Below are 71,505 nucleotides of genomic sequence, written 5' to 3' on the forward strand. Positions count from 1 at the left end.
CGATGAGGAAAAACACCTTAAACGTAAATATTAATCGACTTTGATGCTTCGAATTGCATTGATCTTCATCGATCGCATCATGTCTAAGTGAGGGAGCTAAACCAAAAAACAACGCAAAATTTAATCATAGAAAAGTTTACCTATCACGTTGAAGCTTGCTCCAAGTGCCATGAACAATCCAGCGGACAGAGATTTAACTAGTAAACGTTTAGATTCTGCAGGTGGACTTTTATTCGGTTTTCAGGCGAGGGTGGAATCATGGGTAGCTAATTAAGGTCTTGCGAAAACGGCCACAGGACAACCAGCAGCTTAACTGCTCTGAATAACATTATTTGATAACTTTAAATTACCAGAAACGACACCGACAAAAAAATAAAACTTTTACTTACGTTGAAAGAAATGGCGAAGACAACAGGAAGTTCTCGTGTGTAAAGATATTCTGAATTAGGCCTAAGGCGCTGCAGTGAATGGTGGGACAACTTATTTACTGGAATTTAAAAAAAATTCTGATATTAATTCCGCGTGAATCTACTTGTTTTATACTTATTTTAAAGCTAACATCAGATTTTTTATCCTTTTATTTCATTTCCCTAATTCACACAATTTCCAACTCTTCCTGTTAGAAATTTGTCGGGAAATGGTGGTCGCCAACAAAGGAAACTCTCACGTCTGTAGATTTTCACCAGATTTAATATTTTTTCACTTTGTCGGTACACGTCCTGGTATTCTCTCCTAAATCGATCTTCTCTGTCTGTAATTCTATCTTTTTTCAATATCATATCATATAACAATCACGCGTTTCGCAATCAGTTCATGCACGTAACATAAAAGGTAACACAACTCGCTTCCGGTCACGACACTCTCGCTTCCGGTCACGACACTCTCCCCCTATTTGATACCGGAGGTAACAAATACACACAAAAAGAAAATCATTTGTTCAACTTAATTGTTCGTCTTGTCTGGCAATGTCTTTGATACGCTCCGCTGCGGCAACAGCTGCTCTCCTGGGTGTGAATGCCCTGGCTCTGGGGTTGAGGACATTTGACTCTGGGTCTTGAGGCTCCTGATATCGGTCGCATGACAACTCCATGGGGTACAACTGTTGGAGTGCGCGCTCCAGGAACGATTTTCCTGCCCTCAGTCTGGCTGCCCTGACAACACCGTCTCTCCCCTTGATGAGCTTTGCTACAATTCCGAGGTTCCACTTCCCTCTGTTTCTTTCGTCACTTTGGATTAGAACGACGTCTCCGGGTTTAATCTGTGGTTCTTCTTTCTTGTGGTTGAGGTTATGTCTTTCTCTCAAACTCTTGATGTACTCCCCGGTCCATCGGGCCCACAACACATCCTTACAGCGTCGAAGATACTTGGCTCGCTTCCTTAAATCTTTACTCTCGATCGAAACTGGATCATCTTCTGGTAACAGATTGGGCTGGCCAAACATCATGGCATTTGGTGTCAGCGTGGGTAGCTGGACATCGTCTTCCAGATAAGTTAGGGGGCGGTTGTTAAGTGCAACTTCCACATCTAGGAGCACCTCCTCAAACTCGCTCCACGTGAGCCTCGCTCCCCCAACAGACTTGTACAGGGCCCGCTTTACAAGCCCCACCAACCTCTCGTACTGACCGCCCCACCACGGTGCCCTACTCAGGTTGAATTGCCACGTGATCTGCTGGTGTGCCAGGTAATCCTGCATCTTCTCGTCGTTCATGATGCTTCTCAACCATTTCGCCGCCGCAATGAAACTTTTTCCGTTATCGGAGTACACCTTTTGTGGTCTTCCCCTTCTGGCTATGAACCGTTTCAAGCTTTTAATGAACTCTTCTGTACTCTGATCGCTTAACAGCTCCAGGTGGATGGCTCTGGTCAGACTACAGGCAAACAACAGGATATAGGCTTTACCTTCCTTCTTCTTACTGATTTTGTATGGTATTGGGCCGGCATAGTCCACGCCCAGTACCTGGAAAGGAACTGAGCCCATGGTGCGGTCAACTGGCAAGTTTCCAGGAGGTGGACTTTGGAATGCCACAGCACGGAACTTTTTACATCCAAAACAACCCCTGATCACTTTCTTGGTTAGCTGCCTCAATCGAGGTATCCAATAGTCGCGTCTGATGAAGGCCATCGTGAGTCCAACTCCTCCATGTAAGGTCAGGATATGTGCATCTAGAACCAACTTCTCTGTCAACACTGCACTTGATGGTAGATAGATTGGATAGCTTCCTTGAATTCTACCACGGCACTCGTACAACTCTTCGTTGTTCTTCTGTAGGTTGAGGGTCAACTTGTCCTCGTTGAACTTTTCCGTCATTTCATAGCTTGCTTGGGCCCTCTTTATCCACCATTGCACCTGCTTGTCCGTCTCAGCTGTTGTTAGAGGACCACTGAGTCGTACCGCTTTCTTCAACTTGCAGTTGTTCAGGAATCTCCTTATCCATGCTGTCACCCGTACCGTTTTCCAGAAACTGTTTTTCTCTAAAACTTCATCGAAGTCATCCTTGGTCTCTGTAGCAGTTGCGAAGATTTCTTTTGCGAGTTTAGCTTCCGCTTCGGTTTCTTTGCTCGGTTCTGTGAATACTTCAGCTGGCCAACGATCAGGCTCTGTCAACCATTTTGGGCCCATTAACCACAGCTCTCTCAGCTTGTCCGCTTGGCAACCTCTACTGCCAATATCAGCGGGATTCTGGTCGGTACCAACATGCCTCCAGTGAATGTACTCTTTCTCTCGTATCTTGTTCACTCGGTTGGCCACAAATTGCTTGTAGGCACTCCCTTCTCCTCTGATCCAGTGAAGGGCCACAGTACTATCCAACCATCCATGGACTGATCTAACTGGCTGGCCTTCTAGGGCGTTCTTCACATTCTCGGCGAGGTTTGCCGCCATGTGCGCAGATACTAATTCCAGTCTAGGAATAATGAGGCCCTTTTTTGCCAAGCGCGATTTCGCTGCCAGCAATCCTCTGCTCACGCCTGAAGCTTGATGAACCACTGCATATACCACAGCTGCTGATCCTGCCCCACTTGTGTCTCCAAACGCGTGTAAATCGATTGCTTCAATGGTTTCTTGCAAGCCTGCTAAACTGCGCGGGAATTGAAGGTGGTCTGGGAGGTTTTTCTGGAATTTTTGCCATTGCCTTCTGATGTTTTCGGGTACGCTTTGGTCCCATGGAAGGTGTTGGTCACAAACTTCTCGATACAAGAACTTCCCCACGAGGGATACTGGTGACGCTAGGCCAAGAGGGTCGTAAATTGAAGCGAGGAACCGCAACATTTCCCTCTTAGTCACTTCTGGGGGTGCTTCTGGAAACTTCACAGCAATGGTGTCCTCCGTCTTGTCCCATGGTAGCCCCAACATCTTGGTTTCTCCGGTTTTAACTCCAAGTTGTTCCTTGGCATAACTTTGTCTCTCGTCTTCCGACTTCGGTTCTTCGTTCGTTTCCAGATCTGGCTCGTTGGAATGCCACTTGTGTAGTTCGAACTGCGCCTCCCCAAAAACTGCAACAGCTGTTTCTTTTAGTTTGCGCACCTTGTCTTTGGTTTCTCCACCGGTAATGACATCGTCCACGTACAGGCTCTTTTTGATCTCTTCCACTTCTTTTGGGTATCTTTCTTTTAGGCTTTCCAGGTGTTGCTGCAGTGTTCCCCCTAACAAGAACGGTGACTGCACCAGGCCAAACAATGCACGGGTAAATCTCAACACTTCCACATTTGATACATCTCTGTTCTTTATCCAGTGGAATCTTAAGGCATCTCGATCTTCTAGTCGAATACGTACTTGCAGGAAGGCCTGCTTAAGGTCACCAGCCAACGCCACTGGCTTCAGACGGTTTCTTATTAGCACATCCCACAGCAGGTTCTGAAGGGGTGGCCCCGTCTCCAAACAATCGTTAAGGGAGGGACTCTTCTCATTTGATCTCGCTGACGCATCGAACACGATTCTCAGCTTGGTGGATTCTGCTGACTCTCTGATGACAGGCTTGTGTGGGATGTAGAACTCTCTTCCCACTGGGTCTGAAGACACCTTCTCTACGATCCCTTTCGCCAACTGATCTTGAATGACTTCGTCATACTGGGCCAGAAGGTTGGGCTCTTTCTGTAATTTCTTTATCAGGCTTTCGAGTCTTCGTAGACTTCCACACTCGTTGTTTGGGAGGAGATCATGACCATGTTTCCATAGTAGCCCCGTCTCATACCATCCTTCATCGCTTCGTCTGAGTTGCTCTTTAAAATCGTCGTACACTGTTTGCTGATCACCATTTGGCCTGTCCTCAAGGCCCAACACGTCAAGACTACACAGCTGGTCGTAATCAGTGGACGACGTTCTGGTGAGATAAACACTGCTCAGGTGTGCTTCCTTTCCGGCCGACATCATTGTCCAGCCTAAAGTGGTTAGCTTAGCTATGGGTTCTCCGGCCTTTCCAATTCTTGGTTTTGTGTCGGTCTTTATCCGCGAGTATTCACTAGCCCCCAGTATCAGATGGATGGGTAGTTCCGATTTCGTGTCTCCATCATCCATGACTACTCCTTCGAGGTGGGTGAACTGGTTGATCTTTTCCGAATATCTTGGGTTGGGCACCGACAGTAGGACTCTTTTATCGACTTTGCTCACTGTGGTTGCCATCTCGAAACTCCCATGGGTGTTTGCAATCTTAACGTTGTATTGTTGAATCTTCTGGTTTGTCGAACACATCATCATGTCAATTCTCTTGTGCTCTATTCTTGACGGTTGCTTTCCAAGTCGTTTGACAAGTGCTGCTGAGGCATACGAGCTTCCCGCCCCAGTGTCCAGTAACGCGCGGCATGTTACGCCGTCCACATTGACAACCACGATTGGGTAAATGACTGCTCCTTCACTGGTGGCTAGCAACATCTGCTGGGAATCTCTGTCACATATTGAAGTATGATGTCTGCCGTTGCACTTCTGACAACTTCTCACAATACGACACTCAGCAGCTCGGTGTTTGGTACCAGTGCAGTTGAAACATAAACCTTTCTCACTGAGGTGCTTTCTTCTCTGTGCCACACCCACTATCTTGTCACAGTCGAGGGACTTGTGTCCGCTAGATTTGCAATAAACGCATGGTCTCGGTTTCCACTCGTCTTGCCTCGAGTTAAACAATTTGTCTCGGGATTTAGGCGGCAGGGTTCCGCCACTGCTTGGTTCTTCGGATGAAGGCAACGGATTTCTTTCGCACCACTTTCGAAGTGACTCTAACATCTGAGGAAATCCCCACTCTTGCCAGTTGTCGTCCAAACGGACAAGGTCAGCCCTGATGTCAGGTAGTTTGTCCAAGGTAACTCGAACTTAGCCATTTATCTCTTGAATTTTTCCCATGGTTTCCAGTGCTTGAGCATTAGTTGACAGCTTCTCGTAGAATGGGTGTATTTTTGCTGGCTGAGATCCCTGTATGGTGGGTAAGGAAATAATACACTGCATGTGCGCGTTGGACACTTCGCTCGGTTTCCCGTACTTTGCTGTCAGAATGCTTTTAGCTCGTCCGTAGCCTTCTGTATTGTAAGGCAAGCCATCTACCGATGCACGAACTTTGGGGGTGAGAAGCTCTTTGAGGTATGAAAATTTCGCTACTTGTGTAATACTAGCCTTATCGATTTCAGTTTCGAATTGGCTCCAAAACCTCAACCAGTCGAGGTGGGTTCCTTGAAATTTAGTGATGATTAACATGGGTAACTTGGCGCCACTCTCCTTTAGAGATTTGGTTCGATCCTCTTCTAATTTCTTTTCGTGGTCGCGTTTGACCTTCAATTTTGCCTCCTCGAATTTCAACTCTTCTTCGTAACGACGATTCCTTTTCTCCTCTTCTTTCTTTTCCTCCTCGTCTCTCAATTCGCGTAAAGCCTCCTCTCGTAGATTCCTTGCCTCTACTCTCACATTATCGGCGAGTTTTTCGAATACGTCGACTTGCCCTTCGATTTCCAATGTCCATTCTCTCACGTCGTTCGGGTCGTCTCCTTGCTCTATTTTTAGCGCTTGTATTTGAACCTTCTGTTCATGAACGCCGTCTAGCTGTTTTTCCAAATCCTTTTGCAATCGCTCTAACGCTTTCAGTTCTTTCTTCTCTCGAATTCTCGGTACTTCTTCGGTCGTGAATTTCAACATTCGGAGCTTTGCGTCGATCTTTTTCACTGCTTGCTCAAGCTCAGCCATTTGTTGTTTTTGATAAAACCACGCGGTCAGTGTGATTTCTGTGATGAATTTTCTGTTTCTTTTAAGCCGTGTCCTGGCAGGGTCGCCACTTTTGTCGGGAAATGGTGGTCGCCAACAAAGGAAACTCTCACGTCTGTAGATTTTCACCAGATTTAATATTTTTTCACTTTGTCGGTACACGTCCTGGTTTTCTCTCCTAAATCGATCTTCTCTGTCTGTAATTCTATCTTTTTTCAATATCATATCATATAACAATCACGCGTTTCGCAATCAGTTCATGCACGTAACATAAAAGGTAACACAACTCGCTTCCGGTCACGACACTCTCGCTTCCGGTCACGACACATTTGTTACCTCTTTAGCCCCGAAAATATCCTCATTATTGTGAAATTTTCCATTCAACTATCCGCTTGGAGATGAAATGATGCTGTATGGAAAAATTTCTCGATGGTCACTCTTAGAAGTGAAAAGGTTTTACTCCTTCCACTACCTGGACCAATGGCGTCCTTTCTTTGCGGGAGCCTAACACAGGAGAACCACAAAAGCCGTTAGATGTGGGACAGAGAATGCGTGATCCATCCACTTGAGCGATCACATGTTCTGCCTTATGGTTTTAACTTTACTCAGTGCTTTAACCTTCCCCCAGTCCCTCGTCCTTGGTGCTCCAGGACGCGCGTTTATCGGCCTCGAGAGGATTTGAGACGGGTCAGGGAGAGGTTTGCCGGGCGGGGATCTAGTGCATTCGCGAAAATAAGAAACGGTCGTACCGAAGGGCTTGGAAAGCCAGGGACTGCCCGTAGGCTATTATTGCTTCCAAATATATGTAAACAATAACTGCAAACTATTTTCGAATGATGAGCAAACTTTCAATTAATTAAAAAAAAAAAACAATACGGAATGGTGTTCCTGTGCATTGAATTCTGAGGTTAATCAGAAACCGGGCAACATAGTGGTATGTCCCATCATAGGTATATAATTTTTTGCGTGAAAAACCTATGTTCATGATCTCTTCTCTTCAAGAAGCTTAACATCATCACATAATTATTGCTGTCAGCACTGACAGCAAAATTTAGGTGATATTTAGGTGCCCTGTGGCAGATGTCTCTCATTGAGTACGAGTTTGGTGAAACTTAAGGAAGTGTCTTAATTAAGTGTTTAAATTTCATTTTCTAAAGTATCGGACTTCTTTCAAATACGGCTTTAAAAGTCCAATTTCTTCTAATTTTGCATGCATATAATTTACAATCCATAGCTTCTGCTACTTATTCAGAGAAGTGTGTCAGCACCTTAATCCCTGCTGTGTGACCACTGGTCGCATCATTTGTAAAGTAAACAGAACTTATGGTTCCTGAGGGGGGCGTGGACCGTTTGACTTGCGCATTCTGTTGTCATGAATACGACTGTCGTAGGGGTGGATGCTATGGAACTGCTTCCTCCTCATGGTAGGGTGGTGGTGACTTCGATGGATATGGGTACCTCGGGGGTGGTGAATATGCGTTGGACGGCGCATGAGCGAAATCCACAAGAGGGGCTGGGTAAGGATTTAATACCGGCTGCGGGAGTGGATGATGTATCACACCTGGCTCTGTGATATGGGGTTGTGTGGTTTGCGTTGACATCGGAATCCTGGCAGCCGCCGATTGTCTCTGAATCCTCCGCCTGCATTTTACAGCATACACCAAATAAAGATAAGATGACGAAGACAACCACACCGACAATGAGGGGTACTGTAGCCGACGAAGACTATGAGGAAAGTAGAAAAAAAGATTAATAATCACGAGAAGCTGTGGCCGACCTGCTAATGTATATTCAAGTTCTAATGATGACATTTTTTTATTTTTTCCTCTATTCCGAATTCCCGTTTTGTTATTTTTGGGTTTCTCAACTAGTTAACGAGTCAGTTAAATAGCTAATTGATTTGTTTGTTTTATTTTTGTCTCGTTAATTTTCCCTATATAAGCAATTCAAATGCGCTGTAATCGTCATGATGACGCATACTTAGCTACCATTCTGAATATTCTTTTACCCGGGACCACTAGTTACCAGTCTGGCGCCCTAACCACTCGACCACACGGCCTTCTTGATGTTTATCCTAACACCACACCCTTAAATGAGAGTCCGTTACTTGCTTTTTCTCGCGTTAATCTACTAAATTGATAATCATTCACAACGAAGCATATGATCTGAACATGGACATGTCTCGAAGAAGTCGCGAGTTTGAATTTCGCTGTGAGGCGTAAATCTAGCGGAGGAAAGAAGGAAATAATCGCCATTTAGCGCTCTCGTAAACCAACTTTGATTTTGGACCCTGTTTGTTCCAAGCGCCTTTCGAATAGCTAATTAAAAATCCTAACTTGGCGTTCTCACAGATAGAAAGCTTTTCAATTGAGTGCGGTTAAACCAAAAAGTTTTGGAAAATCAAAAACTGATAACAAAATAAAACAACTTACATTTTACGTCCCTTACTGTAAATGTGCCCTTGAAACCGACCGCGTGAGCGAATGTCTTCAGGTATCGTTGATCCACATAAATACTCTATATTACTGCCGGTAACTTTCTTTCCTCTCTCGAACTTCTACATAATCTCCACAACATGATCCGTAGTCGTGTTCTAGTTGAAATTCATCAAAGTTGAGTCTCACAATCTTCCTTCTGGAACCGTGATCACCCAATTTCTTACCATCTCTTACCTGAAGGGTACAAGAAACCTTCCTTTGGACTTGCTTAAGTTCCTTTCGTTCTAGTCCAACTTGGTTTCTCATCGTTGAATTTCCCTAGGTAACACTTCTCTGAATAAGTTGCAGAAACTATGGATCGTAAATTATATGCATGCAAAATTAACCGAAAACACGGAGGCCCGATCCAAGTGCCATGAACAATCCGGTGAACCGGGATAAAACCAAGTATCAGCAAAGATTTTACATGTAAATACCCGCACTAAGGCGGAGGTGGAGTCATGGGAGCTTTTTAATCACTCTGTAAAAGATCACAGGTCAACCAGCAAATTAATACAGCGCTGTTTTATAACTTTACTGGGACAGCTTGAGATGAAGGTTCCATTTAAAAGGAAAAAGGGCGTTTCATGCACAATTGTAAGACGAACCGATCGTTACACACCGATTAACAATACCAATTTATTGGACACTGGTTTCGAAAGTCAGCTAGCTTCAGAAAGCCGAATCTCAAGAGTTCTGCGTGACAAACAGCCCAAAGTGTAATACGAGGGCATGAGACAAAATAAAGAATTGCCATGTTTGGGAGTTTTTTTAAGCGTGCTTTTGCCTTGTGCCTCACAGTAATGCATTGACCACATAGACAATGAACAGCTCTACATTAAACACTTAATATTCCTGGTCACAATTGTTTTTAAGATCATATACCAAATCAACCAAATATATTTTTTACATCTTAGAGTGGGCATAAAAATCGTGCATATCTTATAATCTCGTTAACTACAAATGGACTGATTTAGGGGGGCACTGAAAAAGCTATATCCAAAAAAAAAAAACCCTTGCTGTTGCCATAGAGTTTTAGGAAGCAAGGCAAGCCATTGACTAGTTTCCAAACTCTAGAAACAAAGTATCAGAGACTTACCCCTTTAACCCCCAGAGGTGATTAACATGTAACTTCTCATATAATATCCACACATTATCCTTCAAACAGGTAACGAGAATACTCAAACTGATCAGGTAGAAGTTGTCATCTTGATCTAACACCAAATTCTTGTTACTATTTGACCAGGAAATGTGTATCTGCTAGAGGGGAGAATTAACAATCAGATCTTGGGATTTAAAGAGTTAAAGACAGTTTCTAAGGTCCAGTTCAATCAATCCTGATGTAATTGATTTTCAACAAGTTTATTTTAATTAGTTTTACCCTCAAGATGATCAGACTTGACCAGAAGGATTAAAATGTCACTGCTGTTACAGCTGTTGGTCATCTTTTTTGGACAACTGTACATATCACTGGTGTTAAGTAACTACTGAGAGTTCCCTCTAAATGTAATAAATTAAAATTGTGATCAATGAAAACTTTGTTGCAAAGAGCTGATCAAAAATAGTAAATGTTAAGTAAAGTGACTAAGACTGACAAATTCTGCATTATTTTTTGAGCAATGGTTAGCTGTTTAATTAATGTATAAGATCACTGGCGTCATATGATGATGATGATGATGATAAACTTCTTTGAATGGAAAGACAACATTCTGTACACTTTAAAACATTGTTTTTACATCTGCTGCCATCAGAACTGAGGTCTAATACAAGCTTGTCTTTTTCATAATACGAAGGAATTCAGCTTCATTAATTTCCCCATCACCATCTCTGTCAGCCTCATCAATCATTTCCTGCAAAACAGAAAAAACAAATGAACCCTTTCACTGCCAAGATCTCATTAATAATTCTCTTTACAGTCTGCCAAATAATACTCAATATGTTTGTGTGGAGAATTTGATGATGAATCAACTAATAATCCCCTAATTGATATTTTTCTTTATTCCCATCCCTTATCTGCTTGATAATGTATTTGATATTGTAAGGAGAAATTCTGTCTTGGTTACTCAGGGGAGTTAAAGGGGTGTTGACTGGACCTCTTTAGAAACTGAAACCCCTTAAAAATTTTGTTTTGCTGTTCCTAACATGAAGGAAAGGGAGAGGTGGGTAAGCATAAGAAATATTTAGGTTTCTCCCAACCTTTGCCTTACCAATCGCTGACAAAGTTTGGTGAAAAGTTTTTCATTTTGCCTTCATATGTTTTAAAATTGTTTGAAAAGATCTGTTCACTGCTCCACAAAGTAAACGCCTGCATTCTCTTGCATTTATAGCTTCACAAGTGACTACCCTACCTCCCCAACACTTTTCAGAGAAGTCATGGCCCAACAGAGCTGTCCTGCTTAATACATAAGTACTAAAAAAACATATTTTTTAACCCTACAGATTTGTTTTATCCAATGGACTGCTCCTGGGAGGTGCAACAGAGCTCATAAACAATAGAATCTTACCTGTAATTCTTCATCAGTTAAATTTTCACCAAGTTCTTTCGCAACTCTTTTAAGGTTTTTAAATGAAATTTTTCCCTGTTAAAAAAAAAAAAAAAAAATGCTAAGTAAGTTCTCTTAGATTTGGTCAAATTCAGCACATGCTATACCAAATACACAACATCTAAGACCTGGATAGCTAAAAAACTTAGCCTGACAATGTACCCCTTTTTATTTTGAAGGAGACCCCAACCCTACTGGAAGTCTTTCAGACTCCTGATATCTCCAAGGATACTTTGTATCCAACATATTTATACAGTATGTAAGTGTTTTATGCTTACCGTGTTATCGTCATCAAAGAGTTTGAATGCTTTGAGAATTTCTTCTTTAGAATCTTTTTCACTCTGAAAGGAAATAACAAAAATCAGCGACAGAGAAAACAATTTACAGTATTGTAAAGGTTACAATATTGTACAGTTACAGCATTTGCATCTGGTATGAAAAAAAAATTTATGTAGTATCATTGATAATGTTGACAAAATCAGTATTCATCAATGTACAGTCTATATGAAAACACAATCTTTCTTCTTTCACAGATTATGCAGCAGCACAAAATAAAGAGAGGGAAACAAAAACATTAGCGTGAAACAAAAACTCACTGTCCATGGTTCACTCTTTTTAAATGTCGTTCAAAAAGTAATGTGTGTTAAGCTCACCATTTTTGCTGTCATCATTTGGAGAAACTCATTAAAATCAATAGTTCCTAAAGAAAGAGAATGAAAAAGATCATTTTAGTATGGCTTCAGGTAGAGCTTGTTCAGCTTAAGACTCAAGGATATAAATGGCACCAACACATGTGAAAATTGAGGAAACTCATTTTGAAACTATCACCGTATGTTAAAGCTAATATTAATTGTTAAGTCTTTAGGAACCATTACAATACACACCTGCAACATACCTGTAAGTTAAACAGTAAGTTATTATGTCAGTAATGAGAATGTTTTAAATTGTTATCATACCTGATCCATCTTTGTCAATGTCAGATATCATTTTCTTGATTTCCTCTTTTTTTGGTTCAAAACCCAGTGCTCTCATGGCAACCTACAACAACGTTACAAATCAAAAACCAAACACTTGCAGTATCTGAGTGTTTAAGAGCAATTGCTTCCTTTTAAACTAGTTTGGTTAGTTTTGTTCTGTTTTAAGCAATTTAAAGTAATATGTTAAAAAATTGGAACAAGACCCAAGAACAAACTATAGGTTCTAGCAGAACTTTTCTGTAGAAACACTAAATACCGTTTACCTTCAGCTCTTTTGCATCAATCGTCCCAGATCCATCAGTGTCAAACAAATCAAATGCTTCTCTAATCTCTTGTTTCTGCTCTTCTGTTAATTCTGGCTTTGGACCTGAATTAAACAGGCACATTTATTTAGCAATCAATCAACTGACGAAGGGCTAATGCTTGAAAAATCAGCTTTAGAAACTCTTTATGGTGGCCAATTCATGATGTCATCTCAATTAATAAAACCAGATTATCTTCAGTTGATATTGGGGAAAATAAGTATATACCAAATACTTCATGGAAAGTCTGTCCATATGGTATTTACACAGGAAAAAATTGAACAATTAAGAGCTAGGAGCAAGTGATATTTCTGATAGAAACCAACAAGCATAAAGGTGAAGGATGGTTTGGCTGGCTTTGTTTCTTATCCACAGAAATTATCGGAGGACATATATCAACAACGACAGTGGTTATCATGTGATAACTGCCCAGTAATTTTGCCCCTCGTGATGTAAAATAGCCAATAGTCATGCAAAAATCAATGGGTAAGTTATAAACATAAACACCCCTCACAATCTTTTTTTTTAAATTGGATGGCTTTGTTGTCTGTTGGCTACAGGCAAAATTCATTTAGTAATACATAAAATTTCTTACAAGGTTCAAACCAACCTGTTTTCTTCCTCTGCCCTGTCGAGAGAGCCCCTTTTCTGTATGATGCTGCCTGTAGAATGAAAAAGAAAGTTATTCAGCCTATTCATCCAGGTACATACACATACACCCTGTATATGGAAGGTTCTCATCACTGACAGAGCAATCAAATGTTCTAAGCAAGAGTGAACATAGCAATGACTACCTGGTGGTAGCATGCTTTTAGGCTGTCAGGATCAAGTTCTCTTTCACAAGTAACAAACAGCCAACCACTCAAGCCATTAGTTCACATTGTTTTAGTAAAATGTAACTTTTTTGGTTAAGCTCAAAACAGAATGGTAATCAACAGGATACCTGTACTTGAATAAGCTTTGTGTTTGGAAAGTGTTCAGTTTTCTTTATCAAGATTTCTATGAATATTTCAATCATTTTTCACATATTTCCCTAAACAGCAGTCATTTGTCATGTATTTTTTTTTAAATGTAGCGCTTGAGGTTGGCACGCAGGGAGCCAAAATTGATACCTTTGCATGTGCCTGATGTCTGACTGCTGTTTTCTCACAACTGTATACAATTTTTTATGATCCATCAAATATTTTTGCTCCTGTGGGTCTAAACACAGCACATGAACAAATATCCCCCAGCTAACACTGGGTGATATCTGAGCAAATCACCCGAGTGATATTCTCCAATTTTCAAACCTTACGTGCATGTCCACTAGGATAGCTCTTTGAGGGTTTTATGGTTGTTACAGAAGAAGGGAAATCTTTTTCTGTTTATTAAGTCATAACAGAGAACACACAAAAGAAAACATCAAATGCTGCATACAATAAGCTGTTCATAAACATTCCTTCAAAACATTTGAAGGATAATAAACACAATAGCCTCTGTTTTGCCTGAAAATATGTACAAACATTTGTCCTTGGACATTATTTGTTACTCAAAGCTCATAGCTTTCTTCAAGCTTTGCTCTTGGTAAACTGTTTATATCTTGATACAGATAATGTTCATGGACAAATAACCATACATAATTTTTGCACCAAAGAGAGGCTCTACTTATATATTATCACTGTAAACTTAAACATATCTAGGATGTATAACCCAACTCCTAACTGGAAAAAACTTAACGTAAGTGATCTGAGGATGAATGATCACGTTTTAAAACAAGATCATGAACAATGTACAATAAAGCAGCCAGCCCCTAGATGTAAGACTGCCCGTTGTGAAAAAATACTCAGATAGTGGAATTTTTAGTACTAAACGGAATAAAAATTGCAACAAAGGACTGTTGAAGGTTCTCAAGTAAACTTACACGAGGCTAAAACATGAATTGAAAATGTTCGATGCAACACGATCCAGAAATTTAACTTAATGGGGGTAAACCACTGTACATGAACACAATCTGACAAGCTTGCAACTTACGACAGGAAAATCGCCATTGATCATTCCCTTGAGAAAAAGAGTGGTAATAGCTTTCCAGTTTCATAAGACGAAAAGCATAAAAGTAAACACAAATTCAAGATAGAAGTTTAACCGTCGCGTCTTATTCTAGGCAGCAACACAAGAATTCCATTTCAAACGGAGCATTTCACGATGTGAAAGTTAAGTTATGGAGTCTCCAGACGATGTAAAACTATAACGACGCGCAAGGCTTTGCAACGGATCAGTGTCTTAACATGAAGTTTATACAAAGTCTTTTCTGGTTCAAATTTTGTAATTCCCGGTGTTTACACTCCCTAACGATCGTAAACGATCACATAAGACTCGTGCAATATCACATCAAACAAGCGTTTGTTTGCAAATTTTGTCCTCGAAAGAAAATCACAGGGGGGCGAGGGTTGATGAAGCAGAAGAATTGAAATAACCTACCATTGATCTGATATTGAACACACGGTTATGGCAAAGCTGTAATCCAAGGATTGGCGATTAGAAATCAGTTTGACAACAGAATTGTGTTTGTTTTACGCGGTGAACATGACCATGGAGAATCGTGGTGCATTGTGGACTTTCGCGCTTCCCGCTAAAATGAGAGAAGACTGGGGTTCGCTAAGCTACCTTTCTTTCCCAAACCTTAGTCATTTTTAGGGTATTCCAGCTCCAGACGGACCTTTGTTTTTTCCTTTACTTTTAAAAGAAAAAGAGTGTTTTTTAAGGTGCTTCATAGTCTTACAAGCTAAAGCTAAAGCACCTTTGTGTTCAGCTTTGACCGTTGCATGCCCAACTTTGAGCCAGAAATTACGTTAAGTGTAACGAGATCACCATCAGACTGATTCTAAAAAAGACGTGGAAGGGTTCTATGAAATTAGTTCTAATTATCTTAATTTGAAATTGTTCGTTATTCTTAATTGTATTCCCGCGAAATAATTTGTATCTTCATCAAAACAAAACAGATTAATTTAGACAGGAAGCACTCGAACACTATGACACCTTTCGCTAATCCGCCTAACGCGATGGGGTAATTCAATCAATTAGGTCCTTTACTTTAAGGGTTGAAAAAGAACATTTATTTCGAGTACCTAACCGGAGTTTGATCAATCCTGTACTAGTAGCACCGAGATCACAGTACTCACCACTCTACCAGAAGAGACCGACCCAGGAGACAAGATTGAGGCCAGGAAGCCTTATCACAAACACTGCACGGAATGCTTGCGCATTCGAGACAAAGGCGGCTGACCATGCGTCAGTAGTTCTGTGAAGAAGTTGTACCGGGGTCGATTCTCTTCAGATAACCTTGGTCGTTTGAATATTTTTTGAGTAAAAGAGGGCGTTCTTTGTGCATTTCACTTGGACAATTCCATCTTCTGATAGTGCGTTTTTATGTCCTGCCTATTGTTGCCTACAGGAAGGAAATTCTGGAGATTCATTTCTAACTAACCTCGTACTATAACAACAGAAACCATTAGAGACATAATTCTTTCTTTTCAAATAAGTATCTCTGATTCTGTTGCGGTAAATTTTCGCCAGGGTGTGTATACCTCATGTCATGATCCTTTCTGAGAGCACTAGAGCGAATTCTAGCCAGATGGTGAAAAGTGATAGGCTCTCAAACCGCGGAAATGTCTGTGAGTATTGAAGCAACCGGAATGTAATTTTAAAGAGTCTCTGTCATCATATAATGAGTCAATATTTGCTCCAAGGGCGGAAAAATTATCCGCAAATTTAGAGCCGGAATTGCATGATCTTTATCAAAAGGAAGCGTGGTGGTCTCGAGTGTTAATTGATTGAAAAACAGAGAAGAGGTTGGGAAAATTTCTAGAAGAAAAATGAAGGGATGGTTTTGTTGAGAGGTAATTAAATAAGGCTACAAATTACTGAAAAGCTGGGCCAAGTCGGTTATGTCATGTTGAAGAGCACCGGACCTCGTGTACCAATGAACCCTTCAAAAGGCATTTTGGGACGTCTAACTGTCGTCTGCCCTAGATGACTTCGTTTCCTATGGTTTGTGAATCTTGAAAACTTCACTTTATTTATTCATTGATCTATTTTCGATATTTAGATAGGTGGCCCACTCGGCCCAGTACAGCTTAAAACTGTTTCAAATGGGCGCTTATATTCACAATAACAAGGCCTGGCCGCAACTCCAGGAGCTGCGCGCCTCTCTCTCTAACAACAAGATTATAGACTCTATAACGTCCCCTGCTTGCCAGTACAGAGAAGATGCAGGAGACATGCACAGAACCTACGATTTATTATCCTTATCCGAGACTAGACGTCATAGCAAAGGCAAAACATTCTCCTCCGGTCTACGACATGAACTCTCGACGCTTCTCTTTCTTCGACCATTTACAATTTCGGCAGTGTCCTTTCTGCCCATGACCGATTCTTGATATTGCATAGCTGGGTACTTGTTTAAGGGCATATAATTTCGCTAACCACAATACTTGCTAAACAATTTGTGAAGACATTACAAGACTTGATTCCCATCATTCACCACCGAAATAAGAGGACTCTGGTGTGTCCCCTCCCAACCCCCTCGTTAAAAATCATGTTTCAGAGGGGTATGCATTCAAGCAAATCACTTGCATGAGTGCGAGAGCAAGGTCACGCGGTTCGATCCGATGCACTTATTAGATTTCCCTTTAACGAATTAAAGCTATATCATAATAAGATAAACATCAATTTTGAACTGACCACAGATAGCACTTTTTGATTTGCATAACATTGCCTCGGTTATATCAGCCTGTATACCACACTTGGTAACCAATCATAAACCATCCGCCCTTCAGACCTGGCTTATCTAGCTTCCGCCTAAGTATATTTCCGATGAAAATCAGACAAACTTTTTTGTGAGTAAAATACGCTGCCTGTATTTATTTATGGCATGCAGGCCACCGTATCCGGCGGAAAATTTACTAGCCATACGGCGAGACTGGTGGAACATAGGATATCACGGAAATCGGAAAAATAGCGCTAGCTTGCGTTCGATTCCTTCATTACGCGCCAGCTCCTCTTTTATATCATGTTTATCCTTAACTTTGACATAGTCATATGCATCTCGACTAGAATTACGCTTTCATGACGTGGCGTGCTCGTCTTCTAACTGAGATGGGCTGCACTATTAAGTTTTAACTCACCAACACTTGAATTCATCTGAGCCAACGACCACATCCGTACAAATGTAACTTATTTATGCACATCTCCTTATTTATCATGATTTCGTTCAGCTTTAATCCTCAATAAATGCGTCGGAAAATCACTTTAATCTTTTTTTACAAGAAGGTTATTTTATTTGAATGACAGAGGATCAAACAGTAAATATATATAGATGACCTCATTCGCGCCTTCTCTGCAACAGGTTTCGCGATCGATTAGGAAGTAATGAAAGCGGAAGAATCCCGTTAAACTCTGCTCTCTGACAAATGAAACTGATACAGCGAAAGATCTTACAGCTTGGTCATGGGAATTAAAGGAGCGATTTCAGCTTTTTTTATTATTTCATAATAACATAACAGTTTTTCTTCCGGTCTGTGGGAGACATGGAACAGGCAAACAAACAGAAACAAAGAAATGTAGCTACTCAGACCAAACAATTTTAGAATACAACAGTGAAAATTTGAATTTCTGTATCTAGCTAAGCTTGGCAGGAGATTTCAAGAGGATGTGCGCTTGACTTCGCTTCTTTTGTTTTTCGATCTCGTGGGAGTGAAATAAGGGGGCCGATATGATATCACATTGCAATCTGAAGAGGTGTTGTCCGGTGTCATATCTAAAATAAAATTACCATTGTGGCCGATAGACCTCGTTGTCGGATACATGCGACATCTAAAGTAACCGAGAGAAACTTAACCCTGGAAGAGGCAAGCATGATCAGAGTATGAAATTTCATTTCTTCAGTAGCACTTAGGTAGACGATCTGGTGCAAAACCGCAAATTCTGGTACTTCCGTTTGCGTGGGCACAGTTTTCCATAGAGGGACCTAGAAGAGACGAAATTGTCTGTGCTGATCGTCTGAAGTCTCAACGATTTCCTATCTTAAGGTAAGATAATGCAACAATCTTTTTTATCGTATTGGAAGGTTTTCATTTGTTATTATGTCGGTGCCGAGAATTGAAACCGTTTTTCATTTACTCCAGGCACAGTAAAAGGTAGAAATAGGATGTATGGGTATCCGTTAGGCCGCTCGGATCAATTACCGCTACAATTTAAAAGTATAAAAGTGAAAGCAACATTGTTTACTCTATATATATATATGTATATATATGTATGTACAAAAACCATTAAGTGCTTGGAAACACACCATGTGCGATTATTGAAGCGATCCGAACCAGTATTCACGAGGCTTAATCGGAGATTCGGTTGAAGCGAAAATATCGATCGATGGAAATCGAAATTATTCACGGGGTATTATTATAGATTATGGAAATTAGTCAAAGCGCATCATGAAACAAGTTAGTTGTTGACTTGTTCAAGCCTGGAGAAATATTATCTACGACTGAAACAAGATTATTAGTTGGCTGAGGTCAGACCTGGAAGTTCAAGGGTATCTTATGTTTATTCCCAGATCTGATTGCAATGTAAATTCTCTCAACATAATCAATGCGTTGTCCAGCAAACAGGTAATGAGAATTGAAAAACCTTCAATTGTCAGCTAAAAGGTGTTATTTTGATAAAATATAAAAAAACTCCCAAACGAGTGATGTGCATCGGCCAGGTTAGAGTGAGAGTTATGGATTAGAAGACATTTGGAATCCAATTCTTTTTTTTTGTTTTTTGTTTTTTTTTCCCTACCTCTTGAGCCGGTAGAGAGTCACTTGAATAGCTCTTTACCCTTAGTTTGATTACCATAGTTGTAACTTGAACAAATGCCAAAATAGCTGGAAAAACGCTTGCTTACCTGCGAGACGTGTGCTAATCAAATCTAACCCCTTTCCTTACTCCTCGACAAAAGGAAAAAAAAATAAGAATCGAGTGAACTTCCCAAGTGCTTTCAGATTCCATTAACTTTACATGATGTTTTATTTTTGTTTATTTTGTAACTTAACGTCGAACATATCTTAAAGAATTGGATTACACAAACGTTCAAATTTTCATTAAATCAGCATAACTATTTTGAGTGGGTTTTTGGACTATGACCGGAAGCGGCGGTGGTCACTGATCAACGAGCTACACGCAAATGTGCCCCGTGTGATTCAGCTGACCTACAAAGTCATGGGATATATGCATGGATATTTTAGAACTTTGGAATATTGCCTAAAGATCAATTTATTATTTTTTATGGCGTCCAACTTTTGACGTCTTATCAACTAGAGCTGTCAAGTACAGGAGGCACTTAGCGGTTTTTTTCCCCTTTTTTATCTCCAAGGTGTCAGCAAATGTGACGGAAATTTTTGTGTTTTAATCTTCAGACGCGAATCCCTGAATAAACACCTCGTCACTGAGAAAGGAAATAGAGATCGTAACTTAACACCTGCCCTCGTAAACACGCAGGAAATTATTCATTGACAGACCTGAAGTGCTTGCTTCAACAGGAAAATTAGCGAAAAACGTGGTTTTAAGCCAGTTCTTTGGAGTAATAGAACGTGTTGCATCACGAGTTTACCGGCGAGTTCGCCATATTCGATTCAGAGCCATAGAAACCCATTGACCCTACTTATAAAGGTGAGTATTGGTTAGTTATATTTGTTCTGTGAGATGAAGAGAATACTCATCAAATTGAATTACGGTAAGAGCCATTGCAGAAAAAATTGAGATGTCGGGCTTATGTAATTTGTTTCGATTTTATCTCGTTTATTATGTCTGAGCAGATTCCGGATGGTTCGTGTCGCTGGAATAGATTTGAACTCGACTAATTTAGCCCCTAATATCTTATAGTATATCGTCACTTTAGTATTGTTTATTGTGTCACTATTTTTGTATTGCCACCGTTCCATAATTGAGATTTTGTCACAAGTAACTACGTTTCTTGAGGAACTGTTTCAAAAAATTTCCCCCGATGTTTATTGTTCAACCTAATTCACAACACCCAGGAAATGCGTCAGTAGTTTGTACTTCATAACAAAAAAATTAGCGCAGACTTTATTTAATTTAAACTTGCTAATTATGTTAAATAAACAACACATTTTTGCCAAGGATACATGTACAAACAGCCATAAAATATCGAAACACTAATATACATATATCAGCTTAACTATTATATTTTCTGGGGGCCAAGGTTAGATAAAGTATACAGTCTCCATATTTTGGACGGATTGATTTTCCTAGATCATTTTCTGATGATTCAAGCTGTTGTTTTGAATGTGCTTAGGTATGTTCAATTTGCTTCGTTTGAGTTTTCCAAGCTTTGATCTCAAGAAAAACTGCGCTGCACATCGAAAGAACCTTATTAAGTCATGTGACCGTAACAGGTCGCCATTACTCTGGCGTAAAATACTCCAAAGGCCAAATATTGCCGAGTTTCATAAGGTTCATTTGGATGTGTTAGACCCCTGCGGCCTAGAACTGCCGACAAATTCTGCCAAGTAGTACGCATGTACAGTAGTAAAACTGTGCGCGAAAGTTAGCGCACGGAAACCGTCACTAACTTTTTCCTGATATTACATGAGAGGGCAAATATCTGCCCGCGGTTAACAACACCTCCGGTTCGAAATATATTCCACGCCATCTCCCGGAATGTAATTCTTTTCCTTTTTCGTGTTATCACGACTACCATCACATTCTTCGCTTCTGTGGTAAGCAACGAGATAAGTAAATTACTGGCCTGAAAACAAATCATGGAAAACCAAAACAATAAGATTTTTATTAGTTCCAGGCTTTCAAACAACGATATTCGATCTGCTCTCTTGCACCAAATGACACGTGCTAATTGAAATAATTTGCCGCAACAAAAGACAGTAGTTTTTAGGGCATCACAATAACGTCTTTGACATGAAGCGATGACAGTTCATAAGGCGACTCATTTCAACAGACATCTGTCAACAACTATATTTATGAGCACCTTTTGAGACAAAAAAATTTAAACTCCAACTAAACGTGGTGATTCCCTTGTCTGTTGCAAACTAAATCTGGTGTCAACTGAGAATAATTCCACTGCAAGAGATTCTACGGTTGTTGAAGGAACTATTTCAAGTATACCCACCATTTAAAAGAGGTGAGTCTAACGCGATGCCTTAGTGTGACACTTTGTGCTATTCAAAGTTATACGCTGGGCAGGTATCGCCATAGTTCATCGTGTACATGACTGAAAGGCGTGATTTCGAACGTATTAAACTACCAATTGATAAGTCTAGAAATTTCATTGTCCTTTTAAAAGAAAGATAAGATAAAGGAGATAAGGTTCGGAGAGAATGCTAACAAAAGGTCCCTCGTATGGAGTCTGTACGGCGTCGTATTTTACAAACCCCTCGGGCCAGTTTAAGCCTCGCGATATTGTCCTTCAGAACAATGGCTCGTGGGCCGTAAAATATTTTGTGGTTTACCAACAATACTCAGCAACTAACTATCTTCCTTACGCGTCGTTGGAGAAAAATAAACGCTATATCATTGCGCTTTTTATTAGCATCACAATGTAATATTTACGCGGTGCTGTTTACCTTGTCATATCCGGTCAAAAGAGGGGGCGAAAACGCTTCATGCAATCGTCGTTTAAAATTGCCATGATTTCGGAGAAAAACTTGACTGGAGAACACCTTTAAGGTATTTTGACCTTTAAATTTACGTTATTGCTTCCTAACTATTCCTTCAAGTGGAGTGTAAATACAGCAGTTGAGTTACTTTTCGATTAGATAACAATAACAATTTTAAGGGGTCACATGATAAAGAGATTAAGAATTGGAAAGGTTTAGCACAGACCATGAAAATCGACGAACGCGTCCTTCTAAGATAAGAATGCCAAACGCGTAAAGAGCGTTTATATTATGCCCCTAATGAGAATGTTAGCGTTAATCTTTAGCATAACGTTCATTTTAGGTGGCAAAGGGCGAAACTATCATGTTTGTCTATAAACCGGATTGTGTTAAAATATGTCACTTTATGAAACATCTCAGTGATGTCTCGCAACAAGGATTCTATGATTTAGTAAAGACTTCTTAAACAGGCAAATCTTGTTTAAAGTTGCTTCGGTTAGCAGATTCTCCACTTGAGTCTTATAATCCGGAAGACTGTAACAACTAGAACTTCATGGGGTGCGATCCTAGACTGAAAAAAACTGAGCAAAAGTACATTAGAGGGATCAGCGACGTCAATGCACACAAAACCGACAAAACTACTTGAATGTTATTCTATCGAAGAGTTTTAATGTGCGGTTGACGAATTAATTGTGCCAAGCGTTGATCGATAGAGAATGACTTCTCTGCCTTTCTATTGTTAAATTTCCTTGGCCATTCGTACGGTTAATCCAAAATCATTTTCTATTTTATGCTGGCGTCCACTGACACAATCGCAGTGTCTTTGCATAACAAATGCTTTTTACGCTGGACACACGCACGGTTGACTTCACCTGTCACGTCCGATAAATATCGAGTGTTAAATCCTTCAGTGTAAACAGGTCACGGTCGCAAGAAAAATTTTGTTTGCTGTTGAAAAAAAATTAAAAATACTAGGAACTCGGACCGGAGGAGCGTGATCTACAAAAGCTACTAAACATGTGCATCTTGGAAAGTTTAGACAAGTTCGTCGTTTGCCAATCTTCTCCATTCTTAACGAGTCTTGTTTACGTATATTGTTCCCTCTGAAAGGCTTCCTTAAGTTTAAGGAATCAAATTTTTTTTTACGGCTTCGATCCTTAATTCCAAGTTGCATGTAGTTCCGTATTGCTCGTCACAAGGTACGTCTACACGGAAAGTAAGGGAACTCACGTGCAAAAAACACCGAGTTTAATTAACTGAACGTTGGATATCATTTTTCACTATAAGCCTATTTTAGCAATTTTTAACTGAAAGGATTTAGCTTTAAAAGGTTTAAAAACTTTGGCCGGTCACTGGATGGGCGTCCGCTCTGGCACTGGAGAGAAAGCATGCACGGATTATCAAAGCGATGAAGATAAACAACATAGCCAACTAGGATCTCCAAACAAAACAAAAACTAGTAAACAACAGACAAAAGTAGACAAACAGGCTTCATTTTGTTTTCCTCCGCAAACTTCTCTTTAAGATCTTGGGAAATCGCGTGCGTTTACTAGCTTCCGATATCAACTTTTCCCGCAATATCCGATGAACTCCAAAATTAAAGCTGATATTGAACATCCAAATCTGCTCGATCGCTAATATTTGATGAGGGACCACAAAGGGTCTTTTTGAAAATGGAATTGAATTTTGCAATGAATATCACAGACAGGAATGTACGTACTCTACTTCTTGTTCCTACCTATGGTTTATCATTAAATATTTGTTCATTGTTGTTGCAAGGGGAAATTTCCTGTGCTAGGTTAATCAATGCATTGATTGCTACGTGTTTTTCTTGTTCGTGAAGAGTGATTTTTTTTCTTTACTGTTAAGAAGGTTACCAACTGCCAACTTAAGAGGCGGCCTCCTCCTCGGTCTTCAAAGCCTTATAAATCACTTTTAGTTGATACAATTTATTTTGAATAAAATTTCAAATAATGAAACGGGAATTTTCGTTGATGGACGACTTAAAACAAAATTTACTATCTCGAGTTGTCACTACAAGGGTCACTTTAACACTGCTTATACTAACAAGTGCATACAAGACATTTGTCTAAAACTTCGATTATTGTGATCCAATTTATCAAACACTAATTATATGTACTGCAATGTAGTGTCAACTGTTTGAAGAATAATTGTTTCTTTTGTCAGCCACTTATAGAGTACAACCAATAAATATAATTTGGATTTACAGAATTGCCTCGATTCAAATCCGTATACCAATAAAATGATTTCAACTCGTTATACCTGTGACGCCCTTCAACATCATTGAAATAGTCCTAATCGTTTTATATCCTTTGTTTCCGTCACGTTAGGGATCAAAAAGTGCTATCTTCTCCACACGTGCACAAAGCATGTTACCTCTGTCGAAAACACTTCCGATCCCAAACATCCTCACAACTTTTTTTCATATTACGTTGCCAGAAAGTGTCCAAATTCTAAAACAGGTCAAAAATTGAGAAAAACTGTCATTTTAACGGACAAATGTAGACATATACTAATATTGATTGTCTTATTACTTCCAATAGCCTTTGAGTTTAGTAACACTCGGTTGAAGCTGGTACGTGCCTTTGTACTTGTATGCACTTGTAGTAATATTTTTCACAAGTGCTCATCATTCTCATATATAGAGATATCGTTTCGCTCGGAAATTCGATCTTATCTCGGAACTAATAGTTACAAGGATGGCAAGAATTGTTTTCGCATTTCGAATAGAAGTATTTCTTTCCCTTTACACACAAAATAGCACTTACTAATGGCGCCATTAGTCTCTTTATTCATGAAATTTTCACGAATACTGCTTTGATTGCGTCTGGCGTGGGCCATTTCTTAGGTTCAAGGCCACATTTTTTAACGGCCGAGTGGTGATTCGACGAAACAGAACATCCCGCCTTCGCACGAAATCTCTTGCGGGCGTTTTAAAATGTGACAAAGTCCTCATCTCTCACTAACACTTTGATGATGGGTAGAATTCGAAAATTGCAAAGTAAAAACAACCAGAAATAAGCTTTTAAAGATCGAAATTTGTTTCAAAACGTTTAACATAGACAGTTGATGATTGATAGCTTGAAGTATGTGATAAATAATTGTTTTAACTGACGTATCAAGGCTTGATACATGGGAAATCATGTATTTAAATTATAACGAGTGGTTTCTGACCAAAAGGCAAAGATTCACAGAAAAATGTTAATTGCACAATTTGCTGTTGTAAGAAAGACATTTTAACCACATTGACTAAAATATTCACTAAAAAAAACCCCGAATAACAAGAGAAACGTTAGTGGATCTCTAAGGTAAATTGTCTTTTTTTTAATCACTTATAATTATTCTCTGGTGAACCTCAGTATAAAGATAATATCTTAATACTTTTTATGTGCGAAATCTAGCTTCGTTTTTACAATCAACAATTTATATTTCGTTCGGTAGCTAGCATTGCCGTTTCTTTCGGATTTTGTTGTATACTTTACAATATCGTAACGTTTCCGTGACACAAACTCTAAGAAGCGAAATCGGCTCGAGCCGGATTTTTTCCTTTTGTTCTTTCGGTTTGGTAAGCACGTCTTGAGTTTTAGTTATAGTGGCTAAAGTTTTAACACAGAAGGATTACACACAAACAAATATTCTTATATCCCTCTGAATCTCAGAATGGCATATGATAAACACGGTTAACTTTGATGTTCTTCTATTCTCAGTCGAGCTTTACCTATTTTTAGTCAGATCTTTTCTTGAGCCTCTTTGCAACATGCTTTAAGTGTAGGTAAAACGTGCTATTAAAGAGAATTTCGATAGATCCCTTTCCGTAAAGTCAGTGGTATCCCCAGATTATCGTAAGCTTTAAATTAATGCGCGTGTTTTATCAATGATGGTCCATCAAGTAGTACGGCCTGAAACAATACCTTCTCGTCTCACACAATCATTATGAACGTCAGAAACACTCGGATATCTATTTTAAGGTAAACTATGAAAAAACACAATATTGCAGTGATCAGGTTAATTTGAGTCAGCGTGCAAACGAGTTTGTCCTGCCGGTCTTTGCTTAAAAGGCTGGCATTGGGAGTCCTTGCGCATTCGGCAAGAACTATTTCGAACTAAGCATAACTGGCTGGTATGGTGTTTGTTAAGTGGTGAGACATGCTCCAATGCCCTTCTTTACATAGGTTTTTTTTTTTTCACAATCCACCGGCAATTTTGGCTATGTTAATGGCGGCAAAATCTTCCTTTATTCCGCGTTGTGGCGAACCCCACGACTTGGTGCGACAACCACGAGCTTTCTCTAAGGAGAAGGATAACTCACGTTTGATTTGCTATTGTTCAAAAAGGCCAGCGGGATTGGGTCTCCTGATTGAAAGAAGATCTTGGATTAGAAGCCAGTCATCGATCGAAATTCCCACTCGGCTCGAAATGGTTGTCTATTGACGTGAAACACTGAAAGTCATTACCTCTGACACTTGATAGCCCGGTTGTGCGGTTTCGTGGAATTAGACTACTTTACATTACAAGCCTCGACAGCTCGCGGTGATTTACATATGTAGCATAGAACAGGTTGCAAAAAAAAAAAAAATTATTTTAATCTTCTTCTTCTCTCGGCAGTCTCACAGGATGACAAGTATTTACGACAACACCGTTTGCGAAGTAAAAAGACAGATGCCTATACCTGTTCACCCATTCCCAAGAAGTTCCAGACGAGGAAATTACCGAATGAGGACCAAAGCCCATCCCTTTCGCCACACGGATTGGGAAGAGCTGCTCAAGAGAGAGTGGAATAAAAGGACACCACCCCTCTCGCCGTTGGAATGGAGGGAGAAGCACTCCAGAAACACGAACGCTGAGGATTGCTGCGAGTTTCTCATGGGAAGGAGATGTGGCAGGAGGCGAAGGCTACTTTTCCGCAGTGGCTATTATTTAACGATTCAACCGGATGGTAGTGTCAAAGGAACAAAGCAGAAAGATTGCCCTTATGGTAAGTTTACATTTTGTAGCTTTGTTTACTCCATAAAAAAAAAGTACGTGATCGATTGTTGAGGGAAGCCTTGAATTGGACTATTCTCTGTAATAAAGACTGACGTTTGGACAACCTGAGCGGATGTCAACATTAGACGGATTGCATTTGACGAAAGCTGCTTAGGTTCTGCAGCCAACAACAACACCACAAATTGGAACACTCAACAATTTTGTCATTCGAATGTAATTAAATTTGACTGACAAAAAGCGTTCTTGGTGAGGGAATTACTACTGGGGGGGGGGGGGGAGGGGTGGAGGATTTTGAGAGAGGATCACGCGGTTTTGAAGGGGAATATAGGAGGGGATCAATCGTCGCCAACTGAGCAGTGAGAGGGCTGCTATAGAAAATTGACTTCCTATAAACTGCCAATGAAGGGGGATCATGAAAATATTACAAAGCCTTAAGGGAGATCAGGTAAATGTTATCGTGACACCCCCCGTACATGCCCTTTGACGAATTGTAGCGGTTTAAGTGTATTGAACAACCCTCTGTGACAAAGCCAATATCCCCCCCCCTCCCGACCCCAGGCGATTTAAATATTGAATGGTTGCTAAGATAGTCGAAATATATGGCTATCACTGACACCGACAGTAAGCTTTCTAGGACTACCCACATTGTACACATTTTGCTGCATGATCGACTGCTGTACTCGGATGCAAACCATTTTAAAACTGTCAGTACTTTAAAATGCTCATAATGGTTTATATCAATGGATCTCTTAAGCATTGCTATCACAGCTGTTGACAAGTAACTTTTGGGACATATTAGTAAGGCTTATTTTAAGCCGGAAACGAAGTCAGACTACCGCGATGTCAAAATTCGTCTACATCAGACCAAGGTCACTTACCTAACCAGATGATTTTTCTCGACCAGGCATTATTTATCAGTTGAGGGGACAGCTAGGGAAGGAGGGATTTGGTTGTGTCTTGATGAAATTGACCTGATTCCCCATAAGCCTCTGCGATATTCTTTTGATCCTCCCGCTTTGGCAGTTAGTTGGCAGTCAGTTTCTTTAGTCTTCTCTTCAGACACTGTTGACGACGACTAATCCTCCCTCCGTTTCCCCTTTATATGATCCAATATGATCCCCCCCTATTCTCTGACCCCCTCCTCTCCCACCGACGATAAATAATGAATGGTCCCATAATTTTACAACTTTTCCCGTGCTTGTGGACCTGATTCGTTCTTAGTCGCTGTCTCGGTCTCTAGAAGAGCGAGGATCCTAAGTTACATTTAACTCGCCTGCTCATCTTTAAACTCGCGGCTCTGATGGACTTCGTTATCAAATCTAATATTTTTCATAGCATGGACAATCCAATCAGCTACAGAGGTCAATTCCATGTTATGTTACCTTTTCTCTAAGTTAATTGAGATAAATTAGATGACAGAGTTCCTAACTAGCGTGTTTACTTCCATTTGACAGCAATCGTAGAAATATGCTCAGTGGGGGCCGGCTTAGTGAAAATCGCAGGAGTAGAAACCGAGTTCTTTCTTACAATCGATGATTCTGGAACTCTTCGCGCCACGGTGAGTCTAGATATAAAACGTAGATCTCTTATGAAAATAACTTAGAACAATAGAAAACCCATACACTTTTGCAAAGAGTAAAGAACGTAGCTCCCGGTGTTGTGGTCTGGCCTCCTTGTTGTTTATCCAGGCCCCCATGTGAACCAGCTTTGAAGCTGAACTGGGCCAATCTGTTTATATATCGCTAATAAATGAATAAATAGGTGAATAAATACAATTAAACCATTTTAATTCAATCATTATCTATTTTCTAACAGGACGCAGATAGTGAGGAGTGCGTTTTTGAGGAAGTGATGGTGAAGGATTTCTATAGCGCTTACAAATCATATGCATATTCGAACGAACATTGGACAGTAGCAATCAGCGATAAGGATGGAAGAGCGTATTCTGCTCGTTGTCAAGGACTTCTTGATTCAGATCTCGAGGCGCATTCATTACCTGAGATGATGCCTGATAGCGACGCATCTTCGGACGAGGAGTCTACATCAGAAACCCGAACATCACCCGAGGTTGACTCGGATACATCAGGCTTTGTAGGACTGGATGCATCGCGCTTTCTAGAGCAGCAAACTTCGCGTCTCTTTGATCTTCTCAATTTCGATCTCGAAGCGTGTTTAATGGCTGAGATACAAGAAGACGCGGGTCATGCTGTTGTGTTTCCCGATAATAATACTGACATTGGACCATCTCTGTCCGAGATTCTACGCGAGTTAGGAACCAATTTGTAGAGCGCACAAATAGCTTGCCTTGGAGCGTGCCCATGTCAGGGGACCCTGGTCACAAACGATTTTGTCTTTTTACGAGGCCAGCTGATATTTTTGGGGGCTGGAGGGGGGGTTAGATTTTAAAGCGCGCTTCAGAGAAGAGCAATAATCTTACTGACCACTGAACTGGTGACTTTTGACTGTCATAACTCACCAGCAGATACGTAAGGATAGGAAAGCTCAAGCATCCTTTCTAATCTATATAAGGGACTGGTCATTATTCGTCGCGAGGAAAGGGGGGGGGGGGGTTGGGGGAGTTTGGTTGTGTCGCAATAAAAATTTACATGATCCTCTCCAAGGCAAGATTCCACCAGAATTCTCCGACCTTCTCTCTCCCCAGGCGATATTATGACTGGTTCCTAATGACATGCATCCGTGTTCAATTTTTATTGCTCGTGCACCTGATTTTTAAGCTACATGCAAAAATTGGTGTAATAGAGTTATTTTAGAGGTTTTTAGAACCTTTTCTCTCTTGTGATGAAACTACGCTGTAAACATGCCAAAGATTTAAATTTCGTGTTGTGCTGAAATCTGTTTTTGTGTTTAGCAAAGAAAGTTTCTTCCTTTGTTGTATAACTTTCAGCACCAATAACTGTTACAGTATCATTTAAATTTTTTTTAATCGCTCTATTACCTGTGGGTATTATTTTGAATTAAGAGGTTATTTAAGTTATAAGAATGCTTTTATTGCGAAGGATTATAATATTTGTAATTTAACTATGTAAATAAATAGGTTTATTTGTGAAATGATACAAAGTAAAATTTTACATGTTGTTATGAACATTTTATTTGGCACCAGGTCTTAACTTTCGTTCAGTTTTGACAGTTTATGATTTAAAAAGTTAAGAACTGTTAAGGATCGGTGAAAAACTGCTCAGATTTTTTTGGAAAATGAGTAAGTTTTTCTGTTATTTTGCAATCCGACTCAGCGACAGCAAATAGCGACGAGTGAGTGGAGATGAAATAGTTCACACACCTGCGCATCTGACGGGCTTAATTTTTTCGGCTTTGAGAAACTGTTCGGAAATTCGACTATCTAATTCTCCTATGTCGGTGGATTTCTCTTTGGAGAATGTAAGCTTGCGAGGTTCAGGTGTATTTGATCTTCTCACAAAGTGCCATTTCATATTTTCTCTTGTATGGATTGGACGGCAGCAAAGTGGTAACATGTAGAGAGGTTTTAAGTTATCAGTCTTAAAAAAAAAAAAAACGTGCTGAGAACTCAGTCATTTGTTCAACTATACAAAAGTTAACTTCCCGTCTTGTTGCAGCTTACGCTGTATCCTTCCTTTCTTGGATCCTAGATGACCTTCAGTATATTTTACAAATTTTTTTTGGTAGCTATCTTTTCTCCATCTACACCAGATGGAGAAAGGAACTGCGCGAGTTAAGAACCATCCAAGAAAAAATACAATCTGGGAAGGGCCTCAAATCAAGAGGCACCACTGGGGTTCAGCCCTTCCTGATACGGAAGATCTCAACGGCTATTCGTTTTACTGCTGTAGTTCCCTCTAGAAAAGTTTTTTTTTTAGTAATTCAGTCATCACTAATCTGAGGGTGTCAATGAGGTGATGGCTCTTACGGCTAACGGCAGGAGCCCACTGCTTTACTTGCTCCTGCTAACGGTTAAAATTCTGGGCATTTCATGGCTAACGGTTAATTTCTTTCCAATACCCTGAAAAATAAGTTGAATTCTTTTTCGAGCCAAGGATTAAAATTTGTCAATTTTACGCTAACGGCTGATTTAATTTTGCAGTCTTACGGCTAACGGTTAACACCATTCAGCGCCTTTGTTCTGCTCGGTGGTGCATTAATATTATAAGGAGAATTTACCCCCTGGTCACTGGAGCTAAGTATGTTCAAGGCCCCTTGACAGTGGGCCTCGAGCCCTTTAAACAGGGGTGAAACCGATTCTGAAGAGAAAGAAAAAAATGTAGAGGAAAGGGATAATTTCTGGGTCATTCTTTGCGCAGTTTGCATTTAAGGCTCAGTTACCTTCAAACTAACTGAAAAGTATTGAAAGACTGATTCCTCAAAAACGTCGACCGACCTACGCGCGAGAAGACGGTGAAGCTACATAAAGTGGTGTCATCGAAAGGAGCGGAACATTCATGTCAATTTACTGGAAAGTGGAATAATACCTAAAAAAGAGCCACACTATGTTGCGTTATCAGCTGCTGATCGAGATAAGAGCTCTGTTGCCCTTTGGAAGAGAGGATCCAGGGCTGGACTCGAGAACACGAACTTGGAGTTGTTCGTTTATTTCCGCCGTTATCTCGGATGCAGCTCTGGGAAGGGGCACTGGCTTATCTTACGAATTGCGGCTGGTAATCGAACCTTATAATTGAAACACCGTCGTCTGATCTTTCATTTGTGGACTCTGGGCAATAATTTTAATTAAATGCATTAATTAGCGTTCTTTACATATTTAGTAAATTACACCGGAACTAAGCATTTAATCAAAACCAAAACCATCTCATCCATGATCCATGCGAGTCTACCGTCTCTCTTACATCTTAGCGACCGGCCATTGTTTTTAGTCTAGGGGAGGGGGGTTGGAGGATTTTGCTGTGTCGAAATAAAATTTACCTAATTCCCCTAATTCCCCTCTCCCCCCCCCTCCCCGCTCAGGCTCTTCTGATCCCGACCCCTCACTGGTAGTTAGTTGGTAGTTGGCAATCAATTATCACCTCTATGGTCCCCCTTTATACTCTGTTGGCGACGACTAGTCTCCTTCCGCTCTCCCTGAAAACCACGTGATCCCCCCACTCCTTCCCCCCGGATAAAAGATGACTGGTTCCTTCGCAACGAGATCTTTAAATGGCGTGACCAGCCTTGTGTAGGTGTTGAGTTACACAAGTTGACTGGCACGCGAATTGATCGTGACAAGATTTTTATTCATGAATAGTTCAGACTTTCCTAAGTAAAGTGCTTAATATAAGGAATACCAGACACTTGAATCAAGTCACGTGAATCGCTGCTAATTAACGTAAGCTTCAAACGGCATTCTTAACTCCGATCGTCACTAAAGGAGCGTCAGAGTTTTTCGGGCGGTGTCAAAATGAGCAAAAAACCAGTGTTGAGGGACGAAGGAATGCTTAAAGATATCTTCCAACTGTATGACACTACAGGAGGGGACAAAATTGACGTGAATCAACTCGGTCAGGTTTTGCGAGCGACAGGGTTGAATCCCACACAGAGCGAAGTCCAGAAAGTGGAAAGAGATGTTGGCAAGTCGACGGTTTCTTTCGAAGAATTCTTGCCGATTTACAACTCCGTTGCGCAGCACATGACAAGTGTATCAAGTGTGAGTCCTGAACAAGTTGTGGATTGTTTCAAACACTTCGATCGGGAGGGAAGCGGTAGTATTTCGTCCAGTATGCTACGTCATGTTCTGACTTCGTTGGGCGAGAAACTCACAGATGAAGAATTCGATGCTTTGTCGTCAGGCCATGTCAGCTCAAAAGGAGAAATTAGCTACGAGGTCTTCATACCTGCCATCATGGCAAACGCTGAATGATAAAATGGGGAATTTGTTTTATTAAGATGATTCGACTTGCGAGCGAAATGGAGTGATTGTCAACTGAGAAACAATATCACCTAGCAATACTTGAGAGCTTTTATGTGACATGCCATGTTGACCCTTTGAAACGCGTTGAATTCTATCGCCTTTAAGTCCGCCTAATTGACCATCAAACTTGTAATCGTTAGTAATTTAGCGCCATAAATAACAAACTCCCTGGAGAGCAAGCTACCAGGCTTTCTGTTAATTCTGTTCTTTACTATCGTAACCAGAGGAAACGAAGTTAAAGTCGAAATTGAGTTGTCAACACTATGAAAATATTTAGTCTTATAGACGCCTCGATATGTAAACAAATGATGTTATATGATGGTCTGATAACACAGAGATATGGGAATTAGGAGACTTGTGAAATTCATTCACTTTTACGGTCTTTCATATGCAAAGGGTGATAACTTATTATCTTGTTTCCGAACACGATTGGACGAGTTATGTTCCGTCAGACACTTCAGAAAACGCTCTCGGTCGAATTGAATACTATGCAAATTATGTAAACACTCAATAATGAGCAATAAATCTATATGTTGACTTTGATACGGAGCCTATTGTCAATAGATCGCAGCTTGAATTCTTCACTACCCAGACTGTTTTAGTTCTAATGATATCGCACCTTTCCTTGAGATTTCGTATGATACGCAAATGGCACTCTTAGACAATCGACAAATTTTTGTTAGGTTGAACGGGTTTGACGTCAATAGCGGTGAATGCTACACCCGTCGGAAAATTACGGCTTCAGTCACTAATCTTTCAACTCCTGGAAAGGACTGGTAACTAATCAGAAAAGTCCAAGCCGATCGACATCCTCATTCTTTTGGATCATGTTAGTATCTTAGCAACTACACACCTACCCCTCCCCTAACCAACATTAACTTTAGCATTGACAACATTAATTTGTTATCCATTTTTTGGGTTAGGGGAGGGGAGGGGAGGGGACGCAGTTGCTTAGATACTGACCCATCAGTCCTTCCAAATTATCTTCATAAACAGCACTGCGCTGATAACACTTCGCACATTCTTTGATATACTTAGAGCACTTTCTTGGGCATCTTGAACCTTTTTTATTCAATTTAACTGATAACACCTGGTTTCAAACGACCTTTTATTTCCAATGCTGTCACCAATCTGTATCATTTTATAAATTGAGGCACGTCAAGAGTTTCGTGCACTTTTTCTAAAAATTTGATTTTCTGGACCTTTGTGTTGCAGTGGTCCTTGACGGCATCGCAAACGTCTAAATATGATAGAAATAAACAAAGTGGCTACAGGACGCAAGGCTTTAGCGTGCTCTATTTTGACGATGATCGAGGCGCGCGTAATAACAAAACAAAGTAAATATAACGGATGGCAGTTCATCGGTTCGTCAATTTCAATGATGTTCATTCGGCTCTGCTAGCGTGAATGCATTTCTGTTCGTAAGGTGCCAATCCTTTAGCAATAATAACCCAAAAGTCTAGCTTTTTCAGTTCAGGATTTTTTTTTCCTCATTTTTTGCGCCCAAAACCGACCTCGCTCGAAGACTTTTTTTCAGTCCTTTCAGGCTTGCATGACATCGGGACACGTGGTTGCGTCTTGAAGCTAAGACAGCCTATAAATCACGTGGCAGAATGGAACTTCAGAGTGTTAGAAAATTAAATTTCGCTTCCAAAGTTTGTATCCCACTAAGTGACACCCTTAAATTTCAACGGGAATGACTTCCCAAAGACTTCAGCTAATAACAATATCTAACCAACGGAAGGAGCGCAAATTTACGCTATCAGGAGCCCGGGTTGGTACATTCCAAAGAAATATTGTGCCTACACCCAACTTTACACCCATTGATTAAAACTGGACAACCCGAGCTCAAGTATAACAGCATTTTTCCTTTACCCTATAAATCCAGTCAGTGCCGTTGAAAATGTTTCAAAGATTGCGTGACTCTTCTAATTTGACACCTGACGTCATCTCACATGACACGCGATCTACTAGCTAATATTACAAACTTTGAAAATGAAATTTTCTTTATAAAACTTTATTCGAGGTTTCTAACATAACCAGTTTATTTTAAGATCAATTTTCTTTCCTGTCAACCCGAGGGAAATTTGTATTGTAAACTAAGCCTGTGAGCTTAAACATTATATTCCGCAAGGCAGCGATCATTACTTTCGTGTCGCAAGACAATTGCCGTCCTTGCCTCTTCCCGTGGTTTCGAAAATTATCGAATGTTTTGTGCGAATTATCGAATGTTTTGTGAGAATTATCGGCTCCAGAGGGAAAAAGGGAACACTAAAGCAGATTGTGTGACAATATTTGGTTGTTAGCAATTGTTCTTGCCAAATATATTGGCAAGTACAGTATGCAAAACACGGCTGGCCCAGCCTTCTTTGTGGGTGTAACCGAGAATATCAAGTTTCTCTTTACATTCCACGCCTCGTCAGTTTCTCCTCTTGAGAATTTACCGACCGTCTGAGTCGAAGTACTTCATTTCTTGTTAGAAAATGGCTGCGAATTGCGGATGGCTTTGGTCTTTTGTGTGGCTAATCATTCTGCTTGTCCTCGCCTGGCCTCTAGGAATTCTGGCTGCGGTATTGTATGCGATATTTTCACCGTTCGCTGCTTGTTGTGCCCCGTGTACTGACTTTACAAACTTTCTTATGGAACACGGCGTTAAGTTGCCCTATACAGCCGCTAGTAACATGGTTCATGGACGAGCTGGTTGTTAAGTGCTGTTCTAGTGCGTGAAAATCGCCAAAACCGTGATTTATCTTACCAAGACGTATCGATGTTGTGTAGTTTGTTTGAACAGAATGCGAGAAGTGATGCACGAACAGAGCTAGAAGAAACACACCACTTTTATAGATATCTACTTTCCTTTGTTTCAAGATGATTACTGTACCCGAAAATCAAAATTTCCAAGACGGACCCTGCTCAAGCTGTAAAAAGGAAGACATCTTCTGTCGCTACGACCTTCGATCTGCAACAAGAGAGCTGACGAATCGACGCTTTTCCTGATTTCTCATGTTTTCATCGTAAAATTCAGTGTGAATGGCTTCTGATGTGGTTTAGATAACAGTTGAAACGAATGAATTTCAAATTTTCATAGAGAAATGATTGCTACTCGCGTTCAGGCAGTAGGTTTAAAGAACTAAGTTATACAAATTACGAAACAGTGAAATTCTTTTGTTTATTTTTGTATTGTATTCATAATCAAAGTTCAATTATAGAAAATTGCATTTTAGTTCTTCCATCTTCTGTTTGATTCGCGACTTCCGGCTTTACAATTAGCTTACTGTAAGCGGGAAAAGGAGTCGCCTTAACTTTTAGGGCAAGTTTGCAAAACCTGTTCATTGCATAGCTTTGTTTCTACGAATTGTTCAACATCAGCTTTGATGTATATAAAAAAAATAATAATGATGCATATAAAAACCAACCTTTCATCTAAAATTAAGTTTTAATCAAGTGTGGTTAAGAGTCTTCATTTTTAAGACAATCTTATCGTGTCATGGGCTATCCACAGAAAAATTTCCCCACCAATTGTTAGCCCGCATTGATATTCCCACACAGGCATAATGGACTCTGAGAAAAAGATGAAAGTCAATTGTGTAATCGTGCATTTTGGAAATGAGGTGATTTTTACATGACCAGCACATTCCCACACACCACAGCTTTGAAACCATCAGTAACTGAGACAGAATTTCTCCTCACATTGTCAAAACAATATCAAGCAGACAAATGTGGAGAACAAAGAAAAATAAGCAATTATTGAATGGGGTCGAGCTTGATATCATATGTATGAATTATCAATTCCAAGGTCTGAGTTGTTATAAAGCTGTAGGCTGAGGCAGATAACACAAACACAAGGTTTAATAATTTATGATATCATGCAAAAACTGAATTCAACAATTGTTTTATTATACATTTTTTAAACAGTCTGCAAAAGAAGATTCTTCTGTCTGAGTTTGCACAGTTTGAGAACACTACATGATCAAGGGCCTTGGACACCAGGCAGACTTTGAACCAATATTGGGTTACCATGTTGACTTCACATGTTATTGTAGGTTGACTGTTTGGTCTCAACCAATCAGAGTTTTCATAGTAAGGCTAATGTATTATAATACCAATTATGGGATTATTTTAGTTGATCCAATAGCATATTCTCCAAACTGACCTCATAAGAATTGTAAAAGGCAACCAGAAATATTGCTTTAAGGTTCATATTGGGTTACCCCTGGCATTTTTTCACTCCCCTGATGGTGCCTATTTTCTAAATACTGCTAAGCTGAAGAGAGTTTATCATTTAATTAGCTTTCTTATATTGCAAGTTATGTATTTGTCATTATTATTTCCCTATTTCCATCACTGGCAAACCTGAATTTCATTTATTTTAGACTAAAACACAACAAGGTGATATTTGAAACAGCCTAAATTGATACAAAGGTACTCACAACAAAATCAAAATTTGTAGAGTACATGTGTAAAGTAAGATAATTCTATATTTAGAAGCCTGTAGAAGGAAGGATTACATATTACTTTCTTCTCAAATTTAAACAGTGAAGCCTCAGCAACATAGCAATAAGTTATAACAATAGTTTATTATTATTATAGATACAAGTGGACAATATATTTTCAAGTTAATCCCAAGAGTCTACTAAATCTTTCAAATGACACCTTCCTGTATGCTTGGCATACAATTAACACTGTTTGCACATCTTACACATCTAAGTGAAGTCGAGTATACTCTTGTGTACACAAAGCACCTCTTAGGAGTTAGCAAGCAGGGCAAGCATAATACTGTTAGTTACTTTTATATTAATATCTTTAAATTCCTTAAGATTTTATCCTCTTTTTTCACCAATTTCACAAGCTTGCTAGCCATATTTTCCTCCAGGAAGGGTGGGGTGGGAGGAAGGGGAGGGGTACTTGAGTCAAATTTGCTTGGTATGTGCCTCTGGCCTCTCAGAACCCCTACCCTACTATAGTCAATTCTGTGGCCCATTATAGACCTTACTGTAGTCACTTTTTGGAAATTGCAATGTCTGCAATCCCAATCTGGTCACTTCCCGTTTATGCATAAACCATTTAAAGCATTTAAATCTAATAAATCCTAAAATAAATTGATGCATATGTTAAACTGGAAATAGAACACTAATTTCTTACCCCAAAAATTCCAAAAATATGCATCCCCAAGCTAGTAACTATTGAAAATGCAACCTCATTGTAGTTAATCTAGTCATGAAAAATGCGACCCTATCCAGCGGCACATCCCCCCTGATCTATTTTGTATCACTAGGAACTACCCCCCCCCCCCCGCCGTCCCACCGCGCTTGTTAGCTTTCTTCACCCTTTATCGTTTCGGTTGGTTCACCTTAAACATTTTCCCATGGCCAGGTATAACCCAGTCCGCCATCTCTAATACTTTAGCTCTGCTTTCTTTGTGTTTCTCCGGGCATTCGCTGTATTCTTCCCACACATTCTCGTCATCTTCATGTTCAAACAGATCTCCACAGACAATAACTGTTCCATAATCAGTGCTTCTTACCACAACACTTACATCTGAGAACGTGTGTCCTGGAGTAGAAATAACCTGGACAGTTTCACCATCAATGCAATACGGTGTTCCTTTGTCGAAATTTTCGGGAAGATCGGCGTAATAATCCTGCTCTTGCAATATATCATGAGACACCATTTGGACAGCGTTCGGAAACAGGTTCAAATTTCCAACGTGATCTATATGGCCGTGAGTGCAGACCACAAAGTTTACTTCTTCTGGTGCATGACCGAGGTGTTTCAGTTTATCAAGCAGACGTTGTTTATCCCTTGGGCTTCCCGTGTCCACGATTATTCTGTTATTAGGCCCAGTGATTAAAGTGCTTGTTCCATTAGCTCTATATCTGTTTTCCTCGTCTGTGTAACCATAACCGTCGAGCAAAATAGAGACTTTATACAATGCGCCTTCTTCCGCCATTTTAGAGGAAGTGAAAGGATAACGAATGGAAACAGACTGGTGACTAATGTTTTGAAAACCGCTTGTCAGTTGAGCTATGGGCGCAGATTGTCGTTTACCGTCGAAACGACGACGGTAATCTGTTTGCTGTATAGGAATTGCTGTTTTTCAGTGTGAAAATTTCATGAATCTTCACCACCATGTCAGGTAGTGAGCAAGAAGGTAAAGGGGAGGCCAAGATGGTTTCGATTCCCTTGTCATCCGATGATGAGACATCACTCGGTTAGTATCTCTACTTGAAAGAAGTTGAGATTTTTCAAGCTTCGTGTAAAACCTTTCATCCTTCTTTTTAGGTATTTTAAAGCAAAGTTCGCTTGCTTTACAAGTAATTAAATATTCGGGATGTTTACGGGTTTATCAAGGTCCGTACGTACTGATGCAGTGATTGAAAATGATCGCAATCTCGCAAGAAGCCTAATTAACGTGAATCTGTTCCCTTCACATATTAAGTGATTTGTCGTCCTCTGAATTTTTGTATTATTGTGTCGTTGTTATTCAGGGTAAGTCATTGATCAATTGATGAAAGGCAAAAAAGGGTGGAAAAAAGCTTGAACCAATCGCGCACAATAGTCATCACCTAAAGGATATTTGGATTCATCTATACAAAAAATATTTTAGATGTGGGTGCTCTTTTGTGTATGCTGTAGCATCAAGGTTATCTTAATTACAACTTGTAGTAGATGTTTTGGAGTTTCAAGGGCAGTTGAGTATGATTTACTTCTCTGAAAACTGGGTCAAGAGGACTGATTATGAGGCCGATTAAAGAGAATCATTGGATGGACTTCTCTTTGGCAAGATCTCATCTTGATTCTTTCAGTGTTATTTTTTTCTCTCAGTGGCATATAGAGGTTTAACCCAAGATCTATTTGTATATTCTCCTATCTAGCTGCCCCTCAGTTCCTAGTAAATTAGTTATGAGAGCTGGTTGTAACATATCAAGATAACAAACTCTACTTGATACAAGTTTGAGTATTCTCGTTAACTCTTTGCTGGATAATGTATGGATATTGTAGGGAGAAGTTACTTCTTAATCACTAATAGGAGTTAAGGTGTTATCAACAAACTAGAGCAGGGAAGACAGGGGAGGTGATATCCAATCAATTACAAGTGGAGGAGGATCTCTTATCCTTTTTCAGCAAAGCATGAGTGTGTTTTTTAATTTATTTACATATAATTGTTGTTTTTTTCTTTCTGTAAAGTGCATTTTAAAATTTGCCCATACTAACTATATGAGATTGTGATCACATTTATTTTGTAAGAATGTGACATAAGTTGCAGCATGTTTTCCTTGTATTTGGTAATTTTAATCATTATTGTGGAACTGATTTTTTTTTTTTTTTGTGGTTCATCTTTGACTAGGGACAAGCAGTCATTATCCAAATCAACCAAGCTACAATTCTAAGGAAGGAAGAGAAGGTGGTGCCTTACAAGGTAAAAGTCTACCTTGCAGGTTGAACACCTTTGAAAGTTCTAGCTTTGGAAATTGTGGGACTTAATGTCCTCAAACTGATACTGGTGTTGCCTTAAAGTTCTATCAGTATTTAAGCTTCCCACTGAAATTTGTTTGTCTATTCCAATCTTCAACCCTTTTCAGTTTAACCCTAATTACACCCTAACATCAGTATTCTATATTCTCTATTGTTATCTCATGATCTTAACAAACGATTCAGCAGTATTACTCTTAGGAGAAGTTAGATACTAGCCACTCTTAACCTTTTAACTCCCATGAGTGATCAAGAATAATTTCCCCTTACTTTCCACTGTACTATCAACCAGACAAGTGATGAGAAAAAGAAAAATATCAATTTGGCGATTACTAGTTGATCCAATACCAAATTCTCCAAATTAACATCACAAGAACTATAGGCAGACAGTAAAGAGAATTACTAAATTACCAAAGGGTTAAGAATTCAATCAGTAAATGTGACTTTGACAGACTTGTGTAGACATACCAGTGTTTAGTAATTTTTTTTCCCTTTTCTAAATTGTATGTAGTCATCTAGACAGCATTATTTCAATTCTCATTCTAGATGATGTAACAGAGGATGAAGAAAATGAAGCAGATGAGAAAAAGCGCCTTATTAGTCAAGTACTTGAGCTTCAAAACACTCTTGATGGTGAGTTTGAGTGCCATGCATACACAAAAAGTTTTTGTTGAGTCTTTCAAATGAGGGACATGCAAACTTCCACGAGGAGGAAAGATCAGTTGGTCCTGTTAAGAGCCTTACTGGGGTCCTTTATATCACTGTGGAAGAGGCATGGTCCCACATAAATCAAAGGTGTTTATTCAGCATTCAATTAAACTACTCTTTAATACAGATGAAGAAGAAGTAAATTCCTAAGGAGCAAAAGAAAAGGACTTTTACAAAACTATACTAACATATAATATAGGAAAAATAAATGCAAAGATGCCATGAGATGAAAAATTACCAAATGCTGAGGGAATATATTAGACATGAACCACTTATAGGAAAAAGTTTTACAAGGACACAAATTAAAGTAAATTAGTCATTTAAAGTGTGGAAATAATTACTTGGAAATGATACATGTAAAAACCAAAAGAATTAGTGTTCAGCAATATAAGACCTAACTGCGAGAAATTTTAAAAAAATTACACATTTGCCACAAATTTTGCCCAAATGCCCCTCTTCTTCCAGGAATATATTAAATAAATTTGTACTTACATGTTTGGAAGAACAGGGAACTTCTTTTAAGGTGATGGGGAATTATATTGGAAGTGGTCTTACTAACTATAGTACTCAAGAAATCCAAGGTTCTCCTCCAAAGAGGACTTTTTGTATTGTCATGGTTTTTTAATTATTGTTACCCATGACATCCTTTTATTTTTCTAATATTTTTTTTCTTTTTGTTTCTCTGTTTCAAAATATGTGTAGGCTTTCCATTCATGACAAAATAAATAGTAAGAATTGTTTGGGTTGACCGAAATTATGTATGATTTCTTGTGAAAAATATAAAGCACAAATACCCTGAAATATTATTTTGGCAATGGAGATTGAAGTTGGGTAAGGGCAATTGTCACTGCCGCAATAATCGCAGGCTAGAGGGGAAGATTCTGTTCTGTTCAGTTTCACAAGGTAGCTTTAGATTGAAGTGACACGATGCCTCTAGTTTTGGCTCGGTCAACAAGTTTTTTAATAATAAGTGATTTGACTCAAATAAACTTTAGAAGGTCAGTTCAAGAGAGAGTTTTGTCTAATGACTTGCTAGCCAAAGGTTTTTGTTATTATTTGAAAATGATATGGAATTTTTGCATTTCTATTGGAATTTTTTTCCAGATTTATCCCAGAGAGTAGATGCTGTAAAGGATGAAAACCTGAAGCTTAAATCAGAAAACCAGGTATGAGGCAAATTGATCTGTCAAATAACTAGAAAAGTATGATTCTGAATTTGTTTTGTTTTTATTGGACTTTTTAAAATCTTTTTGTTTGCTTCTCATCTCTATTGTTGTTTTTGAATCATAAGGCATTATTCATAAACTCTTGTAACTACTTTCAGAGTGACTGCCTATGCAGGTGCCATGATGATCTATTTAACAAAAGTCCTCTTTTCACCATACAAACGTGTGTGACGTCAAGAGAACTTCTTTGATTAATATATAATATGAATTATAATCTGAAGATTTGTGTTAAATCAAATTGTCACACATCATTTTTGTTTATCAAACAATTAAATGTGTTTTGATAGAGTTCTTGCAAGGTATACCTAAAATCCTTCTCTGTTTTTTTGTATTTTCAAGGCCTTTCAATCTACTGACACATGCAAGTCTGTAAAAATTTAGTTCTGATACATGTCACATTTCAACAATATTTAATAGGTACTTGGACAGTACATTGAAAATTTAATGTCAGCCTCAAGTGTTTTTCAGCCGGCTAACCCTGACAGCAAGAAAAGGTATTTTACAAGTGCATTTTGTGTTTATTCTATCAATAGAGAAGACCAGGAATATGATTTAGCAAATGAATTGATAGAAGAGACAGTTAAAGAGATTATTTTGATTTGGCACACACTTTTCTGGTGAAAGGTATTTAAAAAAATGAACTGATAAAAGCTACAGTGTTGAAGTGAGGACAATTTTGAACAGAAATCAGTTAAAAAATTGAGATAAGGTTTAGGTCTTAAACTGCAAGACCTGTTTCATTTTAGTCATAAATATGAAATTAAATGCAGAAAGAGAAATGGAATGCTGTCAATTTGATATTAGGTTAAATAAAAAACCTACGGGATTATGTACATGGAAAACAGTGATCACTTGGTACATTTATAACATATTAATAAGTATATTTCTATACCATTGTGAAGGCAAGTGTCTGTAAAAATTTTTTGAATTTATTAGCAAGAATTAACGAAACCCTTTCTCCTTAGGCCGAACCCTTCCAAACCAGGGGTGAAGAAAGGAGACAAGACAATATATTAATGTTAACATATAAAGGAAGAATTTCTTCATGTTTATCTGATATATCATTACCTAACTGCTATTTTGTGAGCATTTTTTTCCTTGCCATGGATCCAAGACTCTATGAGACTGAAGAAATGAGACTTAAGCATTTAACAGAGATAGTATTTATATATGTTATAGTAGTATAATTTGTCAACAATAATAATTTTTTTGTTGACTTATTTCACTTTTGTTTGAGGACAGGGAGTCATGGCAACATTAAAATGCAAAATCATTCCGTGAATGAAGCTATTTGGGCTACATTTTGTGTATTTAATACCTAAATACCAATTGTTATATTAGAAGGGATTGTTTCTTTTATTTGTTTCTTTAGACACTATTAGTGCATAACATTTGTTTCTTTTTGTTGCGGTGTTACGAACCCAGTGTGGTCTTACTGGATGTACTGACCGCAACAATCATGATTTTTCTTGAATTTCTGAGCTGAAAATCTGAGGTTAACATCTCACTCCAAAAATCTTGAGAGCCGTCAGCTCAGTGCTATTCGACTCAGGATGATTTGGAAATCGTCAGCTTGACTTGATGGTCTGACCCCTGATACTAGCTCGTCCACTAAGGCTTCGCGATAGGTATCCGCTGAACGTACGAATGCAGGTGCAATTCGATTGGGCGGGTAATTGTTCGATAGGATTTCTTCAGCTTCTGTGATGTTATCAGCTGGTTTGAAATTAATTGACTCTCAGAAATGTTCGGGAGTCAGTTATGTATCGACTTCGCTTAGTATCCGCACTGTCTTATGTACAAATTCAGTTCGTCAACAAGAAGTGAGAACGGAGTCCTCTTGAATTGTTGCATGGCTGGTTTTGAAAGTTCAATCAGCTATTGGATAAGTTCAACAGAAATGCCCTGATCTTTTGATGTGAAAATAATTTTTGTCCCATTGTTGAAAACTTACTTTACGCGCACAGCAAAATACTGCTATGGACTCGTCATCAAGACAACGCCTTTGTATTGTTCAGTATCAACTCTTTGGTTACTATGGTTCTTACCCAGCCTACAGAGGGGAATTTACAACAACCTAGCCGAACCAGTGTACATCTGAATAGGTCATACTAATGCACTGCAGTGTTTCATGTTCGAACTGAGATTTTAGGAGCATTCAACTGCTGACCATTAAATGATATCACTAACATCTGCATGCATCGGGTTTGTACGTGCAGTAAGGTTGCCTTTTTTCGGCGTTGAAATAATCAATAGCGATCCGATGAAATGAATATCAGGTCAACTTTTGATGTTTTCTTCGGGTATATATAGAAGTAAATGAATGTGTAGAGCGTTTACAAAGTTCCACCACAAATTATCATAGGATGTATACATAAACTTTACTTTTAACTTTTTAAGTCCCAATTTATGGGGATAATAAGCTATGTTGAAGGTTACACAAAACAGTCAAACTGTGGTACCCATCTTAATGGTAATTTAATTCTAATTAAATTAAATTAAATTTTAAGTTTTTAAGTTGCAGGTTTACCCTGCATCCATATCCTACCAAGGGGACATTCTTAATAACAGCAGTGTTGCAGTCGTTTCTGTGCTGCTTTTTCTAGTCATACTTTTGCCTAAATATAATTAACAATCGGTTCATAAGTCAGCGTGCGTTCATCAAGATATGAAGCACGTGGGAAGTTTGGAGAGCACGAAAGATGCGTAAGAGTTGCTCGAAACGTAGCCGAGAGCAACTCTAGCTTCTTGAGTGCTCTCCAAACTTCCTAAGTGCTTCATATCTCGATGAACGCACATCTGACGTATGAACCAATTGTTTTATAACATTTTCAACCCGAAGGAAAATTTTTTTCTCGAGGGATTTGTTTGCTGACGTCACGAGCGTGCACAATAGGAATATGAAGCACGCTCGCGCAATTGAATTTGATTAGACAAAGTTACTAGCTATGTTATAATGCGAATTTACAGTACTTGACACTATGAATGTTCCTGAATTTGGTGTATAGTTCACGGACAGGAGCAAATAGAAAGTTACAACACAATGGCCTCTAAGGCATCAAAGATTTAACTCAGTGATAAAGAACTACTCAAAGTGTTTGCGCAGTTAGTCTATGTTATCAGAAAACTGGTTTGTAAACTAAGTGAAAAAAATGTTCCCCCCAGCTGGTTTCTTCGTCCATCTTGATCAAATGAAGTCGTCGTCACCAGAGTCGCGATCTGTGCAGCGGACTGGGAATTTGTCTGAAAGACGAAATGATGAACAGTTATAAATCCGCGTAAAAGGAGAGGCCCGTGTAAAGGCATGCTGTTTATTGCTGGGGCCCTTCCGGCAAATTCCCGAAGCTACAAGGGTTTTTTTAAATATATATCTATTTCTTTGTTGCCCCCGCTTGGTCTGAGAAGGGCATTGAAGTCTTTCTCGGTAACCTATTCAGTGAGCTCCAGGTTGGATTAGACGTCAAAGAACAGGATCGAAGAACTTGGAGAACCAACAACTCGGATCAGTGACTCCCAAAGCTCGAGTTGGTTGCTCTAGGCTGCCTCAAACAATCCTTACGCATCTTCCGACGTGCTCTCCAAACTTTCCAAGTGTTTCATATCTCGATGAACGCACGCTAACGTATAAACCAGACGTTAGTGATAATGGTGGTTTTTATCTATCGTTTTAAACTGGACGTTAAAACTCACAATTTTATGAAAAGGAGTTAAGAACGTGCTAAACACCAGAAAAACTCCAACTTGTCAATCTCTCTACTAAATTCAAAGAGTCCAAAGAGGTATCTATTAACAGAGCATTTCTTAAACTTTCCAGTGTAAACACATAGGACTCGATGAGGATGCAACCCACCGCGAAGGGATCTTTCCTTCCAAGAGAATACCAACAAGACTATTGCTCAATTTATTTTCTTTGACGGCTCCACTTGTTGAATGTATCCAGATCTAAATACTATTTTCTGTCGCCTATCAACTCGCTTCAAGTACATGTTTTTGAGTTTTTAGCGTTTGTCTACTTTCGAGTAAACATCTTTGGACCAGCGCCCCTAGATTGCAATGGAAGTATGAATCATGCGAACGAGGAAATATTCAGCTTGGTTTCAGTTTCAGTCTTTTTCAAGAGCTTTGTCATTTTGTTTCGGTTGCACTTGACTAGATAAACAACGAAAATTAAACCGTGGCATTACAGACAGCTGATACCGACGTAGCACCACAGTTTCTTCAGGAACTTACCCCCTGAAAGATTAAACTGTTGCCGACTTTTCAAAGTTGAGTTCCTCTTATTGTCTGCGTGTCGTAGATAAACTGAATCATGCAGTTACCTTAACAAAGTCCTTCATGGCTCGTTTCGTTAAAGCCGAGTGAAGTACTACTGCCGCGGCTCGTTCTGCCTCTCTATTTACTAATACCGTCAAAATTTCGGCAGAACTCACTAAAGCCGTCGAAATTACGGGAGAAATTTAGAGTCGAGAGATAAATAGGTAACTGAATTAATAAATAAATATGTCGATTTATAATGTCCTGAAAGAGAATGATCACAAGACTAACTATGCAAGAAACAATTGCTCACCTTCCAACAATCCGTCTATGAACCGGGGATCGTTTGGTTCTGAACATTGCACTGGGAACCTCTCTAAAGAGAAAAAAATTCATCCGAATTAAGCTCTATATTGAGCACTATATTACCAGAGTCAGCCAAACTTGGCACATTTGGCGCAATTATATGTAAATACATTGGTTTTTTCACTGACATATTTAGATATTGTCTGAATGTCACAGATAAACTAAGTCATCCAGTTACCTCGACAAAGCCTTCACGCCTCTTGTAGATAAGACGGCGTGAGAAACTAAAGCCGCGGCTAGTTCTGCCTCTGTAATTACTAATACCGTCAAAATTTCGTCAGCAACTTACTAAGACCGTCGAAATTACAGGAGAAATTTAGAGTCAACAGATAAATAGGTAAATGAATTAATACATAAATATCAATGAAGACGAAATTGATGATGGAAACGATTAATTATCAAATCGATAAATCCGTTCATCCGTGTATTTGGACGTTTATTTCCTTGGAGTATCGATTCTGATAACAAAATAATGTCAATTTTTAATTTCCCGAAAGAGAATAATCACGAGACTAACTATACTAAAAAGAATTGCTCACCTTCCAACAATCTGTCTATGAACCGGGGATCGTTTGGTTCTGTACATGGCACTGGGAACCTCTCTATAAAGTAAAAGTTCATCCAATTTGAGCACTATATTGCTACCGGAGTCAGCCAAACTCAGCACACGCAGGTTGGTTGTAAAAACATTGTTATTTTTTTTAATATATCTAAATCTCGACCTAAGTCCCCAAGTGTTTCAGTAGACCTCTTTTTGAATTAATTAGCGTTATTCCGCATGCAAACGAGAAACATATGTTTCTGAACTAGCAACATTTCGCTTACATTTGGTTCGCAATTCGGTTTTATACTAATATCTAAGCAGATATATTTTACGCGAAGTAATTATAGCCTCCTTTTCAACAAAATGGGAATAGAGCAAATCAAAAACCTCGAAGTACGCTTTGTAAAAGTATGATCAGGAGTCGTTATTAAGGAGAATTTATTTGCACAAGACTACATACTGCAACGCAATTAATATAATCCTGAGCGGGAAGTCTCGGAAGCCTGCCAAATTATTTTGCTTTTATGTGAACGATGCAACAATTTCAGGACTGTAGCCCTCTTCGAAACAAAACCATCGAGGGTAAGAGGATATTATGTTACGTCCGATTGGACGTAAAATGCGAAACAATGAGATCGCGCGCGTGTTTATGTGAACAGTTTTCGGCTAATTGACTACACCGCTGTATGAGCGCATTCTATCCAACTTTAAAATTTTATCAAATCACGCTGAATCGTTCCCCCAAAAGAGTCCTTTGGATATCGAAAACTACCATACTTGGCCTCCAAAATTCAGATTTTCAGTCATTTATTTTGTGCAGCACATAGTTAAATAATGGGTCACTTTTGAGCTATTTAAAGTTAAAAAGTTAAGAAGACGGTTGGATTGTGTAGATAAATGGTCAAGAATTGCTCAAATTGCTGATTCGATGTTTTTTTCAAGATTTGGTACTTTTTATCGGTCCCGGTTTTTCAAATCGGATAGAAACAACACGGCTCGACCATCAAGCTTATTATAGGTTCCTGTTGAAACCTACCTTCCTCATAATCGTGTTCTACAGCTCTTTGTGGCCCAAAATGCAAGATAAGCCTAAGAAGCCCTTCAAAAAACATCATCAAGTCTTGAAAACGTCTTTTGAGGTACAGACGAACAGGCATTATCTACAACTTGAAAACTTTGGTCGTTCCGATTGCGTTTGCAACTTTTGCTAATATGACAGCCACATCAAAACAGTAGGTGGGGTATATGAAGCTGTCTTCTTCTCGACGGGCGGTCATGCAGTCATTTATTTGCACAAGAATTTTTTATTTGCACAAGAATTTTTTATTTGCACAAGAATTTTTTATTTGCACAAGAATTTTTTATTTGCACAAGAATTTTTTATTTGCACAAGAATTTTTAATTTGCACAAGAATTTTTTATTTGCATACTGCAAAGCAATTAATATAATCCTGAGTCTCGGAAGTCATTCAATTTAGCGGCTCATTAACAACGACAAAGGCAAAAAGCGCGTGTTTATGTGTCTTAAAGCCCCTCCCTCGCAACCCTACACATCTACTCTCCACGGTTGTCTTGTCATTGCAAGATAATTCAAGAAAGGGCTCTTTAAGACCAATGCTCGCGTGATAAAACACTAAAATTGTTATTTTTCATTCGTACAAATTTTGATCCTCGCTTAATTAAGTCGAGACCGCCCACTTTAATGGCCCTGATCCAAATGCATTGGACAAGGGTTATATTTTGGAGCAAGAACCTAAAGTGATCAATCTTTTAAAACAAATGTTGTACACCGAGATCAAAAAGATGTAACAGACAATTGAGAGCCACCCACCATGATTTCTATAACAAAGAAAACATCGGTGACAGAAAAAAGGAATGATAATGCTAATTAAAACTGTTATCAAAAGATGATTGAAAACCTGATTTCATTGTTGACACCAATAAGGCGCTCAAAGTTTGCATCGGCCGTATAACCGGACTGAATCCGCTGATTTTGCATCTTTAAACGGTAGTGGCAGCATGATCGTAGGACTTTATCCTTTGTATCTCTTCGACTTTTGTTTATGTGCTACTCATTTAGTAGGAGTTATGTTTACCACGACTAATTCAACTGCTAGATCGGTATATCATCAAAGATCTCTTCCGGTGGACTGATTCTTTCTCAATTGCTTTTAGAAGCCTTCAATAAGTTAGTTTTACAATTTACTTCTTCAACTACTCCATGTTTGAAAACCGTGACAAAAGAATTCAAATCACTCTCTAAGAAACTGTCTTGCTTGAATGCAGACTGCAGAATGACAAAAAAGTGAATTGATTAAAAAGTGAAAAACACGTCTTTCAAAAATATGTACCTGTACAGAAGATTATTTTGTTCTGTGCAATGAACCGGAAACCTGTCTACAGAAAAAAAAAATACCCCAAGTTTTCGTAAATATTTTCTGCTGGGCAGAGGTTCTGAGGAGTGTATCTTCTCCTTACCTGCTTGAAGGCGTTAGTGAATTTCAGTTTTATAATTGGACGTACATTTTCTTTTCTGGTGGAAAAAATATTGATGGTTTATAAAGTTCCCATAGAGCATGAGCAAGACTAACTGTACGAAAAGGAATTACTTACCTTCCAACGATCTGACTATGAAAGAGGGATAGTTTGGTTCTGTACATGGCACTGGGAACCTCTCTACAGAGAAAACAGTTTCATCAGACCTAAGCACCTTATAGCTTCATTACCACCCAAATTTAGGGTATAAAGTCTGTCAAATGCTCGTAATGATTCAGTTCTGATTTTCAGCCAAACTCGGCACAAGCAGATAAGTGTGTTTTACAGTGAAAGTTGCCATGCAAGGGAACAAAATTGCCAAAAGTTGCAGGGAAATTACGCAAATTAAAACGAAAACTTCCTCTATCCTCATCATAAGTTACTTAGTTGTTGGTTATGCTGTTCTTCTGGATTTTCTGTTACACACGAGAGAAGCTATTGAATCGCCTGCATCAAAACTTGAAAAATTTGTCTCAAACTTTAGGAAAAACTAACGAAATGAGAGTTGATTCAACTGTTATAATTCCGTTCCGGTTGTTGAACATCGCGTGTAAATGTTCTGACAGTCTCCTCATTGGTTAATGTATATTCAATTTAGTATCGTAATAATCATTCAAACCCCTGGGGAAAGTTAGTTTAGTAATTCGTCGTCAAACACGAATTTGAGACCCCGGCCGTGACTCAGGCAATCAACAATTAGTGAGAATTTTGTAAAGTGAAAACTAGGCCCATTGTTTGTTTTTGTAGTGATCTGTACACTGCACAGGCAATTTATCTAAAAAGGAAAATGTGCACAACTGAAGAGAATAAATGAAGGTTTTATTAAGAACTCCCATTCGTAAACAGTACAGCCGACGGTTCACATGTGAGACTAACATGACCAACAAAGGAAAGATAAAGGAGAGCAAACTTTACGACAAAGCACTTACCTGCTGAAAACCTATTTAGTATCAGGTTATTAGGCTCAGTGCACGGCACAGGAAACCTGTCTAAAAACAGCAATAATAGCATTTTAGAAATATTGGGGTTCAAGTTTTTTAATTATTAATGAGTAGCAGCGCTCTAGCAACTAAGCTAGTTCACATGTATATGTTTGCATAAATATTCAATTCATATATAAATGATTTTCATATATTTACAGTCATTTATTCACTGCTTGGAGGGTTTATTTAGAACCAAAATAATGACTAGTTGGCTTGTTAGCTCAGTTTGTAGACCTCTTTACCGGTATCGCAGAGGTCACGGGTTAAAATTCCGTACACGCCTGAATCTTTTCAGGCCTTACTTTTACTTCTAGTTAAGTAGTATCTATAACCGCTGGGATCGCTTTCATATTTGTTTCTTCAATCGCCTTTCAAATATATATTATTTTCATATTCTTTGCATTCATTTTTTTATACTGATTTGTTTCCTTCTTTCTCTTCTTTGTTGTTTTCGCCATTCGGATTAAAGAGACATTTACCTGCAAAAAGTCCAGTCATCAAGCCATCATTAGGCTCCGTGCAAGGAACAGGGGATCTGTCTGAAGAGAGATTGGATACATATAATTGGACTGCTTATTAATGACACCAGCGGCAGAGATATCAAGCAGCAAGCCTTAGACTGCCACAGTTTAATCTTCAATTAAAAAATCTTCATTAAATCTTTTATTTTTAATATTCATTAAAAAAGTTTTTTCAATCTTCACTAAGTCTTGAATTTTAAGTGAAAGCTTATGGAAATACGAAACAAGTGGAGTAAAGAAGGCATTAACATTCATTTTGAATCTTTCGTAATACTTTGGCTTACTTGCACTGACGTACAAATGCAATTTTATTGCCGAGTTTTCGTTTATGAGTCTCACATATTACCGAAGGCTTGGTTTCTTCACGGTTCGAATATTCTTAAAATGATGAGAATAATAATAATGATAATGATAATAATAAAAATGATAATAATAATAATGATGATAATAATATTAATAATAACAATAATAACAATGATGTTAAAAATATGTAGTAAAATCTAAGCAAAAAGAATTCCATCAGAAAATGCTGGTCGCGAAGAATTTGGAGAACTAACCACCTGACTCAAGAAGCTCGATTTGCTCTTGCTAAGTTATGAAGTGAGAAGTTAGTGAATCACGCCTCTAAACCATACTTTGATTGGGGATGTTTTAAAAATTAAAGACTTAAAGAAGATTGCAGTTTTAAAATGAGGCAGTCTGAAGCTCATTGCTCGATATTATTATCAAATTAAATGCATGCTTTCGTTTTCCTGCGTCATAAAGACAACAAGAAAAACTCAACTTTTGTAACTTGTCGGTGATTGAATCTTTCGTTTTTCAACCTTGAGAAAGAGACTTTGAACTGTTAATGATAATCTATAATATCTTCCTTTGGGCGATAAATAATTTAAAATAAAAGAAAAAAAGCAAAAAGCAACAACAAAAACGGAGGAAATCACTATAATGTGGTACCGAAACAAAGTGAAGGCTTTGAAAAAGACTAATAAAAGTTTTAAACTGAAAACGAGCTAAATGTTTTCTCGTATTCATGATATGTATTTCCATTGAAATCTTAGGACGCTTTTCCGAAGATGTTTACGTTAAAGGAGACAAATACATTTTAGTTAAAACTAAACACCCGGGTCGAATTGATAGGCGACAGAAAACAGTATTTAGATTTAGATACATTCAACAAGTTTGGCTGCCAAAGAAATGAATTTGAGCAAGAGTCTTGTGACAAGAAATTATGAACTTGTCTTGTGGGTTTTCCCTCAGAAGAAACATCCCTAAGTGGTGATTCACATCCTTTCCAGATCCCCTGTGTTTACAATGAAAGGTTTAAGAAGTGCACCGTCTCTTCGAACTCTCAGAGTTCAGAAACAAATTGACAATTTGGTACTTCCGGGTGTTAAGCCCGCTTTTAACTTTACCTTCTCTCTATAAGTGTGATCATGAGTTTTTACGTTTCAATTCTTAAACGATAAATAAAGACCGTCATTATCATTAACATCTGGCGTATACATCAGCTTGCGTTCATTAAGGTATGAAATGTTTGCAAATTTAGGAGAGCGCGGAAGATGAGTGGGGTTGACTAATTTTCTCGAGCAAGAAAACTCGAGAAAACTTGTCAAATTGTCAATTTGTCAAATAAAGACGGTCATTATCACTAACATCTGGTTTATACATCAGCTTGCGTTCATTGAGGCATGAAAGGTTTGCAAATTTAAGAGAGCGCGGAAGATGTGTGAGGTTGACAAGTTTTCTCGAATATGAAAACTCGAGAAAAATTGTCAACTTGTCAAATAAAGACCGTCATTATCACTAACATCTGGTTTTTAGGTCAGCTTGCGTTCATCGAAGTATCAAGTGTTTGGAAAGTTTAGAGAGCATATAAGATGTATAAGGATTGCTCTGGGCAACTCGTCAAATTTTCAAGTCCATGTATCAAAAGATGAAGGAATTGTCATCTCTTTGCGCTACTCGTTCTGCTTCGGTGCGTGCCTTCATAGGAAAATAACTGAGGGATCATTTAGAGAAATACATACCTGTTATAAATCGGTACATGTACAGAGGATTATTTTGCTCTGTGCAAAGAACCGGAACCTGTCTACAATGACAAAAATAGCTTGATTCGGTTTATCCCAAATTACTGATTATTACAGCAAAGGAGAGGGTACATGTAGTGTTAGACAATTTACTTATTCTTCTTTTATCCTGCTAGTTTTATGTTTGGACATTCATTTACTTGGAGAGTCAATTCTTTGCCGGTATGATGAAAATCTGCTGAAACCATGCGAAATCAATTAAGCGTTAGTTATTATCACACAACAAGGAAAAGAAGCCTAGATTGAACAAATCGGTTGAAAGCCTGTCTAAACTTAACAATAATAGCATTTTAGTAATCAAGCTATCATTAGGTACGGGGGTTCTGTCTGTAGAGATATTAGATACAGATTATTGTATTTCTTGTTAATGACACCAGCAGTGGAGTACGAAAACAATAATATCCGGCAACGTGCCTTAGACTGCCACATTTAAATTTCAGTCTTCTCTAAGTCGTGAATTTCCGAAACATCTCCATTTAGGGTTTAGTGACGTGATTTATAAACTTCTGATTTCATAACTTATTACACACTACATGTATTATCAAAGGAAAAAAGGTTTCCCCTTCATGTTTTACTAAAGATTTGAAACTAGCACTTTTGTTGCACATAAGCAACTTGTTGTCGCTTTTGTGGTGACAGGTATTTTAAAAATACTGTTTATGCCACAGGAAATGTCCTATTTTTGCGGGTTAGACCTCATTTTGAATAATGGAGATCGAAAACTACCATACTTGGCCTCCAAAATTCAGATTTTCAGTCATTTATTTTGTGTAGCACATAGTTAAATAACGGGTCACTTTTGAGCTATTTTTAAACAAGTTAAAGAAGACGGTTGGATCGTGTAGATAAATGGTCAAGAATTGCTCAAATTGCTGATTCGATGTTTTTTTCAAGATTTGGTACTTTTTATCGGTCCAGGTTTTTTAAATCGGATAGAAAAATACGGCTCGACCACCAAGCTTATTATCGGTTCCTGTTGAAACTCACCTTCCTGATCTTCGTGTCCTACAGCGGTTTGCGACCCAAAATACAAGATGAGCCTAAGAAGCCCTACAAAAAGCATGACTAAGTCTTGAAGACATCTTTTCACGAACTGACGCACAGGCATTGCTCACAACTTGAAAACTTTATGCGTTCCGATGGCGTGTGCAATTTTTGTTAATATGAGAGCCACATCAAAACAGTGGAGTATATAAGCTGTTTCCTTTTTATTGACGGGCGGTCATTCAATTTAGCGGCTCAGTTAACAAAGGCAAAAGGTCGTGTTTAAAAGCCCCTCCCCCTCGAATGCATCCACTTTTAACGGTTCTCCTTTCGCCTCAGGGGAATTTAAGAAAGGGCTCTGTGAGACCAATACTCGCGTGATTAAACATTACAACTTAATTACAACAAATTAATTAATCTTAACTTAATTAAGTTAAGACCGCCTGCTTCAATGGCCCTGATCCAAATGTATTGGACATAATTAACCTACGTCGCACAAATCACAACCAAATCACGTGGTATGTAAACAATAGGGTTCTAATTTGGAGCAAGAATCTGTGAAGACCAATCTTAAATGAGTAAAAAACTGATTTCACTGTTGACACTAATATTGGCGCTTAAAGGGCTATTGTGTTAATATGATAGACAAAATAATACATGGTCGTGTGTCCAACTCGAAAAGAATTCCTTATCCACGCACGCACATGTATTATTCTCTATTTATCATATAAATTATAATATAAACGGATTATGGCTGCTAAAACAGTGAAAAATCCGTATCACTTACAGACAGTGATGTTCAAACTTTCCTAGAAGAGGAAGAAAACTATAGTACGAAAAGAAAACCGAAAGTTACGCATTCAGTGGCTTTGGTAATTACATTTCTGGCGGCTGTGGAGGAAAATCGACAACTAAAAAATTTGCCACAGGCCGATTTTGGCCGTGTTCCTTAAAGATTTATTCTGTCGGTAAGGACCAATTCAATAGCTGAGAATTTTGTATAATGAAACTTACGCGCACTGTTTGTTTTTGAAGTGATTGAGCGCATGTTTTTATCTTGAGTGCACCAACGCACTTTACGATTTTTCTTTTTTTTCTTTATACGATAAACAAAAGATTACCTGTTTGCCTGTAGATCAATCAATCAATCAATCAAAGTTTATTGTCTAACGTGAGGCATGGTTGGCCAATTGCCCGAGCCAGAGGCTCATGTATAAAACGGTAGACTATAAATTAACTATAATTAAAGGTACATTATAAGAAGTACTTATAAGTCAAAATAAATTCCAGCATGTAACTAACTCAATTAACACAGGCAAAAAGGAGAAGACTTGAGCTGAAGGCAAAAGCCCAAACACAAGCAACAATGTCAACTGAATCAGATAAAAAAGAAAAAAGAAAAATAAAAACTTTATAGGTAAAACTATATAAGTTTAGAGTATGAATAATAATTGTGAATTTGTAGGTAATTAATATTGATAGTTAAAGGAGTCTAAACATTATTTTCGGTGAAAGATATTGCAGTAGATTAATATGAATAAAAATGACAATGTATGTGTATGTACAATAAAGGTCAAATACATGTATTACATTTACAGATGGGTCCTAGTGTGCTGAAATCGAAAGTCTTAAGTTTGCAACAGAAATCGCTAAGCTTAGATGCTGTTTTAAGTTCTCTAGTTAAACTGTTCCAAAGGTGACTAACTTTATATGTAAAGGAATTATGATAGAATCTATTATTATACCCTGGTTGCACTAGATTTACACCTTTATTCCTTATATTATATCTAGATTCCCGCAATTGAAAAAAGTTTTTAATATATTCTGGACCGTTCCATTTCATACATTTAAAAAGTAATACCAAGGAACTATAAAATCGCCTATGTTCTAGAGTTGTCATGTTGCTTTTAGCTAAAATTGTATTGTAGTCAACACTATTGCCGAGATTAAGCAAAGTTTTAAGTGCGTACTTATTGACTGATTCCAGTTTAGTGCTCAGTGTTTTATTTATTCCAAGCAATAGCGGACTACAGTATTCCAGGTGAGGAAGTATGTAAGCCTTATAGAGCGATAGGGAGACATCTACAGGCATAAGTTTTTTGAGTCTCCTAAGGGCACCAATCTTGGCATAGACTTTTTTTATGACACTCTGTATGTGATCAGCAAATGTTAACTTGTCGTCGATTATGACCCCAAGGATTTTGAGTGAGTTAGATAACTCGACTCTAGAGTCACCAATGATAAATTGAGGGTCGTAAGCAATATCTCCAATCATCATAGCTTGGGACTTTATGTTGTTGACCATAAGATAATTACGAGAAAGCCAAGACAGGAGGATGTCAATATCATGGTTCAGGGAGATTTCCAAGAAAGTGATATCGTGATGAGATCGATAAGTTGTCGTATCATCGGCATATAGACGCAAGGAAGCGACCTGGCCAGCAAAGTTTAAGTCATTCATATATATATTAAAAAATAAGGGATCGAGAAGACTACCTTGAGACACACCACATTGAACGGGAAGCCAATCAGAGAGTTTGCAATTATATTTAACTCTTTGCTGTCGCTCGGTCAAGTATGACTGTACGAATCTGAGGGCATCATCATTCAAACCATAAGCACGCAACTTGGCTAGGAGTAGGTTGTGACACACAGAGTTAAATGCTTTGGAAAGGTCAATGGCAATAGTTCCAGTGACTTTCTTAGAATCCAGGGCTAGTCTCCAGTCGTCAACCATTTTTAGAAGAGCAGTGCAACATGAGTGCCCACTTAAGAATCCAGACATATTGAGAGAGAAGTGGGTCTTGAAAGTATCATAGAGCTGATCATACATAACTTTCTCAAGCATCTTGGGAATGGACGACAAGATACTGATTGGTCTGTAGTTTTCCACAAGAGTGCTATCATCCTTTTTATAGACTGGAGTAACATTACTTAATTTCCATTCCTGTGGCCACGTTGAGTTAGTAAGGCTGTAATTAAGGAGCTTAGTCAGAGGCCCTTTGATTGTTGATGCAGATAGCTTAAGAATCATGGGAGTGATATTGTCAGGTCCACAAGACTTGTTTGTTTTAAGGCCAGTGAGCAATTTACCAATGTATTCCGTACTGACAGGTTGAAATGAAAAACCAAGATTGAAATCGCGCGACGAGATTGAAGTCACACCTGGATGATGTTCGAAATTTTCAACAGACTTAGTCAAAACAGCTCGATCAAGAACAGGTGAAGAGAAGTGTTCATTGAAAAGATTGGATGGATCACTTACAACTGCACCCCTATCTATTATGCATGTGCCATCGCTGTTATATTGTCCAGAAGACGGTAGAAGAGGCTTTACCCGCTTCCAAAAATCTCCAGGAGTTGTTGTGTTAGTCGAAGAGTCTAAAAAGAACCGTTTAATAGATATTCGCTTAAGTTTGGTAACTAAGTTCCTTTGTACTCTATAACTTTCCCAAGTTTCGTTATTCCGACTAAGGCGATATTTGCGGTATAGTTTGTTTCTCAGTCGAATTGCTCTTTTTATTTGGACATTGATCCACGGAAGTTGGTTTGCGTGAACCCTTTTTTTCACAATAGGCGCATGTTTGTCTATTGTGTCTTTGTAGAGCTTTGACCAGTGGTTCCAGACATCATTAATATCGTCATAAACAAAGGCACTATCCCATGGAGCAGTAGATAAATTACAACAAAAAGAGGCTTCATTAAATTTCTTCATACTTCTGGACTCAATCGTCTGCACTTTCGATTTCGGTAGGCGTAGTTTTCTCACAATGTATACAAGATCGTGATCACTTATTCTAAGTTTCAGCGTGCCACTCTTTGTCCATCGCTCAGTTCGATTAACTAGGATCACATCAATTAGGGTTTCACTTGTGTTAGTAACCCTTGTTGGTTCAGTTATTGTATTTGAGAGACAATAGCGATCGCAGAAATCAGCCAAAGGATTATTCGTATTATGCAAATTCCCATCAACATAGTCCATCATATCAATATTAAAATCTCCAATAAATACAATTTCATTCCTGATTTTTAGCATGTTTTCTGCAGCAGTAGAACAGGCAGAGATCAGTGACTTTACACTTACTTGGAGAGCGATAATAGGCACAAACGAAAAACCATGTATTTGTATTCCCCTTTAAGTCGAGGCAAATAGATTCTACACCAGTTGGTTCAAGCTTGAGTTGTCTTCTCGCAGTTAAAGAATTGTGAATATAAGCTAATAGACCACCGGCACCCCTTTTTCTATCATTCCTGATGACACGGTAATGTGGGTTGGATAATAACTTTGTGGAAACAGACTTGTCAATCTTCGTTTCAGAGATAAAGAGAATGTCAAAACGGCATTCGTTTAGTAGATCCAAAATCTCATCTATTTTGCCAATGATACTGTTTGTGTTAAGGTGGCCAATCGAGAGATTTTTCTTGTAATAGCCTTTAATATTTTCTTTATACCATTCGACTGGAGTGGGCGATAAAGAAGAAAGCAAACTAGAGTCCCCTTCTTCTCCTTCAAGAACGCCAAAATGAGAATCTTGTGAGCTGTCGTTGAGAAATGGTAATGATGCGAGAGCACATCGATTACAAGTCCACGAAACGGGCGATGAAGCAGAGAAAGTTCGAAAATCAGCCATAGAGTTTGAACATTTAACATGCATCATATCGTGACATATCCAACAGATAAAGCGTTTATGATTTTTTGCAACTGCTTTCTCACAAACAGGACACGTTGGAGCAGTAGATCTTGCTTGCTTTCGTTTACTCACAGGTCCTGGATTTACATCGACATCACCGCAATGATTAACAGCTCCGACCGAAAAATCGCATTCGTGATCTCTCACAACAAGATGCACAAAACAAGCAAGTTTTTATTTACTTTAAGTTCTTATTTCTTACAACATAACATTAACTAATATCAACTTGTCTTGCTTTTGTCAGGTTCCTGGTTAAGTTCAATGGGGCGGACGCTGACATATATCAAATCAAACTTGAACAACGCCGCGTCGGGGAAATGTTTATATCAACAGAACTTTCAAGCGTCTATCAGTCACAACTGGTTTATTAATCACTGGAAAGTTCGTAAAAACTGAAATACAGTAAATTAAAATAGGCTATTACCATACAATAAACGCTAATCGAAATGTCCTGAACTCGAACGCGCGGGGCGTGTAATAGATAAATCAAAACAACACAAATATCTTAAGCGCAACAAAAGTACCTTAATTATACACGTTTCGGTTTATGAATACAAAAATAAATAAGATGACATACCTTTTCCCAGTTCTATTTTTCTAGTAATTCGACAATCCTTCGATCTGGCTATGCTTGCGACTAACATGTGTCTCGTGGCTGAATGAAACCTAATGCCGACAGTTCGAGGGTATGTCACACAAAACAAAACAAAAGGGTATTGAACACCACGGAAATCATAACTGAAAGTAGCCTTCGTTACATTAAGTAAAGAGAAACGAACACATGTAAAATTTGTTACATGACAGTCCGCCATTTATAATATGTCAGTCCCAATCAATTCCTCTTGTGTTTAGTGAAACCAAAGAGACTTTTCTGGAGCCAATAATTCGATAGATTTATTACTCTCGATCGTGATACAAACATGTACAGTCTTCTCAAATATACCTTATAGGTGGTTTTGCAATTGACGTTTTCCCGAAAAAAATTCGGAATATTCTTCAGTCAAAAACGTTTATAGACTCACAAAATATCTGATCAATTTTAAAATGTACATACATATTTGCATTTGACTAACCAAAGAGAACGAAGAGGAGAATAACCTTAAAAATAAAAACAGTTTATCATTTAACTATCTGGTAGAATGCACAAAAACTTCTTTGAAAATAGTACAAATATAAACCAAGAAAATATTCTTTTAACTGATCTCCGCGCATGCCCTTCCATTTGGTCGTAGATAGATGAGATGCCTCAACTTATCCATCCGTTAGTCTTGATCTGTACATTGCACAAGTAGTTTATCTAGAAAGGAAAATGTGCAAAACTGAAGAGAATAGATGAAGGTTTTATAAAGAATTCCAGTTCGTAAACAGTATAGCGGACGGTCCACATGCGAGACTAATATGACCAACAAAGGAAAGATAAAGGAGAGCAAACTTTACGACAAAGTACTTACCTGCTGAAAACCTATTTAGTATCAGGTCATTAGGCTCAGTGCATGGCACAGGAAACCTGTCTAAAAGCAACAATAATAGCATTTTAGTAATTAAGTTTTTAAGTTTTTTAATTGTTGATGAACAGCAAGCGTAAAACTTAAGCTACTTCCCAGCACAATTTGATTTTGAACATGTATTGCAAGAAATTAAAAAAAAAAATAGATAATAATAGATAAACACACCAATACACACATAAAAAAAAAATATAATCCTACAAAGGCAATGGATATGATCAATATGATACTGATTTGTATATGAAAGCGATCCTCGCAATCATGAATACTACTTAATTAGTACTTAAAATAGGGCCTGAAAAAAATTCAGGCCCGTACGGGATTTGAACCCATGCCCTCCGCAATACCAGTGCAGCACTCTAGCAACTAAGCTAGTTCACATATACATAACTGCATATATATGTAGTTCATATATATATGATTTTCATATATTTGCAGTCGTTTATTCACCACTTGGAGGGTTTATTTAGAACCAACATAATGACCAGCTCCCTGCTGGCTTGTTAGCTTACTAAGTAGAACGTTGCACCGATATCGCAGAGGTCATGGGTTCAAATCCCGTATGAGCCTGATTCTTTTTCAGGGCTTATTTCACTTCTAGTTAAGTAGTATACATAACTGCTAGGATCGCTTTCATATTTGTCTCTTCAACTGCAGTTCAAATATTCATGATTTTCATATTCTTTGCAGTCATTTACTTATACTGATTTGTTTCCTTCTTTCTCTTCTTTGTTGTTTTTGCCATTTGGATTAAGGAGACATTTACCTGCAAAAATTCTAGCCGTCAAGCCATCATTAGGCTCCGTACAGGGTATGGGGGGTCTGTCTGAAGAGAAATTGGATACGTATTATTGGATTGCTTATTAATGACACCAGCGGCAGAGATATCGAGCAGTGAGCCTTAATTAGACTGCCACATTTTAAATTTCAATCCTCACTGAATCTTGAATTTCCTAAACGTTCCCAAAACATGGTTTAGTGGCGTGATTTATAAACTTCTGATTCCATAACTTATAACACACTATATATATTATAAAAAAAAAAAAGATTTCTCTTTTCCTGACAATTTGATACTAAAACTTTTGTAGCACAAAAGCAATTTGTGGTCGCTTTCGTGGAGACGGGTAGTTTTAAAAGTGCAGCAGAAATAAATCGTATTTTTTCTTTAATATTGAATACAAGTGAAAGCTTATGGAAATTCGAAACACGTGGAGTAAAGAAGGCATTAACATTCATTTTGAATCTTTCTTAATACTTTGGCTTACTTGCACTGACGCACAAATGCAATTTTATTGCCGGGCTTTCGTTTACGGATCTTACATAGTACCGAAGGCTTGGTTTCTTCACGGTTAGAATATTCTTAAAATTATTACAATGATGATAATAATAATAATAATAATAATAATAATAATAATAACAATACTACCAGTAATATTAAAATCATTCCGTAATATCTAAGCATATGAATTCCTTCAGAAAATGCCAGTCGCGAGGAACCTGGAGGACTACCCACCTCGGATTAGTGACTCAAGAAGCTCGATTTGCTCTAAGCTGCTATGTTATGAAGTGAGAAATTAATGAATCACACCACCAAACTCAATTTTAATTGGGATGTTTCTGAAATTCAAGACTTAAAGAAGAATGAAGTTTCAGAATGTGACGGTCTAAAGCTCATTGCTCGATATCATTATCAAGTTAATTGCATGCTTTCGTTTTTCTGCGTCATGCAGACAGCAACAAAAACTCAACTTATATAAGTTGTCAGTGATTGAATCTTTCCTTTTTCAACCTTGAGAAAGAGACTTTGAGCTGTTAATGATAATCTATAATCTTTCCCCTTGGGTCATAAATAATACAAAATAAGAAAACAAAAGCAAAAAGCAACAATAAAACTGAGGAAATAACAATAATGTGGTACCGAAACAAAGTGAAGGTTTTGAAAAAGACTGAAGTTTTAAACTGAAAACTAGCTAAATACTCTCTCGTATTCATGATATGTATTTCCATTGAAATCTTGGGACGCTTTTCCGAAGATGTTTACTTTAACGGAGACAAATACATTTTAGTTAAACTAAACACCTGGGTCGAATTGACAGGCGACAGAAAACAGTATTTAGATTTAGATACATTCAACAAGTCTGGCCGTCAAAGAAATGAACTTGAGCCAAAGACTCAAATATCGCTCTTCATTTCAGCGTGGTTCGTTGCTTTGAACTAAACTGCTCATTATACAGTACAGATTCTAGTAATCGTAAGCGAAACACTTTCAGCTATCAGAATTTTTCACTTATATCAGAAAATACGTCAAGTTCTCTTGGTTTGATTTATCGTATAAAAAACAACCTGAAACTTTTACAGCGGTTTTTTTCTGTTTATTGTTAACCACGCGAACAAAGCGTGTTAGCATCATTCCCCTTAGGATCAGACGCGGCATAAATTATCGTGACTTGTCCAGTTGTTCCTTGTATCGTCGGCCGTAAATTTTGTGTATATTTTGATCCGGTGAACCATATATAAAGAGGGTAAATTAATAACAGTCACCTCATTCCGAGATAATCAGCTAGCTGAAACACGAGATCGTTACGCGTACGCAAAAGAATTATACAATGAGCCTTCATCCCTGCATCGAGTGCGATGCCAGCCCGATGAACGAAAATCCCTGCAATCAACAATGATTGTTCGAGAGTTTTTTGGGTAAATCTTTATTACTTCAGCAAACCTTCAATTTTTAGCTTTCGAAAATACGTGTACGAGATCTCAAGCCACACACCAAATCTCCTTACGGATTGATGGCAGACTCTGTTTTTCTTTCTTGGCATTTGAATTTGCTTTCAAGGGGCGGGTGTCACTTGGACAACCCACACGTCCTCGCGTGTAATTTGGTTTAGTTGCTAGCAATAAATTTTTGTATTCATGCGTGTCTGAATTTGCAGCAACGTCACAATCTTGCCTGGCAACCATGTGATGATTCTTGAGCCCGTGCTATATTCAAGATGGCGACGTTTTCCAATGTTCCAATCGTGGTGATGTGAACCTTCGTTCGAAACAGAATGCTTCCACAGATAAAACAACAACAGTTAGAACCATACTGTAACTGATATAACAATTTTTTTTATTTTCGTGTTCTATTTTAGGATTACTATCTCCGTGATATCAAACGACAGCGAAACGAACAACCTGAGTGTCACGAGTCAACATTTTATGAGTTTATTCCTAGCGATTTACTTAAGATGTTACTTTTCTTCAAGTTTAAACGCTCGATAAAATTTCGGGCAACATGACTTAGGATTTTGGGAGATATGACTATGAATTTCGGTCAACATGATTCTGGTTTCTGGCGACATCACTTCGGGCGAGATAACTTTTGCGTCACTTGACCGTAAACCCTCATTAACGTCTGGTTTTATCACCAGCTGTCGTTCATTGAGGTATGAAATGCTTGCAAATTTACTGAGGGGAGCGCGGAGGTATACGAAAGAATTGCTCGAGGCAACTCGTCAAATTGTCAATTTGTCACATAAAGACCTTCATTATCCCTAAAATCTGGTTTTTTAGGTCAGCTTGCGTTCATCGAAGTATTAAGTGTTTGGAAAGTTTAGAGAGCATAAAAGATGCGTGAGGATTGCTCTAGGCAACTCGTAAAATTTTCAAGCCCATGCATGTATCAAAAGAGAAGAGGAATTGTCATCTATTAGCGCTGCTCGTTCTGCTTCGGTGCGTGCAGATTAAGGAATTCGAAAGTAAATAACTGAGTGATAAGATAAATGATCATTTAGAGAAAAACATACCTCTCATAAATCCGTACATGTACAACCTGTCTGCAGTGACAAGAATAGCTTGATTCGGTTTATCCCGAATTACCGATTATTACAGCAAAGGAGAGTTATCAACAGAGTATAAGGCCAGTTCTAAATCTCTGTCAGTCATTGTTGACAGAAAGTATAGGGACTCAATTATCTAAATTTAGAAACAAACGCTGCAGAGAAAACGCATGGTGAATTCATACGCTTAACTGTGCGTTGATACAAAATTCACCTCTTCTTCTTTCTCGTTCTGGTTCAGCTACAGATAGCTCCGTCCAGCGAACAAATTCTTTCAACCTAATACTCGACGTTCGTGCGTCAAGCTTCCAAAATAAAATTCATTGGCCATTTTATTTAGGTGTTTATTTATTTGTTTTCATGAAACTAATAACTAAAGCTCAGAACCCAAATTTTACTCGATCATCCATTTCGAGAGAAGAAAGTGGAATAAGCTCCGCTTTGAAGTTATCTAAATAACTCACAGACATTCAGTCTTAAGTCAGAGTGACAAAGGAAAGTACTTACCTTTCAACAATCCGTCTATGGACCAGGGATCGTTTGGTTCTGTACATGGCACTGGCAACCTCTCTAGAGAGTAACGAAATTAAACTCTATGTAGCCCCATCACTACTCAAACTTAGCGGTCATTTAGTCTGTATGGAATCGATCCTGATAGTCAGCCAAACTCGGCACAGGCGGTTCAGTGTAAAAAAAAAATCAGTTTACAGCAAAATGACTTTATTAAAAACAATAAAACTTCCTATATCTCAGTGCAAGTTACCTTGTTGTTGGTTATCCTGTTGCTCTGGATCCTCTGTCATACACAAGAGAAACCACTGAAGCGCTTGAATCAAAACTTGAAAAAATTGTCTCAAGCAGAAGGAAAAAAGTGGCATGTTGGGGGCTGCAACTTCAGCAACGACTGAAATAAGAGATGATTTACATTTTATAAACCCGTCCAGTAGTAGGTAGTCAAGCGCAACTGTTTCCGAGAGCGGAAATTAGAATTAATTGACCATGGGGTCAAAAACGATTCTGTCAAGGATGCACTGTTACTATTATTAGCGCAAGCTATAGTATTGAGCGAAATTTCGCTCAATACTAGAGGGAAATTTGTCTCTAATATTGAGCGAAAAAAAATGAGTTATTTATTTTCGCGCAATACTAGAAATAAAGATTTCATTTCGGCGACGTTGCATTGAAGTTTGTTCGTTATTGATGTAAAGAGACGAGAACTACAAATACAAGAAAATTATTCATGAGTAGTGAACCAAATCTCTATCCCATCGATTTCCAACTGAATATACTGAAGTTTTCGTTTTACTGTCCTACACTGAGATGCGGTATTACATAGAAGAGTTAAGCCCAAAGGTTTCTTAGACGAGAACGGCAACCGGAAGTTAAAAGTTCTCATTCCCAGTGCTCACTACAAATTTTTGGTTAGCAAAATTTAGTTTAAAATGCTGAAACGATGACCTTCAAATCGATGAATCAACATCAAAGCGCACCAGAATTTCTTTTCTTTAATTTATTCATCTTCCGGTCACCGTGCGCTTCTCAAAAACGTCTCGCTTAAGTTCTCAAATGAAAAAGTATACGTCCGCCAAAACTGATGAATTAAACCATGATGCATTGAAGGCCAGAGAAATTGTACATTGTAACAACTTATACTTTTCAAATTCGAAGATGTGGTTGCGTCGTTTCAAAATGCTTAATTAGCGAATCACATATACAGGCCTAAAATAACTAAACTAACCTTAATATTTCATTTCACACGTGAGCCAAACTCGTTTTATAAATTTAACAGCTTGGTAGATTTAAGCTAAGATTACAATAATGAGGCATCGTTTGAGTTTAATTTTTGACTGATTGGATGGGAAAATGACTTAATCATAATTATGGCAACAAGTTAAGTAGATTTGACTGAGGAGTTACACAACACGACATTTACTTCGACTCAGCTTCTAACTGCAGTGTAGGGATATCTTGCCGAAAGTCTTGAAAAAAAGTCATAAAACTTTAAGAGGAGATGGAATGATCTAGTGGAGACATTATGGCTCGGCCACTATGGTAGTGAATCAGACCCTGTTGAAAACTTACCTTGCTGACGGTGGTGATCTTGTTCTATAGCCCTTCGTGTAGTTATCCTGACTACATTTTGTTGCTCAAAGTGTAAAATAAGTCCAAGAAGCTCTTCAACTATCAACTTCAAGTCTTGTAAGCTTCTTCTTGAGTATCGACGAACGAGCATTGTTCCAAAACGCTTCGTGCGTTCCAATGGTGTTAGCAATTTTTATTGTGATGACAAAGAGCTATTGTACCTGACACAACATTGTACGTTCCATTAGTGTTTGCAATTTTTGTTGAGGTGTAACATTGAAGCCTCCTCGACCCAGCCGTTTAATCCTCATACTCCGCAGTAAAAGTAGAGACTGCCTACGAGGTGGGTCGTGTGATTCCAAGAGTGAAATGACAATAACTAGAAACCGTTTAAGAAGCGACCAGTCAATTTAGCGGCTTATTTTACATTAATAAAGGCTCATTTAAGAAGAACAGAATGTAAACGCACGCACATTACAAGGATGTCTTGCTGTTCCTAGAGAATTTGCACCGGAGGAAAGGGATTATCACGGAAGGACGTCACTAAGCTGGTCCGCTTGCAGATTGTATATAAAGCCTTTGATTATTTTTCATACTGATTTGATTGTTTTGCGTTGCTTGTAAAATGATCTCCTGACTGACAAACTTTGCAACGGAAGAAAGGGATTATCGCGGAGGGACGCTTTCCTTGCTATGCCTTTCATTATGCTAGTTCGAGCTCTCTTGATTGTATATAAAGGCTTTGAATATTTTTCATTCCAATTTGATTGTTTTGATTGGGATTTAGAAGGAAGATGTCGAACAAGGTGAATTAGGAACCGTAAACTTCTTAAATCAATACTGAATAGATAGTAGAGAAATTATGGTTGATTTGTTTAATTAACAGTTCGGTTGTGAGTGTAAGTAGTCAACAATATAAGCGTCAACAATATAAGCGTGTAAATTGATTGACCACACACGCGATATCAAAACCACAAACAATTAAATTTCATTCAAAAACAAATCAAGTCTTAATTAATTCCGGCCCCCCTTTTAGTAGTGTTAAACATCGCAGTGGCCATAAGAAAATTGTGATTAATAAGTGATTGAATGAATGAAAGATTATCGATCAATAAGTCAATAAATTGAACTTCGGAAGGGAATTTTGAACGGGCATTTTGGAAGTTTTCCTGGTATGATAGTTTCGTTTGTGAATTCTAACTTTAGGGCTTCAGGTAGGATGGCAATACACTTAGCTGGTGATTGTAAGCCTAAAAAACCGAAAGACCTCACTTTCCTTCTCAACTTTTTATTTAGTATTGACTTAAATATATTTGAAAGACACCAAAAGAATCAAATTACAAGTAATTATCACGTGAATGACGAGTATATGTTTCACTATAAATTTTACTGTCGTAAGATTTGAATTGTTTTTACCACAAGTAGTTGATATTTGCACGAAAGCGTTTATCAAATTATCCATAATTTATGAACTAGCAGATCTTTGGTCTCAACAAATGCACTGTTTCTTTACTTCCATTCATGCTTCTTCCTAACTTGAATGCAATTTGCAGTACTTGACTCAAATAATGTCCTGAATTTAGAGTAGAGTTTACTGACGGAAGATAAAACAGTAACATGAAAATGTCCCCTTAACATCTAAGAGTTTACAAATGAAAAACCACTCAAAGTTTTAATAGTTTTAGTTTATGTTATTAGAAAAGAAGTATGTCAACTCGAGGAAAAAACGTTCCTCTCAGCTGCTGTCTTCGTTCATCTTGATCACACCAACTCGTCGTCGCTAGAATCGTGATCTGTACAGCCGACAGGGAATTTGTCTGAAAGGCAAATTTTTAAACAGTTATGAATCATGAAAAGAAAAGGGCTGTGTAAAGGCATACTTTCCATTACTAAAGCCGTTCTTGCGAATTCTCGCCCAGCAACTATAAGGGTTATTTTATTGCTTTGTCGCTCGCTCTAGGTATGGGAGGAATGGTTGAGTCTTTCTAGATAAGTTCATCACACTCAGTGAGCTCCAGGTTGGACCAAACTTTGGTCGTCAAAGAACAGGGTCGAAGAACTTAGAGAACTAACCCCGTGGATTATTGACTCAAGATTTTCGAGTTGTTCTGGGCTGCTAAGTTATGAAATGAGGGGTTAATGAATCACTGAATCACGCCACTAAACCATATTTTAATTGGGGATGTTTCGGAAATTCAAAATTTAAAGAAGAATGAAATTTAAAATGTGGCAGCCTAAAGCTCATTCCTCGATATTATTATAAAGTTAATTGCACGATTTCGTTTGTCTGCGTCAAGCAGAAAATGAGCAAAACTCAATTTTTATAAATCGTTAGCTAATAGTTGAATCTTTCGTTTTTCAACCTTGAGCAAGAGATCACTAACTGTTAATAACAGTTTATAATACTTGCCTTAAGTCATAAATAAAAAAACAAAAACAAAACAAAATAAAAAAAAAGAAGAAGAAAAAAAAAGAAAAACAGTAACAACAAAAAACCGAGGAAATCACAATAATGTGGTACCGGAATAAAACGAAGGTTTTAAAAAAGTCTAGAGCTTTAAACTAAAAACTAAATGTTTTCTCTTATTCATGATGTGTATTTCTATTGAAATTTTGGGACGCTTGTCCAAAGATGTTTACTCTAAAGTAAACGAATACATTTTGGTTAATACTAAACACCCGGGTCGGATTTATAGGTGACAAAAAACAATATTTAGATTGTATACATTCAACAAATTAAACCGTCAAAGAAATGAGTTTCTGAAATATTCTTGTGGCAAGGGATCATAATCTTGTCTTGTAGGTTTTCCCTCGGATGAAAAGATCTCTAAGTGGTGATTCACATCCTTTCCAGGTCCCCTGTCTTAGCACTGAAAGGTTTAAGAAGTACATTGTCTCTTCGGACTCGTAGAGTTCAGAAACAAATTAACAAGTTGTTACTTCCTGTTGTTTAGCCTACTCTTAACTGTTTACCTTCGCTTTATAAGTGTGAGTTTCGAGTCTAAAACGATAAATAAAGACCGTCATTATCATTAACATCTGGTTTATACGTCAGCTTGCGTTCATCGAGGTACGCAGCCTTCGGGAAGTCTAAAGAGAACGGAAAATGCGTAAGGATTCCTCTAAGCAACTCGTGAAAATGTCAATTTTTGAAAAAAAGACCGTCAATATCATAAAGATCTGGTTAATAGGTCTGCGTGCGTTCATCGAGGTATGAAGTGTTTGGGAAGTCTAAAGAGCACGGAAGATGCGGAAGGATTGCTATAGGCAACTTGTGGAATCGTCAATTTTTGAAAAAAAAGACCGTCATTATCATAAAGATCTGGTTACCGTGTAATAGGTCTGCGTGCGTTCATCGAGGTATGAAGTTTTTGGGAATTCTAAAGAACACGGAAGATGCGGAAGGATTGCTACAGGCAACTCGTTAAGTTGCCAATTTTTGAAAAAAGACCGTCATTATCACAAAGATCTAGTTTATAGGTTTGCGTGCGTTCATCCAGGTATGAAGTGTTATGAAGTCTAAATAGCACGGAAGATGCGGAAGGACCGATTTAGTGGCTCATTTAGCAAAGATAAAGCTAGTTGAAAAGCACGCACAGAAACACAGGCACGTTCCATGTTATTTCTATTATTAACAAGACAATAGACAAAGGAAAATTGTGAATGATTTGTTAAATCAGTGAACCGCGTAAGCATGTAAAAAGATTGATTCACGATTTTAAAACCATAAATAATTGTTTTCTATTTGGAAAAAAAAAATCAAGTTTTAGATAAATTGTCATACCTTTCGAAACGTTGAACATCCTTAAAATCATGAGAAGAATTGAACAAAATGAGTGAATTTGTAGAACCCGATCGTTATGTGCTTATAGGTTTTCACGAAATACTAATGTGAAGAACAATTAAGAACAGTTGTGAACATTTATTCAATCAACTAATGCTGCAAAGGGTAATGATCTCGTCGGGTGGTGGGGACAGTAAAGTCACAAAAATAAGCACAAAGGCAAAAAAAGTGTATTCAAAAGCACTACACTTGTACATGCACATTCATGACCTTTTGGCTCCACAGAATGTTCTTGGCTAAAAAGCATGTTTTTGAACAGTTCAGTACATTCCAACGTACGTCTTATATTCGCGTGACCCGTTCACGCACGAGTGATCCAATATTCACAACTGTTTTTAATTGTTCTTCGCGTTATCAGTTACTCATTAGAAAGGGTGAGACGAATTCACCATAAGTACATTAATGAATGGATGGATGAATATCGATCAATAAATCAATAAATTGAACTTTGCGAGCAAAGTTTGTCATTTGCACTATAGAAGTTTTCCCAGTATAATAGGTAGACTGTAACTTGGCGTATTACAGATAAGTTGGCATTTCTTGCAGCTGTTCAGCGTAAATCCAAAACAGAGAAATATCTCGCATTCTTTCCGACCTTTTTATTTAGTATTGACTTTAACATATATATAAAAGGTAACCAAAGAATTAAGTTGTTAGTTATAACAAACTGAAGGGCGAGGATATTTAATCATAATGTTCACATTTATTAGGTTGAAACTGTTATCTCAAGTGGATCATATTTAGATGCAAGTGCCAATCAAATCTTGCGCAATTTATAAGCTACCAAAGCTTTGGTAACATTAAAAACATACAAACTCAGCGTCAGCCGAGTTTGCAATTTGTTCTTTTCT

At 38.3% G+C, this 71,505-nt stretch overlaps 6 protein-coding genes across 11 annotated transcripts in view; 3 read left to right on the plus strand and 3 right to left on the minus strand.

Moving 5' to 3' along the window:
• LOC131768510 (uncharacterized) overlaps nt 1-6,361 on the minus strand; it is an 8,863-nt gene extending 2,502 nt beyond the window's left edge. Inside the window, exon 1 of the mRNA XM_059084235.2 lies at nt 390-6,361. Coding sequence (XP_058940218.2) covers nt 938-5,215 — 4,278 coding nt within the window. The 5' untranslated portion in view covers nt 5,216-6,361 and the 3' untranslated portion in view covers nt 390-937. The remainder of the gene's footprint in view (nt 1-389) is intronic.
• A 3,643-nt stretch (nt 6,362-10,004) lies between these two features.
• Nucleotides 10,005-15,976, minus strand: LOC131768512 (uncharacterized). Its single transcript, XM_059084237.2, has 9 exons — nt 15,639-15,976; nt 14,938-15,088; nt 13,091-13,142; nt 12,442-12,545; nt 12,158-12,239; nt 11,855-11,901; nt 11,480-11,542; nt 11,163-11,237; nt 10,005-10,508 (listed from the first exon to the last, which is right to left on the minus strand). The coding sequence occupies exons 2-9, from the start codon at nt 14,938-14,940 to the stop codon at nt 10,419-10,421; spliced, it is 516 nt and encodes a 171-aa protein (XP_058940220.1). The 5' UTR covers nt 14,941-15,088; nt 15,639-15,976; the 3' UTR covers nt 10,005-10,418.
• A 2,434-nt stretch (nt 15,977-18,410) lies between these two features.
• On the plus strand, nt 18,411-30,247 carry LOC131768513 (uncharacterized). Of its 6 annotated transcripts, XM_066161604.1 has the most exons (5): nt 18,411-18,545; nt 20,037-20,166; nt 26,757-27,126; nt 28,592-28,695; nt 28,953-30,247. In XM_066161604.1, exons 3-5 carry the CDS (start codon nt 26,766-26,768, stop codon nt 29,421-29,423), a joined length of 936 nt encoding a protein of 311 aa, XP_066017701.1. In that variant the 5' UTR covers nt 18,411-18,545; nt 20,037-20,166; nt 26,757-26,765; the 3' UTR covers nt 29,424-30,247. The 6 variants fall into 6 exon arrangements, with proteins under 6 accessions (XP_066017701.1, XP_066017697.1, XP_066017698.1 ...); XM_066161600.1 differs by lacking the exons at nt 18,411-18,545; nt 20,037-20,166 and adding an exon at nt 21,328-21,655; XM_066161601.1 differs by lacking the exons at nt 18,411-18,545; nt 20,037-20,166 and adding an exon at nt 22,049-22,200.
• A 2,054-nt stretch (nt 30,248-32,301) lies between these two features.
• LOC131768517 (myosin-2 essential light chain-like) lies at nt 32,302-33,573 on the plus strand. Its single transcript, XM_059084241.2, has one exon. The coding sequence runs from the start codon at nt 32,521-32,523 to the stop codon at nt 32,977-32,979; it is 459 nt and encodes a 152-aa protein (XP_058940224.1). The 5' UTR covers nt 32,302-32,520; the 3' UTR covers nt 32,980-33,573.
• A 3,333-nt stretch (nt 33,574-36,906) lies between these two features.
• LOC131768524 (metallo-beta-lactamase domain-containing protein 1-like) lies at nt 36,907-38,980 on the minus strand. The gene has a single exon (XM_059084249.2). The coding sequence runs from the start codon at nt 38,978-38,980 to the stop codon at nt 38,360-38,362; it is 621 nt and encodes a 206-aa protein (XP_058940232.2). The 3' UTR covers nt 36,907-38,359.
• A 91-nt stretch (nt 38,981-39,071) lies between these two features.
• LOC131768523 (short coiled-coil protein A) lies at nt 39,072-43,746 on the plus strand. Its single transcript, XM_059084248.2, has 6 exons — nt 39,072-39,241; nt 40,379-40,450; nt 41,050-41,136; nt 42,316-42,377; nt 42,855-42,931; nt 43,403-43,746. The coding sequence occupies exons 1-6, from the start codon at nt 39,160-39,162 to the stop codon at nt 43,452-43,454; spliced, it is 432 nt and encodes a 143-aa protein (XP_058940231.1). The 5' UTR covers nt 39,072-39,159; the 3' UTR covers nt 43,455-43,746.
• The last annotated feature ends 27,759 nt before the right edge of the window (nt 43,747-71,505 follow it).

The sequence above is a fragment of the Pocillopora verrucosa genome, chromosome 14 (genome assembly GCF_036669915.1).
Source record: "Pocillopora verrucosa isolate sample1 chromosome 14, ASM3666991v2, whole genome shotgun sequence".
NCBI classification, from domain to species: Eukaryota; Metazoa; Cnidaria; class Anthozoa; order Scleractinia; family Pocilloporidae; genus Pocillopora; species Pocillopora verrucosa.

Bases quoted from the DNA above. Each gene is read 5' to 3' on its own strand.
- LOC131768512 (XM_059084237.2), bottom strand. The intron at 12,546-13,090 runs GTTGGTTTGAAC...TGTTTAATTCAG, and splicing joins AGGGCAGAGGAAGAAAACAG to GTCCAAAGCCAGAATTAACA. The intron at 11,238-11,479 runs GTAAGCATAAAA...TTTTTTTAACAG, and splicing joins TCTTTGATGACGATAACACG to GGAAAAATTTCATTTAAAAA.
- LOC131768513 (XM_066161604.1), top strand. From the start codon at position 26,766: ATGACAAGTATTTACGACAACACCGTTTGCGAAGTAAAAAGACAGATG. The intron at 27,127-28,591 runs GTAAGTTTACAT...TCCATTTGACAG, and splicing joins GCAGAAAGATTGCCCTTATG to CAATCGTAGAAATATGCTCA. The intron at 28,696-28,952 runs GTGAGTCTAGAT...ATTTTCTAACAG, and splicing joins CTGGAACTCTTCGCGCCACG to GACGCAGATAGTGAGGAGTG.
- LOC131768517 (XM_059084241.2), top strand. From the start codon at position 32,521: ATGAGCAAAAAACCAGTGTTGAGGGACGAAGGAATGCTTAAAGATATC.
- LOC131768524 (XM_059084249.2), bottom strand. From the start codon at position 38,980: ATGGCGGAAGAAGGCGCATTGTATAAAGTCTCTATTTTGCTCGACGGT.
- LOC131768523 (XM_059084248.2), top strand. From the start codon at position 39,160: ATGTCAGGTAGTGAGCAAGAAGGTAAAGGGGAGGCCAAGATGGTTTCG. The intron at 39,242-40,378 runs GTTAGTATCTCT...ATCTTTGACTAG, and splicing joins CGATGATGAGACATCACTCG to GGACAAGCAGTCATTATCCA. The intron at 42,378-42,854 runs GTATGAGGCAAA...AATATTTAATAG, and splicing joins AGCTTAAATCAGAAAACCAG to GTACTTGGACAGTACATTGA.